The 53,005-nt window shown below is 38.1% G+C and overlaps 1 protein-coding gene and 1 pseudogene across 2 annotated transcripts; both read right to left on the reverse strand.

The window, feature by feature from the left end:
• Nucleotides 1–2,910: 2,910 nt before the first annotated feature.
• On the reverse strand, nt 2,911–34,011 carry ASB15 (ankyrin repeat and SOCS box containing 15). Of its 2 annotated transcripts, XM_057730179.1 has the most exons (11): nt 33,936–34,011; nt 28,823–28,895; nt 22,849–22,957; nt 21,213–21,265; nt 20,995–21,126; nt 19,727–19,885; nt 13,989–14,234; nt 12,113–12,284; nt 9,919–10,489; nt 9,235–9,388; nt 2,911–3,083 (listed from the first exon to the last, which is right to left on the reverse strand). In XM_057730179.1, exons 3-11 carry the CDS (start codon nt 22,953–22,955, stop codon nt 2,911–2,913), a joined length of 1,767 nt encoding a protein of 588 aa, XP_057586162.1. In that variant the 5' UTR covers nt 22,956–22,957; nt 28,823–28,895; nt 33,936–34,011. The 2 variants fall into 2 exon arrangements, with proteins under 2 accessions (XP_057586162.1, XP_057586163.1); XM_057730180.1 differs by lacking the exon at nt 9,235–9,388 and having other exon boundaries at nt 2,986–3,083.
• Nucleotides 34,012–42,642: 8,631 nt separating this feature from the next.
• On the reverse strand, nt 42,643–50,123 carry LOC130852372 (60S ribosomal protein L36a-like; annotated as a pseudogene).
• Nucleotides 50,124–53,005: the final 2,882 nt, after the last annotated feature.

A 53,005-nucleotide genomic window follows, 5' to 3' on the forward strand; every position in this document is an offset into this window, starting at 1 on the left:
CTTCTCCTGAGGCTCAGTGGGGAGGAGCAGCTGTTGCCCTCTCCCAGATAAAGTGACACACTCTAGGAGAGACAGAGTCCTAATTAGATATAAATTAATTCTCTTACCATCTAGCCCACCCTAAAACAAAAACATTGCTAGAAAATGTCAATATGTAATAAGAATAAGATCAAATCCGTTTTGGATATAGTGATTGCCTCAGTTCGATAGGATATATTTTTCTCCTGCTGCACAAATAACAAAAGAACCACTTTCAATATATAACATGTGCAGTGAATTCACATCTTTACATTCCAGTGTTTCTTGAATATATTTACGTAAAACACATTAAAGAAAATGTCAAACTTTAGTGTACTAGAGTTTATTTAATACCTAAAATATGTTGAATGCATTTATACAAAAATACATTAAATATCAAAGTTTTAGTTTAATATCTGAAGTATCATACAGCACACTTACGTCCTTATTTTTTATTTATTTAGAGTAATATTTGTAGGTAACAATGCATTTCAGCCACAAGTAGGAGAGCAACAGAGGAATCACAAAATTCCATATACAAAACATTATTGTTCTAACTAAATACATTAGAGTTTAATCTATAGAAAAATATATTCTTTAGGGAATAAGAGCAGTTAAAACTATAGCTCTAATTACACAGTTTTTTCATACTTGTAACTAGAGCTAAATGCAATTTGACAAGTTCATAAACCAGTGAGGTATCACTATTGAAAGAATACAATAACTCTTAAGATAAAAACAGCTATAAGAAAAATCTAAGAGGAAAGAATCTAAGTAATTACATTATTAAAGCTATCTAACCAATTCAGAGATTCAAAATTATCATTTTACCATGAGGTCACTGATTACTTTTGTCTGGGTCTTATATAACATTCACTCATTCAATATACTCAACAAGTAATTTTTGCACTCTCTCTATGAGCTAGGGAATGTGTTTGGCCCTAAGAAAACGTTACAAAACAAATCAGACACAGACCCTGCTCTCATGGAGCTTACAGTCTAGTAGGGCAGACAGATGGGAACGTAGGCTCCTGTAATACAGCATGAGAAGTGCTGTTCTGGGGCCTCCCATCCTAGAGGAAGGAACATCTAAACTGACACCTGTAGGATAAGGGGTGGAGGAGGAAAGAAGGAGATGGAAGGAGTATTCCAGGCAGAAGGAGAACATGCAAAGACCCTGAGGTGCAAGAGAATATAGCCTCTTCTATAACAGCGATTCCCAAACAAAAGATCTCAGAGACTTGTTGGGCCAGAATAAAATTTTCACTCATCAATGGGGAAATGAAGACCAAACTGTAAGTCTGTTCAAAGCTAAAGTCTTTCAATTTTAGTAATTGCGTTTAAGGCAGCACCATTTTCTGGCATTAAAATGGCTCCTCTTTTAGGAAATGACAGTGATAAAATAGATGACCCTATTTTTAAAATTAGTAAAAACTACTAATGTATAAAATCGAAAAATCACTGTTGAAAGAATAAACTTCTAAAAGGTGTTCAACATGGTGAAAGAGGAGGAGTAAGGGAGATATCGAGAGAGAAGCCTAAGGAGGAAGACAGGGAGTTAGATCATGAAGGGCCGTGGAAGAACTTTGGACTTCATCCTAAGAGCAAAGGGAATGATTTTAAGCAGGGGAGGGAAACTTGCTTACATTTGTAAAAGATCACTCTGGGATGTTATGTGTAGAATGTGTGTTGGATGAGGCAGAATAGCAGGGAGGAGGACCAGTTAGGTGGCACTAGAGTGTCCCAGGAAGAAAGGAGATAATAGCTGGTATTCGGGCTGAATCAGTGAGACTGAGTAGAAGAAGATGACTTCATGAAGTAAACTTACCAGGATTTGGTGATTTGTTATATTGGGTAAGGAAAACTGGGTCGTCATGGTTGATGTCCAAGCTTTTGACTTGGGAACTGAATTGATAATTGGGTTCACTATTGAGCTAGAGATGTAGGAGAAGGAGCCTTTTTGTGGAGGAAGACACTGAGTTCATTTTGGGACATGTTGAATTTGAGGTATCTTTGTATTCAAAGGTCCTTTAGGCCAATTGTCTACACAGCTCTCAAGCAAGTGCGGGAAAGCTGAACTTCGGATATAAATTTTACATTCAACAGTAAGTAGATAGTAAATGAAACCGTGGACATGGATGAAATTTCCTGGAGAATGCAGCATTAAAAAAAAAAAAAAAAGAGGACTTATGACATATTACTAAAGAGTTGGCAGGAGATGAGCAACACAGAAAGAAGCCAGAGACAGAGCAGTCAGAGAGGTGCGAAGAGAGCCAAGAGAGCAAGGAAAGACCAGAAAACCAAAAGCCAGAAAACCAAGGGAAGACCATTTCCTGGAGGGAGCAGGCAACAGTGTCAGATGCTGCAGGAATCAGTTGAGAGGACTGAAGGATGCTCATTGAAAGTAGCAATAAGCAAGCTGTTAAGGACCTTGAGAAGGGCAGTGGAGGGAGCAGAAGCCAGATTACTACAATGAGTGAATCTGCAGCCAGGAAGGAGCGCTTTTATGCGGTGCGGTGATAAAAGCAAGGAGAGAACTGGCCAGCAACCGGCTGGAGATGTGGGTTTTGAGAAAAAGCTTCTTTGTTTTATAAGCATAGGAGAGACTTGCTCATGGATATTGTAGGAGCCACTTGATAAGGAGAGTTTGAAGACTTGTCGCAAGTGAAAATAATCAATAGAAATTTAAATACAAAATCTTGACTAGCTTAAAAAAAATCACAATGTAAAGGTCCTTAGAGATGTAAAATATGGTGTTTCCCAAAGAATCCAGTTATAAAATTGTCAATGGATTTAAATACACATAAGGATGTAAAATGATTCCAAGAAATTCTCTGCGGGAATCTCATTTAAACATATTTTTAAAATCACATTTTAAAATATTATTTTAAATTATGGCAATTTTAGCTCTTGTCCATAGAGGTCATACTCCTTAAATAATATGTATTTTTGAATAGTTGGTGGTAGAGAGAGCATCTCCATTGAGGCCGGCTGGCAGAGTCGCTGGAGTCCCATAAGTCTTCGAATTTTTAACCGACATAGATGCTTTAATGAGCAGGGATTCTCTAAAGTGAATAGGAAAAACAAGCAAAAAATGAAGACAATATTAATGGATTAACCTGTACGATACAGACTGTTTTAGAATAATATTAATAGCATCATTCTAAATAACAAGCATGCACACATTAGCAACTGGTGACTTTAAGTAAAGTTCAAATTGCAATTAAGCCTTCCAGATCATTGCTTTAAAATGTAAGCTCCGTGATGGCAGACATTAGTCTGTCTCTGTGTCAGAAAGAGAGTCTGGCTCCTAGGGGTGTTCAACTAGAATATGTTAAATGAATGAATGGACTTGATTAAAGAAAGCAAATGCTCACATCTCCTTCTATTTATTTTTCAGAATTGAATATTTTAGAGATATAGTTCTATACTTCCACTCTCTCCTACCAATCTTTCTGATGAATAGTTATCTGTGAAACATCTGATACAAATGATTCCATATGTCCATGATTCACTCTTAGATCTGTTTCAGAGTCTGATACCTAAACATTTTATACTTTCCAAAAAAATCTACTAATGTTATTCAAATAGCTGATGCTAGTCTTTATTTTCAACGCTTACTTTATCTCTAGTAGCTTTATGTATAGAATAATTACAGCACCAATATATTATACCAGCCACATGAGCTAGTGAAAAGGCAGCATTGCACACGGGCTTAGATGTGGGCTCTGAACTCAGCTGGCTTGGATTAAAATCCTGGCTTTGCCGCTTAGTATTTGTATGGTCCTGGGCAAGTTACTTAACCCCTGTGGTCTCAGTATTTTCACCTGGGAAATGTGGAACACAATGGGACCTACCTCTTAGGGTTGTTTAAAGACTGAACAAATTAATTCACGTAAAGTATTAGAAAAGTGCTTGGTACATTGTAATCATTCAATAATGTGAATGATCTCTCAATTCAATAACCAAAGAGATCACATTTCTATTATATTTAAGATTATAAATGTTCATATTATCTTAAAAAATTAAAACTGTTTTCCAGAAACTATTGAGGCAAAGTTATTGTTACCAAAATAGGCAGAATAAGCCTATCCTAAAAAAAAAAAAAAAATGACCATTTTGTATACCCTAAATATACCTGGAGGAATCCTGACATCCAGTGGTTAACCACACTCATAGCAATCAACTGACTTACACTCTAGTTGCAATGATGTATGACTGAAACAATAAAAAAAAAACTTCCTGGTCTTATTCTTACTTGGATTGCTTTTCTGAAGTCAAAAGAATTGGTCATTCTTTTGCAGTACAAACACATAGACAATGAGTTACCTATTAGAAGCAAAATCTGTTCTATGACAGGAAGCACAGTGGTACAGGCGAAAGAGCCTGTGTTTTGAAGTGAGACAGAAAAGAGTTCAAATCCTTGCTTTGTTATTTTCTGTCTATAACTTTGGGAAAATAATTTATCTAAGCCTTAGGGTTTTTTCCTTTCCAAAATATTTTAAGTCTTCTATTGTAAAATAAAATATAGATAAAGCAACGGCACTAACATATAGTTTCTTAAGTTATGTGATTATCAGGTGAACATCTTTAATCGTCTCCCAGGTCATGAATAGAAGAACTTCCTCAGCCATCCCAGAATTTCCTCCACAATCCATCACAAACTTCATTTCTTCTTCCCCTGTAAGGAACTGCTATTCTGACTTTTATAGTAATCACTTCCTTTAGAGCATCATCATCTCAGTGTGCTATCCCTGCACTATAATATTGACAATATTTTTTAAAATTCGATGTGTTCTTTAAGTCTTTTTTAATCTGCAGATTCTTCTCTCTTTCCCCTTCTCTTCCTTTCAGTTAATCTTTGAAGATCCAAAGTGCTGTATTTCCCACAGCTTCAACTTTATTGACTACATTTTCATGGTGCACTACCATGTCCTACTGCCTTCTCTGGATCCAGAGGCTTAATCAGACTCAGGTTTGATCTCTTTGGCAAAACTATAGCTGGTGCTGTGTTCTTTCACTAAGGGCCACATTATGAGATATTAGCAGCTTACTGAGGGCTGCAAGATGGTGATATCTAATTCTATCATTTCTTTTTATTATTTGGAATACTTTTACAAAAGGATACATTTGCTTATGTATTCTTTGGTTACTAGTGGCACAAATCATGCAGGTAAGGTGGAATAAATGCTTGAATCTTTTCCTTCATTAATTTTCAAGATGATGAATTGATTTTCTTATCCTTTGGAGCTGACCAATTTTATAAATATGATATTTAAATATTTTTAATTGGTTTCAATTCATTGAAATAATTATCCTTTTGAAGTTTAAATTCTCCCATATTTGGCCAGTGGGAGCCTCAAGCTGGCTCCTGAATTCTTTGGACATGATTCCGGTGGTCTGTGAGAGTTTGATACCTTGCATGACCAGGTATACCTGACTCATCTTGCATATTTTCTTCCCCAAAACTGAAATCATCCATTTCTCCATGAAACTCTGGTTTCTTTTTCTAGGAAATTGCATTTCAAAGCCACAATCTGGGTTCTAGGGATATGCACTGCTGCTGGGCTTCTCATTATTTCTAAGCCTTTTCTGTAGACAGATACACACACACACACACGCTTTCAAGGTAAAATAGTTTATGAGTTCATATTGGTAGCACCAATTCAAATTCAGAACTACAGAATTTTTCTTTAAGCTCTTCTATATTACATCTTTATTTCCTTTCTTCCACACTAGCAATCCTGGTTGTCAAGGTTACAAAGAATAATAGAATTAGAATATCCTAGGTACTGACTGCAACTCTCATTCTCAGCATTACAATATTAATATTATGCTGCAAACCAATATAATTTCTGAGCTCTGTTAAAAATGTCTTTGTGAGTTTTCTCTCCATTTTTCTCCCATTAAAAAGTTTTTCATATCTACATTTTCTGACAGTATAACCATTATATATCTTCTCCCTTTTAACTCTCACTTAGTCTTGGTATTCTGTTTAGTGCTTGCTGCTGGTCCCATGTCATCATCTCTTTCATCACTTTCATTTGTCTGAAGCTTATTTTTTAGTAGATTCTTGAGAAGGTGATCAGAAGAGTAATATTGTTGAAGATAATCTTATTTTTTCCCTTATAAATCACTTGTTCTTTTTGCCTACATGGCCAAAGGAAATAGTAATTTGTAATTTTCAGCTTCAAATCTTTTTTTATTACAGAAAGTTTTTCAAATACAGGTTTTTGTACTTGTTCTGTTCCTTTGATTTTGTTTTCCTTTTCATTAGCTGTCTTCGATATCTGTCACTGTCTTTCAAATCCTTTTATCTATCCCTTTATTTCTACTTTATTTTAAAAATTTCTTCCATTTCATCTTCTCTTTCTCCTAAGGCATTACCTATTGCGTTATTAGCTTTTGCCTTCATTCCAGTTCAGTCTTTATATTCGGAATTAATTTTTTTGTTTTTCTAATTCTTTCCTCAGTACTGTTACCTCATTTCTGAATTTTTCTGATTTGTGTTGTTCTTTCACGTCTTGTGTCATTTTCCTTATGCCTTTTAGCTTGTTTCAAAACAGAAGGTTTCAGTTTTGATCTGTTCTGAGGGCATGTTTTCCTGGTGTGCTTTTTTTTGTCTGTGGGGATGTTATTCTGTTCCTCTTTCTATTTTTTCTTATAATAAATTTATATGGGATTCTGACTGGCTACTTTCATGTTGTTCATTTTTATGTGAATTTAGTTTTCCTGACTTTCTAGAAGGAAGCTTAGGTCGATAGCACTTCTAACTTTACAGAACTCCCGATTCTGCTGTGTTGATCAGGAACGTGGTGGCTGCATCCTGAGGCTTCCTACTCTGTTTGCTGTCCCCACATCTATGTAGACTCTCATGTCTCTGTCCTGCTTGATTTTGACTTCATTCCCCATGTGGGCCTTGGTTCAGAAGGGGGACTAGTTTCAAGAATTTATAGGGCCCAGGGACTTCCTGGGTGGCTCAGCAGTTAAGAATCTGCCTGTCAATGCAGGGGACACAGGTTCAATCCCTGCTCCAGGAAGATCCCACATGCTGCAGAGTAATTAAGCCCATGAGCCACAACTATTGAGCCCGTGTGCCACAACTACTGAAGCCCACGTGCCTAGAGCCTGTCCTCTGCAACAAGAGAAGCCACCGAAATGAGGAGCCCGCACACCACAGTGAAGAAGTAGTCCCCGCTCATCATAACTAGAGAAAGCCCACATGCAGCAATGAAGACCCAATGCAGCCAATAAATAAATAAATAAATTTATTAAAAAAAAGAATTTATAGGGACCAGACTATTTTGTAATTCCCCTTTAGTCTTAGTTTTTTATTTACAAAAATTAGCAATGATAGCACCTAACTCTACAAATTGTGGGGATTCATGGCATGCTTTACGTATACATTTCAGGTACTTCACGTAACCTTGTAATACAAATAACATAAAACACTATTAATTTAGTTTTTAAAATAGCTAAATTTATTAAGTGTTTCTAATGCTGTAGGCACCATGCTAAGCACCTTACATACATCAACCCTTTAAGTTCCTACAATAACCTTATGAGATAGATAAAACGCTAGCCCCATTTTGCAGTGGGAAAATCTTGTCATAAAAAAGATAAGTAACTTGCTCAACTAGTTACACAACTAGTATGACTATCTTGGTCTTTTTACAGGAAGTAAAATATTCTCCTCTCCTCAATGAAACAAAAATGATACAATAAACTGTTGCTTGTTTCCATGAAAACATCAGCCCTGAATGACCTATGCACTATATGACCCAACAATCCTACACTTTGGCGAGGCAGAGTTCCATCCCATTCTAGCTCTATCTGACTTCAGAGGTCAATTTCTAGGCTCACAATACTATATTATTCATTAAATTCTCTAAGGCTCCTGTTTTAGATGCCACAAAGTCTCTTCTACCATAGAACTCATTCCAGTGGAAGAGCTATGGAGGAAAATCCAAGCTTACCTCCAAATCTGCATTAGGTTGAACTATTACTCTTTCTAGCCAACGTCTCCATCTTTTCCGCCAATTTATGTCTCTTGCTACCATGGTCAAAATAGTCCAAATTCAGATTATATACTTTAATGTATGAGTCTCTGATTGAAACAAAGTGCTTAGATGAAAATCGCTATATCACTCTTTCCTTTTTATAGAAGTTTATACCTAACAAATATGGTATGTGAATCAGCTCAACATTTCCGTTTCATCTTCTTGACTAGAAAATATAATCTGCTAATTTGCATAAAATTTGCCCGATCCTAAAGAATAGGCTGTCGTGGTTTTGTTCTCCCATTTAAATGTATTAAGAATGCCAGAATATTTAAACGTAATGCCAAGTTCTATGATGCTTCTTTGGGCTCCATGAAGTGATGTCCATGTAGGTTTTGAAAGTTCATTTTTCCAAACATATTTTGAAAGAGAAAACCTTTCCAATTTATGATTTTTTTCTACTTTCTATTAGTATTTGGAGTAATTTTAGATGTATTTTTATTGAAACTTTTGTAATATGATTCACTTTTAGAATTATAAGTAAATTTTCACCAGGAGAATACAAAATGGCCTGCATATAACACATGCTTCTGATGGAGGAATTTGTCAATAAAGACCCAAGAGAGAGCATATCAAAAAGGACAATTCAAATTCATTCCATTCATTCATTTACTCAATATTTATTGAGTATTTACTGCTTACTAGGCATTATGCTAAGCCTTGAGAATACAAAAATAAACAAAACAGATCCCTGCCCACATGGAGATTACAGTCTATATACTTTATAATTTTTAATAAGTGACTTCTAGTCAGAATGTAATATAGTTATAGTATTACTCATTATACAATTAAAGAGCTGGAAAGTATCAAGAAAAGCAAAAAATTAGTATCTTATACCAAAGGAAATATTAAGGATAATTTGAAAAAAGATAAGTCTGAAAATAAAGTAGCACTGAAAAAGTATCAAAAAATGACATTAAGAAATTTCCCCTATAGGGACTCCCCTAGTGGTCCAGTGGCTAAGACGCCACATTCCCAAGGCAGTGAGCCCGGGTTCCATCACTAGATCCTGTATGCCACAACTAAAAGATCCTGCGTGCTGCAACTAAGACCCAGCACAGCCAAATAAATAAATACTGAAGAAGAAAAAAAAAAAGAAATTTCCCCTATATACAGTCTCCATAAAAAATTTTGTAGGAAAAACTTTTGTTTTTACCTAGCATTTGGCGGATTTCTGGCCATTCTCTCTGTACTTCTAGTGCAGATTTCAGTTTAGTGCACAGAGGGATGTGATCCACGTAGTCTATGAACACACGAATAACGCTGCCCACCAAGTGTTTCATCCAAGGCACTGTGATAAACTCACAGAACTGAGAGAAGTGATAACATTTAATTTAGTAGTACTTTCAATATACTATATACGTAAACACTTAATTTTGTTCTGAAAAATTACTGTCTTTGTCTTTTTACGGGAAATAAAAGTACCCTCCTTGCAATGACCAAAAAAAGAAAAATAAGTGGTTTGCTTGTTTCTGTGAAACTATGAGCCCTGAAGCATGCGTGGCTCTGACATGATTGTACTCAGCGTCACGTAGAAGAACCATGCTTCCTTCCATGATTCTTCTTTCTGTACTTCTAGCCCCAACATTCCACCAAATAAGCATAAACTATTAAGTGCATATATTTTCCACATTCTTCAACATTCGGTTTCCAACTCAAGAAAAATACACACTTTTGGGGGGCCTCGTTTTATGCTTATTTCCCCATTTGACTGCAAACAAAAACTCAAGAACAAGAAAACTGTAAAAGTCGGAGTTGATTTTTCTTTTCTTGTAGCACCCCTAAAGGAGCAAAAGTTAGGATGATGACCCAGTATGAAGAAGAGAAGGCTGCAACTCACCGGGTTATCTTTTATGACACAAGACGTCCATCCTGGCAGTACCTCTTCCTCCATCTCTGACCACACAAACGAATTTCCAAAGATGTCCCCGTGCATGCAGTCAAAGCACATCTCCACCTGATAACCGTTATTCAGCAACAGCCTGAGCATCCTCTCGTCATTTAGGGCATACTGAATGGCACTGGGGAAACGAGTGTCATTCACACGCATGAAATAACAATTGACGTTAGCTCCATGGGCGAGAAGCAGCCGCACAATTTCATGGTTATTGGCCCTCACTGCCACAAGTAGACAGTTGAGGGGATCCAGGTTTGGGTCTGCACCTGCAGCCAGGAGGACTTCTGTGCAGTGGATATCGTTATTGCAGACAGCAAAATAGAGCGCGGTCTTCCGTTCGTCATCATAGCTCTTGGAAATGTGGTCCGCAAGCAGGGCGTTGACATCAAAGCCACTTTCAATAAGCAGTTCTAGGCACTGTGAGTTTTGTCCATCTGCTGCTGAGTGAACTGGCGTTAGCCCACTTTTCTGGATTGCATGTATGGATGTTACTGGAATAAGATATTTCAGTGCACTAAAAAAAAAAAAAAACAAAAAACAAACCAAATATCCACACGGCATGAAGGAAATCGGGAAATTAAATAAACCAGCTTCCTCACTAGACAAGTGAATGCAATTTGCTTAGCTTCCTTTATTTTCTCTAGATAACCTTACACGAAAACACTTAATCTTTGTCCATTGATTTACTGCTATTCCGTTTGGTGTAATTTAGTTTAGTTTTGATTTAGCTTCCCAGGCTAAATGTTCCTGGGGAACATACTGGATCTTATATGTTTGGTCCTAGAATTGTGATTCCTCAGGAACCCTCCCCATCTTTCAGTTCTTCTCTGAGCAACATAATATCTGTAATCAACCAATGCTATGTAATGAAAAAATATAACAGGAAAAGTATAAGTCCATTTGATGCCATAGAAGAATGCTTCACACTCTTGACCATTAGAACCATGGAGTCACAGGAAGTTAGAGCTGAAGTGATCGTGGGCATCGCTGAGTCCAACCCCTTTATTACCAGGAGAGCCATATGAAGTCTTGAGAAGTGAAATAACTTGTCTGAGGTCACACAGATGTAGGGCAATGACTAGAATTTAGGCCTCTCAAATTCTCGTTTGTTACTCCTCTTTCACTGCTTCCTGAGCAATCTATGCTTTCATATTGGCCATGTACTTCCTGTCTGCTTACTTGAAATTGAACTATTAGCAACAAGAGTCTTTATTGTTCCATCAACCTTACATCAGTTCAGCTGAGATAACTAACAACAGCTTATGTTTCCAGGAATCCGTGACAAATAGCTGTGAATTTCACACTTGACTGATGAACTAGACATGTATGAGAGCCACAGGCAAGGATAATTTGATCTCTTGTGCCTAATGCAGAGCAACCATGTGTGAATTTATGAACGCTGGGAGTAAATCCAGGTAAACTTTAATAACATGTCACTTAGCATCTATTATGTGTCACCGGCCACTGAACTTAGCCAGTGTCACCACTGAAATTGTGATAAAGCCTAATGATTTCAAAGTTTTTGAACTTATGAAATATATTTAATTGCCTGAAACCATCCTTTCGTGGTGGGTAGCTTAATATAATGATTATAGATTTCTATTGATGTGTTTGTTGTGGCATATTTTCGTGATTTAAAAATATACCCGACCATATTTTTTTGGAATAAAGAAACCTAAATTGATAATGAAACTTTTCTATTCAAGGATAAATTTGACATTATGTTATAATATCTGTTGGTGTTGATAAAAATTAGAGTAACACAAATTTTAATCCTTTGCCAAGGGCAACATTTTTAGAAACCCTGTAGCCTTCTGTTAAACACATTAAACAAACAAACAAACAGAAACATTTGGGCAGCTTGTGCAGAATTCTCACTTATAACGTATTTTCTTCTAAAAGAAAATATCGTTTCATTTTAAAAGTAGTATAAATCCAATGTGGAAATGTTTTAAAGTACAAGAATATAAAAAGAAGGGGGGAAAATCAAACAAATACATAGATATACAAAATCTGTGAACATTTTGCCTTTTTCTTTTTGGATTTTGGGAGGTGTATAGATAGATTTGGGATTATACTGCATATACAAGTTTGTATTTTTCAACTTGAAATGATCATACTATGATTTATTACTCACAGATAATGTCCCTCGTAGGCAGCTCGGTGTATAGGAAGATGCCCTGTTCTGTTAGGTACGTTTCCGCTTCCTCCATATTCCAGCAGGAGGGAGATGCAGTCAGGATTGCCCCCTCCTGCTGCCTCAAACATCACTGATGCCCCATCATCCGCCAAAGCAAGCACATCACCTCCTGGCAGGATAAAACATGTGGCAGAGTGATAACTGGACACATTGTCAAGATAATCTGCTTAAAAATAACCCGTTGTTTCCTTTCTGGTTAGGACTCAAAGGTATAGAATTAAGAACATCTGTGTTCTCAGTCTTTTCAATAAACAATCATGCAGCATGTTTCATTCTATTAGAAAATCTTTCCATCATACGAACATCTGAGAAATCAAGTCAATTTCCATGATTACTCAAAAAAGGCATAGTTAGATTTTAAAGTTAAAGACGGCAGTTAACATTCTGTTTCATTTCAACAAATATTTATCAACTGTTTTCTATGTGCGAACATTGTGTATGATCCGCCAGAAGATCCTGAGATGAATAAATCTGACTATCTTAAGTGGCTCCGAGGGGAAATGAGACAAAATATCGTCAAAGGACACAAACTGTATAATATTCAAGTGACATCAAGACCAGAAGGTATGATGCAGGTGAAAGTGGTCTGTTTGAATTGTGGTCTTGTTGCTGACTGTAAGAGTTTGGGGCAAGCTACTCTTTTCTATGAACTTCCAACTCCTCATCTGTAAATTAGATTAATACAGCTTATTTCATAGGGCTTATTTGATAACTAAATGAAGTTGTATTTTGTGGGGGGGGGGGGAGTTAGTCTTTTCCCCATTGAGGATCCTTGAGGATAACATGGCCCTAGCCTTTATTTTCAGATGAGGAAACTGAGGCCCAGGTGTCCAAGCAACAAGGCGAGGGTCAGACAACGGGTAGGTGGCAGAAACCAGGTTAAGAAGTCGGTATCTTGATTCCTGGCTCTGTAGTTGTATAAAGTACTTGGGGGGGTTCAAAGGAGGACAACATCAGACTCTGTTGGGAAGAATTAGGAAAGCCTTTGGGGAGGAGGTGTCTCAAGGCATTAACTTTGAATTGTGTTGGAGGGTATTCCAGATGAGGGCAAGGACCTGATCCGAACCCAGAAAAGTGAATGCGAGGTATGCTTGGGAATATTGCTAGGCTATTTAACTGGAGTACAGGATACGTAATGAGTAGTGAGAGAGAAACCTGGAAAAGCAATTCAGGACGGTGCTGTGGGGACCTGAGCGTGATTCAATAGGCAGTGGGGAGCTACTGAGCATTTTCTGAATGGTTTACTCTACTGTAGCCGAGCTTTAGGGAGAGGAGCTGAGTTGTAGTATGTAGTATGGAGTCTCAGATGGAGAGACTGGAAACCAGGAGAATGGTTAGGAGACAACTACACTGGTCCAGAGAAGACGGGGGGATGAAGACCAGAGGGACTGCCAAGGTGAGCACAGGTGAGAGAGAGGGATGCTATAGTACCCGACAACTGAATATATTTGCAAAAGGAGGTGATGGGGGAATCAGAGATAAATCTAAGCTCTCAGCCTTGGCTGAGAGAAATTATTAAAAGCGTGAAAGAAGAGGAATTCAATTAGGAGACGATATGTGTGAGACCTTGGTGAGCCACTTATGTGAAAACTGGGCTGTCGCTAGAGAGAACAATCAAGGCCGGGCACTCAGCTCAGTAGGTTCCCATGGATAAGGTTCAAGTGAGTTGTACAATAGGGGCCTGTCGAGGGATGGGACGAAAGCCTGGTGCCCAGTTACATTCAGGAGAGGAAGAGGAGCCAGTGAGGTATGGAGAAAAGGAGATCCAAGAGGCAGGAGAAATGTCAGCAACGTGCAATTCCTTTCCACGTACCTTTGTGGATCAGGTGTTCCAACACATCACAGTGACCATACTCAGCTGCGACACCTAATGGGGTGACTCCAAATCCATCTCTTAGGTGGACATTGCCTCCGTGGTTTAGCAGCAGAGCTACGATATCTTTGCGGCCTTGTTTGGCTGCCTCATGCATTGCTGACCATCGCTTGACGCAGGGCTGCTCAAGGCTGGCGTTGTGCTTAAGCAGAGCAGACACCATGTCATAGGAGCCCTTTTTTACAGCTTGAAGATGATTTTAAAAAGAATAGTCAATGGTAGGCATATAATCTGAATACCTTACATGGCATTAAACTGATTACCAGATTTAATATCAGAAGAGATGTTAGTGATTGCCTTTCTTGTATTTTTCATAACGTTTCTATTTCTCATACCAAATTTCTATTGTGGAGTGTATGCATGCAAGGTGATACTGCCTTTTCTTTAAGACCCTGACCTGAGAAGGTGCAAGAGTTTCATGGAAAATAGGATGCACATCACTGAGTGAGGAGGCTGTGTGTACTCTTTCTAAACTTCCATTTCTTCGTCAACAAAATGAAAATAACTGACTTTTGTATACGTTAAATAAATTAATGTATGTAAAATGCTTAGTATATATTAGGAGCTCAATGAATGATAACCCACATGATTACTATGATTCCATCTCTTCCAGGCTCACAGAGCCACATGTGTAAATAATGTTTATCAAGTTTTTCTCCCTCTAGAAAGAGTTTTCTTTCCCATCAAAGACGGCAGTAAATATTAAATGAACTTCTCTTTCCCATTCTCTTATGAGAGGTTAGCAATAGGAATGTTTAGAATCTAGGTTGGTCAGTCGTTCTTTTCACAGGTGAAGTACGTGACAGATGATGTACTACATTTTCCGAGGTTCACTAAAGCAGATGTCTCTCTCCCTCTCTGTTTTTCTTCTAATAGCTGAAATTACACTGTTAAAAGTCCTTTTCCCCTTCGGATTGTCCCAGTTTAGATATAAATACTTCTCGAAGCTGTAATGCATTTTCCTCTTATGAGTAAGTAAAATCTTAATAAGAAACAGAGCAGGATAAGTGCCACTCTCTAACATTCATTGTTCTTTCATTCAATATGCACTGGCTACATGAAAGGCCCTGAGTTAGGCACTGTGGACAACAGGAAAAAGACAGACATAGTTCTCACTCGTCTAAATGAGAATTTACAGCCTGAGGAAGAAGCCTACACTTTCTTCTGTCTGAGGAGAGGCTCAGAGTCTGGGCCTTTGCTGGGAAAGGCAGGAGGAGATGTTGGGCCACATAGAACATTCTGGGCAGCTAGGAGGCAGAATGCAGAAAGGCTCTGAGGCCAAGGCAAGGGAAAGGGCTCTAAAAGGCGTCCAGGGAGGATGAAGACAAACTGCCTATTTCCTTGGGAGGCAGGCAAGCCATCACTGCAGTGAGATTTCACGTTTCTCCTGCTCACTGTCTGAAGCAGCGTCTAGTGACAAATGCCTTTCTCTGAATCACCCACCTGCCACTGGCAGCTCTAATTACAGTGAATTACCTCATCTTAGCTGGTGCTCTTGCAAAGCAAACATGAGTAAGTGAAACGAACTAAGAGATAATGTGTCCTCATTTATCTTCTTGCTCCTATTCAATTTTTCCTACTTAGAAAACATGTATGAAAATAATGAACCTCTTCCCTCATGATCTGTTTTCATTTTGTTTGACTCAGGGAACATGTTGATTAGAGATATTAGTCTTTCTTCAAAAAATGAGAGCATATATAAGCCATATTCAATTTAAAAGAATTAAAAAATAAAACTTTGCTTGCAGTTTAATTTTTGGAACTAAGAATACATTTTATTTCTCATAGAAATAATAATCAAAATCATGGGGAACCCCTCCCAAGCTAACCCATGAAGACATTCTTGACCAATAATTGGATAAAATAAAGAAAATTAACAAGGTATAGGATTTGTGTAATGTAACTAAGTAAAATACAAACTAAATAATTTACAAAGTAAAAAAAAACTTCATATATATGTACCTTTATATGCTTAGAGGAAAGCAAGCCTCAGTTGAAAAGTTAGGGAATTAGCGAATTTTGCATAGGTTATAGGCAGTTTTGAATACTTTATAGCTTGCTGGCACTTTTCTCTTTTTTAAAAAAAACTTTCATTTTCTTTTTGGGTATATGTGTTTTGCTCATATAATTTACTTAATATCAGCAGTGAGTTATTGTCTGACTCATATCACATACCAGTAGAGAAGAGATTTTTTTCTGCAGTATCTTGACAAGGATTGGAAGATTGAAAGAGGAGATGGAGTAAAGAGGACATGCATTGCTTTGTGAGAAAGAAAATGTGCGAAGTAAAATTAACTGAGCTGTGAATGGCATAATGTTTTGGGGAAATGGAAAGCAGCGAAACTGAGATGTTGTGCCAGACAGTTCCTTTGGCTTCCTCTGTACCCCGGGACCCACTGGCCAGGATAATCTTGTGGCTATCCAACTGGAGAAAGATGACACCAAGTTCAGAGGGATGGGCAGAGAGGGATTCCGGGTGCAAAAACCCCTTAATAACTGTCAGATCATCACAAATCAGATATCTACACTCAGCAAGTAACTGTATAACATGACTGTAATACATCTAAGTACCATAAGTAAGGGCCAGAGAGCTGATGGGAAAGAAGGGCCCTGGAGCGACCAAAAGTGATTTTTCTTTTTTTTTCTTGCCATCTAAGGATATTCCATAAATAAAGACAAAGATAATGGTGTCAGGTTAAGACAAATAAAAACAGCATTGTTTACGGAAAAAAAAGCACTTTTTTTCTCTTATGTCTCCTTTATAAGTTAATGGACTATGAGTAGCAAATTTCAAAGTAGCCCAAAAATTCAAGAAAAAAACTGAGAAAGTGCCACAGATGATCCTTTTTCCTATGCACCTAAAAAGGCTTGACGTAGGTTCCACCACGAATGTCCTGAAGAAGGTAACCCAGGGAGAGTCCCTATTCTCCAGAAATGTGAGTGATGGGGGCTTAAGTGAACACTGCCATATTTCCTTCATGAAACTTCAGTCATACTTGATGTTACCATTTGGTATAGAAAAATGTTATTTCCAAATGTTGATTCTATTTTGACTCTGATAACTCAATGATCAAGTTTCTTTCCCACACTTTAGATATGGCTAGAGTAGAGAGACCAACGACTGAGACTTTGAAATGCATGTAAATGATTAACGCTCAGTTGTGGGAATTAGCAGTAAAGAAAATTTTAAATGAAGCAAAAGAAAACAAATGACTGATACTAGTGACTCAACTGTCCCTTAAGAATATAAGTGGATTGAGAATAGCAAGTAGAGAACCATTTTACATTTGCAGAGTGAGATGGTATACAAACCCTGGAAAAAGTGTATCTTTTTTGCAGAAATCAAAGATTGTCTATACAAACAGCAACAAATACATGCAAATGCTCCATGGTATATGTCTTTACAAAAATAACACATCACACTAATAGTGGCGAAGCAACCATAGGTGATATTCCATTTAGTGTCTGTAGAGCCTGCTCAGGAAAGGAGTTCTGTTCATTTATGAAAAACACCATGTTACTGTGACATAAAGGCTGGTAACATGTATGCAGAAAAAATCATCTCCAGTATTTCTGTTTTCCCTTTTCCTTTAGCAACAGAAACCCCCAAGTTTTAGCTGCTCACAGTCTATCCTGGTAGAGACTAAGTATCCCGGCCTCCCTTGCCCCTGTGTGTGGCTATGTGACAAAATGTGAACAGAAGTGCTGTGTACAATGTCTAGGTCAGCTTCTTAGAGGCCAAGATGTTTTCCCAAGGCTGCCTCTTTCCTCCTCCCTGCTGGCTGGAAAACGTAACATCTGAAAGTCTTGTGTAAAGGTGGCATAGCCACCCTGCCAACCCTAGGCCACTCCTGAAATGCTGTGTGAGAGAGGAATGAACTTCTTTCTTAAAGTCATTGCTGCTTGTTTGTTTTTTTGTATCTGTGTTTGTTTGTTTTGTTATGGAAGCTTTACCTGTACCCTAACTGTAATAATTAGATAGCTTGTCCAATCTAACCTGAATCTGGGAAGGCTGGAAGCTCTGACATGGGGCAAGAGTAAGTAAGAAGCAATCAGACCAGAATGCCCCCACGCTGTGGCGACACTGTTCATTTAATATTTTTGTCCAGGGGCGAAGGCCTGCCTGGGAGATGACCCCCTCTACATCCCCCAAGTCACAACTCAAGAGCAACTGTCTCTCTGGAAGCGTCACAGATTCACTACTTTCTTATTTCCCCAATTTACTGTGAACATACACCTCTGTCATAGCATTAATTAACACTCATTTTCTATTTCAATCATACCTAGACTCTCCTGCTAGACTCTTTGAGAAGAAGACAGTCATTCCATTCATCTTTCCATCCGTGCTGTCCAGCACGGCATCCGGCTTACTCTGACTTCTCAGTAAATGCTGGTTGCACTGATGTTGTTGAATTAACATTGTCAAATGTAAATATTTTATCGATGTTCGACTTGTCTAAGTTTTCCAATAATGAAATTCAGATCGTTCTTAAAATCCTAGTGATTTTTCTGTGGACAGGAGCTGTGGTATTGTGTTCTGGCTGTGACCACAGCTCGTGATGCTTTATTTGCTTCCTCTGTGATTGCTGGTGAATAGTCTCAGGGCTTCACCCCCACCTCCTGCCACACATACACTATTTCGTAGCATCACTCCTCTCCTGAGCAGCTACTATGGGGCAAAAGTTTTACATATTTATATTTTTCTCTAATTTTTATAACAATTCTGCATGGTGGGTGTCGTATTTCCACTTCATATACACGAGGGAACTGAGGCCCATGACTGCAATCACAGCTAGAATTAACATTCACATAACAATACTGTATTGGATATTTGAAAGTTGCTAAGAGAGTGGATCTTAAAAGTTCTCAACACAAGAAAAAAACAGTGTGTAACTATGTGAAGTGATGTATACTAAGATTTTTGTAATAATTATTTTGTGATATGTACATATATCAAATCATGCATACCTTAAACTAATACCATGTTATGTGTCAATAACATCTCAATAAAATGGAGAAAAAATAAATCCAAGGATCTCAGGTGCCAAAGCCCAAATTCTTATTCCACACCTATGTCCCTAAGAGAAAGAAATGTTATCTCTGGTCACTTGTAGTCAATCTCATCTCACTCTGCTGCTGCAAACAGACTTGCCAATTCTTATCAGTCAACAAACAGCAGGATACACAAGCCTGAGAAGAAGCTGATAGATAAACAACATCTTCAGGCTTACAGTCATTCCTTTGTTGTGTCACAGTGGCAACCCCCTACAGGTGCCCAGTGTTGCACCTGTGTGCTCAGAATCTGTTAGATCTCCTGCCTTCCAGTTTGGCTTCATAGTTCTGCTGTGGACCTGATGTCTCTCTTTGGAATTCCTTTTCTGTTTCTTTATTCAGGCTACAGATCACACATGCAAACTTCCTCACAGCTAGATCCCACTTGGAGAATATCCCATCCCTCCTGATTAATTGGTACTGAAAGAGCTTTCACATTTGACCTGTGTGTGGGATAGAAAAACAAAATCATAGGACAGGTGAAATGGGAGTTAAGGGAAGACCTCAGGGAATGGAAGGAGATGAGGTCCCATAATTTTAGCCAATACAGAGTCATTTCCAATAAATAAAGTATTAAATATTATTTGTCTCAAATTATAAAAGTTCTAGAAAGACGGATCATTTACCAAGCAGAAGAGGCGTCTCTCCTTTGTCATTTTTGGTGTTTGGCCACACTCCTTTCTCTAGTAAAGTTCTTACATTTTCCACCAGACCAGCTTTGACTGCCAAAGTCAAGGGTGTTTCTCCATCAGAGGTCTTGAACTCCCAGAGAGTCTTATAGGATGCTGAGATATGAAAGTATTGTGTAAGTTAAAAATCTTTACTTAAAGGATGTTATATAGATCAGAATCATGCAATATTATCTACAATAGATTGAACAAAGTCAAATGATGAAAAAGGGAAGACTAAAAAGAGTTAAGATTAAAGTCTAGCAAATGACAATGAGTAACAGTAGATGAGCATGGGCTGGCAAATCAAGTTGACAGCCAGCAAATCAACATCTATGTTTCAAGGTGCTTTAAAAAAAAAAGATAATGGGTTGTGAACTCTCATTTCTCAGTAAATTGTAAAACAAACCCCAATCCTTTGTATTATTTTTTAAACTGCATCTGAAATTAGGTTTTTATCAAATGAAGTCTGTGAATGTGGGAATGAGAAGTATTTGGATGAATGTATCCAGTCAGAATATGTTAGAAAAGAAATACCATGCTTAACATCATCTATATCTGTCTGTCTATCTGTCTAACTATGTATTTTTAACTTTTTTTAGCTGGCTGGCTAGCTGGATAGTTAACTCTCTAGTAGCTATCATTATCTCCTACAGCAGAACAAGGGCGCAACACTGAAGGTTGAAAAGTAGGGCACTGTCAAAGTGCTTTATAAAATGCTGAAATGTGAAACACACTGTGTTAGCACATCAAAATTATTATTAATATTTAACCCTGGGTAGATTTACCACAATAATTATTATTTGCATTATGAAAAAATTAATATAATATAAGGACAGATATTGTAAGTACTACTTGTACTAAATAATAATCTTTTGGAAACTACGAACTCAAGAGACAGTTCAAGATGAAAACAAAACCAACTTCGAAAGCCAAAAAGCTTTATATTTAAATCAATTAATTCATGCTGTAGACAAACTTTTAGGTGATAATCACATCTACCCACCAACCTGCGCCATATTTTTTGGAGGATGTAAAGGGTGAGCCCTGACCCCACAAAATGTGCTAATCTTTGTACTCAGTTTAAAACATGAGTACTGCCTTTTCCAAATTACAAATCATCTTTTTTTCTACTCTTTCATTTTGCTTGTTATGTTCATTGGAAATACTCCATAACATATACATTTTGGCTTCAGTTAGGTCAAGGGGATTTTATGTTCTCTTACCATCCAGGACAACTTCAAGTATTTGTTGAATGGGTTGAACAACAGCTTCATGCAGTGGAAACCATCCTTTTTCATCAGCTTCATCCAATGCATATTTGTATTTCACATACTCCTGGAGCTCAAGAATGTGACCTAAAATAAACACATGGGCTGATAACAAATCTCTTGGCCAGGTGGAATCTCCAGTCCATCCTACTGTAAGCCATACACCCATTTACCTTGCTTTATGGCCTCCACCAGCTTTCTGTTTTGATCACTTAATGGTATAAACCTACCAGAGAAAGAAAAACAAGCCATATTTATATTCATGGTATACTTCAAGGAACCAAAACGTTTATTCAGTTTTTGTGCATACTTTTAATAATCAAGATCTACAAGAAGTGCTCACAACTGATTTTATCTACTTTAAAAACATAACTGTCTAAAAGTCACATACAGAGTGTGTTTATGATACACTGGACCTAAGAACATCAGCGAAGATGGAAAAATAGAAGGTTAAAACATCGTCTCTGAAGTTAGCTGTGAAGCAATGGAAAGGGGGTAAACAACTGGAGTCAGAGTCAGAAGAGCTGAGTTCAGGTTTTGTGATTTTCGTGACCCTGGGGAGGCCAGTAGCCTCTCTGGATGGTGGTTCCTACATCAGTAAAATGAGGGGATTAAACAGGATGATCCCTAAGGCTTCTCCCAACTTTAAAAATTTTATGCTTATTGAAGGTTTGTTGCTTTGAACTTAATAATTGGTAATTAATGATTACTTTCTTGGGAGTTTATGCTACTCACTGCACGTTAGAGTCTTTAATCAACTGATCCTCAAGAGAAAAACAGGATGAGCATTTCCTGAACAAACTGCCAAACCCTGGGCCAGAAGGTCAACCCTCATGGCAGTTCTCTGGTGTGTGTATTTATTCAAAGGCAACAAAATATTTCATAACAAACTGAACTCTATTAAAGCAGAAACACCTGCTGGTATTCTAGGGTTGTGAATGCCTTCCTGGGAACTCTAAAATTCTAAAATCTGTTGGAGATAAGGGAAAAATTAAAGAGACTAGAAATTCAAATGTAGTATGTCCATTTTTAAGAGTTCAAAAGCAATAATTTTATAGCACTGAGTCTTTTCAAAAGCACTATTAAATTTCAGAATACAGGATTATAAATACTATAATAGAACGCAAAGGTAAACTAAAGTTTATTTTTGTCAAAAGTACAATATGTGTTGTTCAAGACAAAAATTTACTTTGGCAGTTTTAGACTCTATAACTCTTGCCAACACAAAACACCAATTTTATGTATAATTTTTTACCTGCTGTCACTTGAATAGTAGACAGTTAAATAGGTTCTGGTTTATATATTACTTTGTCATATGTAGTAAAAGCCCTCAACTCTTTTTCCATTTATTAAACTTATAGGCTAGGTGAGTTAGCATTATTCTTCATGTTTTACAGGTGCAAAATGGAATACATTTCTTAAAAAGTTTGCCTGTGTCCGTAGCAGAACAGATTCTGTACACTTATCTATACATTAGTCATATAAACAGTGCTTGCAAATTTGTTCACATTATTTGTTGTCCCTTTTTATTCCATATGAATTTAGGAAATAGGTAATCATATACAACCAAGTTCAACTGGGAATTTCCCATCTAGCTAATCTCCATATTCCACAGGGGACAGGGATTTGTAGATGATCAGTTGGCTAACCCTATGCACAGTAGCTCTTGCAATGGTATTAAATTCCTTGCCAGAAAAGAAAGGTAAGCATTTTGCTGGAGGAGGGGTCAGGAAATGTCATTCATTTCATTTTACAACAAAATGAAGGCCACGAAGAAGTTTTGTCAAGGACAGTCAATTTGAATGTTACCTTTCAGGGTAAAATACAGTCTTGCTGGCTTCAATGGACTCTTGAATACTGAGCTGAACATCGTAACTCGTAAGATGCTCTTCATCCGGGTCCTCATGAGCATCCATGACTGAATATAATTTTGAAAGATGCAGATTCTTATTATCAGCAAATGCCCCAGACCCGCATATAGAGTTAACATGAAAGATGCAAAAGGAAAAGCCAAAATGTGTTCACTTTTCCTCATTTAACAAACACACATGCAGTTAACATTTTAATCCACATTATATATATAACGCCCATTCTAACTTTTGAAACCTTTAATTACCTGCCCTTTGGGCATCTGCATTTTCTAATTTTTTATTTTCTTTCGAGTAATGACTACAGTTGGGCTTATAAGAATTACTTTTTCTACACTTCTGACACACTAATTTAGCCCATTGTTTTTCTCAAGACATTGCCCTATGCAGCACATTAGAAGTTTAAAACTCTGAGGAGACAGACATGGGTAGGAATAAAGAACAGTGAGCCTTTCACATTCTTTACTTTTTCTTTATTCTCTATCTGTGGTGTGCTTTTGTTTTTTTTTTTTTTGTTTTGTTTTGTTTTGTTTTCTCCTGATTTTGTCCTTCCTTCACACCCAAAATGGTTAGAGTTGGCTGCCTTGACTTGCAATTATTTTGGTATTTGTGTTCAACTCCTGCTACCAAAATCTATGCTCTTTGAGGTGAAGGGCTCTACCTCACTCATTTCTGCATCACCTATGACTCTGGAAGGTGCCTGGCATGGGGAAGCTTCCCAATGAACATCTGTTGAATTAAAGTAGAGAGAACGGAACGTCATAAATGTTGTGACCTAGCCCTGCCCTCAGGAAATTTGATAGAGCAAGTGGAGAAGACACGACGGAAACTATAAATAGAAGGAACTGAGGACTTTAAGCTCTGTTCTTCCTGAGAAAATACTGTCGAGTCTCACAATAAAGTGAACAGCTTTCAAAAGTTGAGAACTTTAAAACAGGAGAGGGTTAATCTGAAAAAAAAAAAAAAAAAAAAAACAGCCTTAGGCACTTGGAGAATTTCTTTACTGACCAGTTCAGATGGGTTTGATAGACCACATGGCTCTCTGGGTGCTCTGGGAAATCCACCTTTATGGACTTGTGCTACCTGCATTCCTGGCCATGAAAAGATGCTTTCTCATACCCTGGTAGAAGGGCATCCTTAATGCAGTTAGCGATGCTGGAACTATTAACATAAAGACAGGCGTGGTAAGGACCAGCTTTATCAAGTGAAGCTTAACTGTGGGAATTGGCAAACAATATGCAGAGTTTAAACGAACTCCTGTGTTTGAAGAAAAGAGTCAAAAACAGAGAGGCTTCTGGACTGACATGTCATTTATTGATGGCTATTTCAGTTCCCTCTAATCCACTTGTTTCAACCAAATCAGAGCCACCACGAATGGTTGTGCAGGGTGGTCACTACACAAGTGCTCCTGGCTGATGGAATCCAGCCAAATCTCCCCTCCTCGAGCTGTGCATGCTGGCAGGGTGCTATGCATGCCCCAAGGAAGTAGCGTCTTTTCTTCATTTGCACCAAAGTGCTTACAGCCTGTGGGATTCCTGAATTCTGCTGAACGTTTTTAACACCAGAGAGTTAAACAAAAAGAGGCTGAATTATTTAGTGTTTTAGATGATAAATGAGGAGAGAGAGACATGACACCTTTTACCATCCAGCCTTCCAGTCTTCCCAAAGTGGAAGGGCCTCAGGATTTGGTTACTCTTTCAGAAAGAATAGGGGTACCATGCCCAAGATGTTCATGAACTTCTATGTGGATACTATTTGGTCCCCAATTTTTTGTGGGTTTTTTTTTTGGGGGGGGGGTTTGTCTTACAGGGAAAGTTGTAAGGTCTGACTGGTCTCAGCATCATTTGAACAATTGAGATCAGGGCCATCTTTACTCCATGCCCAGACCAGAGACCAGCCCTCCTCTAGATTCTCCATTCCTTCCCCTGCACTGTTGTATCTATCGCAAGCCACTGCTGTTGACTGGCCCATCATCTCCTCTGAAGATAAACACAAAAATGTATATTATTTCTCATTATCTTATTTCTTCCAAATAGCAAATTAGAGGTGTGAGTGCTTCCCATGACTACTGGATCAATTGCTTTCTCTTATGTAGAGAGAAAGTTTATTCAGTATAGAAATCAAAATAGTTCTACAGCTAGGTTTACTGACCAATATGAAATTATTTTTGATTAGTGGTACTTTTCAAGCCAAAATGTATGATCTATGTAAAATTTTACATTGTCGCGTGTGTTTTCAAAGGGGAAATATCACAAACAGTATTCTGTGGGCAATTTCCTAAACACGGTCAACTTTTGCTTTACCTCTTCTCATTGTTCAAGGTTAGATGAGCTCAAACGTCAAGGACAGTTCTATACATGCTGATAGTCAAGGTCTCTGACCTGTGGACAGACTACACATGAACTCAATGGCACCATGATTTTATTGCTGCTTGTTCTGCACCAGTGGCCTTACTATCACCTTGAAACAGAAAGGAGAGAACAGTGATAATGTTTGGAGACTGTCCCTGAGGTGGTAACAGTGCTCCGCTAAGCACGTTCCCTCACGCCACGGTATCTCAGCAACCTCAAATAGACTCAAGTGGTATTTTTAAAAATTTACTGCTTATCTGTTCATTGTCTTTCTCCTCCTCCTAGAACGTAACCCAATAAGAGCAGAGAGTTAGTCTACCTTCAGAGCCTAGAGAAGTACCATCTCAAGGTATGTGGACCCTACATGTGTGTTGAATGAATGGATAAATGAATGGACAAGCTGACAAGTGAACCTAATATAACCTAGGGTCTGCTTTATGCTTAGAACTGACCATTTTCCTCAAGTATGGGATCCTTCTCCCAACTCAACAAATGTGATTGCCCACTCTGTGTTTGGCTTCATTTTCCTCCCTCCTGTGATTTTACGTCTTATTCCTCTTCATTCACAAGGCCATCCCAGCTGCTCCACCCTCACGGTCCCCATGGGCTCAAGCCCAGCCCGGCCGTTCCTCTGGTGGCAGGGCGTCCCTGCTGAAATTCTTCCATGCTCTCTGGCCCTCTTCAGCTGTGAATATCTCCAACATCTGGATTTACACTCATTTTGTATTCGCTTTGCAAGTTCTTCACATTTTTGTGTTTTGTACTCTCACCTGGACTATTAGTTTTCTGAGGGAAAAAAAAATCTTTTTTTCTTTGACCTTTCTATCTTTCCCCTCTACTTCTACTCCTAGTCAACTGTAGGAAATGGCCATATGGCCATTCTCAGTGGTCACTGGGAAAAAGTGGTTGACTCATTACTGGTGGACAAGTCCCGAGTCCTTTCCCGCAGCACGATTAGACAATGAAACATGGTACTGCCTGTTGCCTTTCTCTCTAATGTCACTGTGGCGATGGCAGCACTGCGTGGCTCTGGGATTAGTAATGGGATACAGAGCCTTTTGCCTATTTAGATCACCAGCTTAACTCTAAACCTGTTTGAAATTTGGGCTTCCAGTACGTGAGATACCACAGACTCCTTAGAGAACTGAGTCACTCTGTGGAAAGTTTTTTTTTTTTTTTTAAAGTCCTTTTAACTACCATTTAGAAGGATGTTATCTAAGACTCTTAACTGTTTTGTATCCCTAATGACAGCAGGATCTAAATGGTGAGGAAACTTACTACTACATGGAACAACCCCCATCTAAAACAAGCTGTCTCCAGCCTTTTCCTGAAAGCTTGGGGTAAAGTGAAGACTGGGGTGCAGATGCACTAAGGTGTCAAGCAGACAATCAAGAGAGCATCACTGGAACCGAACCAGAGACATCAAAATGCAATGAGAAGGGCAAGAGGAGATATATCTGTCTACTGCCAGCCTTATTTAAATTTATTTAAATAAAGCACCAACCAGGAGTCTGAGGAAAGGGCAAATAATACTTTGACATTTTTTAGGACCTATTCACAAGAGCCCCACTTCTCAGTCTAGATAATTAATTGACACTTTCTATATAATAGTTTGTCAGTATCGTTCTGGAGAAGCCCACCAGTGAGATTTATTTATTCTCCATAAGTAGCTGATTTACAAAATAATCGAGACAATCATATTGGAAAGTTAGCCTTTCATTTCAAGCACTGGTTAACCTCGCTTGGGGTCAGGAACACATTTGATGGGAGCGATGGATTCTCTCTCCAGAGCGATGCGTGCCCACTCAAAATTCTGCATAAAATTTTAGGGAATTCATGGGTCCTCTGAAGTCCATGTACCCCAGGTAAAGAACTGTTAAGTTAAGGATTTCCAAAGGCTAAATGTATTATTCATATATCAAGAATTATTAGTGTACTTTCAGATGGGCTGAGTAAAACCCTAGATTTAGATAATGGGAAAGGGGGAAGTTTGGTGATCATGTACGTTTTAGAGTAACTTTGGTAATAATAAAAATGGTGATTCTAATAATAGCCATAAGTTATTGAGTGCTCGCTTTGTTTCCAGCACCACGTAAAGCACTTTGCATACACTGCCTTGCTTTATTTTTATTATTTTTTAATATTTATTTATTTATTTGGTTGTGCAGGGTCTTAGTTGCAGCAGGTGGGCCCTTAGTTGTGGCATGAGAATTCTTAGTTGCAGCTTGCATGTGGGAACTTCCCTGACCAGGGATCGAACCCGGGCCCCCTGCATTGGGAGCGTGGAGTCTTAACCACTGCACCACCAGGGAAGTCCCTACACTGCCTTGCTTTAAATCCTCCAGTTCCACTTTGTAGGTATTAGAGATTCATTGTGCATATGTGGAAACTTAGGTTCTAAGAGGTTAAGAGACCCACCCACTGTCACGGAGCTGATAAGTAGAGTCTGGACAGAGCACAGTACCTTCATTTTTAATGTCTTTCTGAAGCTGCAGGAAAACAACCCACAGTCTGTTGTCCTTAAAAGAAAACACTCTGATCTTGCTCTTAACAGCCAACTCTTGATGACAATAACTTCCAAAAATAAAAAATAGCTTCCAGGGACACATCAATCTTTATCATTGGCTCTGTGCAATAAGGCTTTGTGTTGCTTAGGGTAGTCTGAGGTGTCCTAAACTTGCCTTCCTTTTGTACTTTTTGTCTTGGAGTCTAAACAGTACTGTCTAAATAATTGGATCAACATTCCAGTTGGTGCCTGACTGAAGTGGCCAGGGGGTTGGGACGATGCTGCAGGGTGTGACACAGGGGTGAACACGGGTATGTGATGCCTCTCGGCACTGAATTCTCTAAACCACCCTCAAACCACGATCCAGGCTGCCACCATACTGTTGATAAGTCTGTGAGGCCCCTCAGACCTTCCCTTGAAACATGGGAGCTCCCGAAGTTCGGGACCAAGGTCCTCCTTCTTCCTGGACCAAGACCAATATAACTTTGTTCCCTGTGAATTGTATGGTTGGCTTTTTTTCAATTGCATCCAAGTCTGTTTACATCATTCATGCACATACTCTGTCTTGGGCGTAAAAAAACTGAAACCATCTCCAAGGATTCTAAACAGGGCTGGCCTTAAGAGTTCCCGGAGTAGACAGGTGCTCCCATGATGCAAGGAAGGACTTTGTGTTCTTAACTATCACTCTACCCCAGCACCTGTCACATCAGTGTAATTCTGTTATATCAGTGAGAGATTCTGTCCTTTGGGCTTATTCTTCCATCTTCCAGTGTCTTTTTAAAATGCCAGTAGCACCATACTGGCCCCCAATGTATTGATAGAACCAGGATCTCCTGGAATAGTTGCTGAGGTTGCATGGGGTGGGGAAGATGGTAGAGGGTCTAAGTCTGAATCTAGTGGGAGGTGACAGGACTGGATAAGAAAACGGCAATACAGTAAAATTCGGTTTTCTTTATACAGGACCAGCCCAAATCCAAACACTCTGAGGTTCTGAAGGAGGTGCAGGTTCTGCTGTGTGGAACGGGGGATGCTGATATTGTGAGGAAATTTTCTTTTACCTTGAAACTGCTACAGTTCTGGAGTGATGAGCTCATCTATTGGAGGTCCCAGAGAGGATCATCAGGATTTGTCCTACAAGAGGAGTAGCTTTAGTTAAAAGGCATTTTCACATTTTGGTTTTGTTAAGAAAATACCGTTATTATATACAAGTCAATACTCATTTTTCTGCATTTTGACCTTCACTTGTGTAATTTTGCGGACATATGGAAATCAAAATAAATAAAATGTTGTTACAACTTTGGTTTTTATTTGGTGGCTACACACTTTTGCTTTTTCAAAATCCTGTAGCACAAAGTGGCAAATCAGATAAATGGTTTATTAGATTGATTTCAGCAACAGAGTCAACTAGTCCCCAAGGGATTTCAGAGAGATATAAAACTGTCAGAATTGGGTTCCAACCCATAGACACAGGTAACTTCTATTTACAAGTAATAAGTTACAGCAATTCCCTCTTTATGGTATTTGCCTTTTCTGTTAGAGAGAAATACTATGAATGACAAGGAGAACTAGACCAATTCAAATAGCATCTTCACTAACAGCACAACTAGTTCTGATAACACACACACACACACACACACACACACACTGTTTAGAAGGTGAATATTACTTTTATGTTGCCTCAAAGAGATACAACTCAACATTTTAGAAAGGATATAAAAAGGCAAAATGGACATATTGTCCTCTAGACACTAAGTATGATATCTGGTATGTAACAAGCATTCACTATTTGCTGAATGAATAAATAATTGAATGATCAAATATATTCTACTCTTAAAATTAGCAAAAGAATAGATTAACCTTGTGTTTTTCCTCCATGTCATACATATGTTTTTGCTAAAACTTCACTTCCAATTTTGGGGCTGCACTAACTGAGGCTTAATTTCTATGCAAATACACTAGTGATAAAAACTTTTCATGCTAGTTTTGCTTATCCTTAGTTTCATATTACAAATGAGACATTTTTACTCCCCACTACTGATTTGCAAGGCAATTTCAATTGTGACGTAGAAGGAGGAAGACCCATGCTAGCTTTTGAAAGTGACACACAGAATAGGAAGGAGCTTTAGGTTCACAACTATGTAGACTTCTAGGGGAATGTAAACAGAGAATGGAAAAGAATAGAGCAGACATGGCCCGAGAAAAGGCAAGCTATTGATAGATGTGCCCTTATCACAAACTGGTATGATGACATGATTCCTTTAAAGACATCCTTTTTGTCTGTAATTCTAAATCTAGGAATCTATCTTATAGAAATTCAGAGAAGTGGAAAAAGATTTATATGTGAAAATGTTCATCTCAGCCATATGTAAACTGCCAAAACATAACAATATAAAATGTCCAACAAGAGGGAATTTGTAGAAGATATTATTGTGCACCCAAGCTATGGAAAACTAGAGCTATTAAAATTCATATCTTTAAAGAACATTTAATGCCATAAATAAAATGTCATATATGAGAATGAGGTTCATTTAATCAGATATGACCACACACTTTGAGGGAACTAAGATTGATTTTACGGAGCCAAAGCTTACAAAGTCTTCCAGAAAACTGGCCTGGTATCCGGTTCACAAGCTGAGACTTACAGGTGGTGAGATAGGTCACTTCCTGGCAGGCCAGACCTTGGTGACATTGAGAAGAGAGGAAATTGCCCACATTTATAGTAAAGCAGGTGGACCCTAGCAGAGTGTCTTGGCTTGGGGAGGAGCAGAAATCTGAAAGACTGTTTACCTGAGTCACCCAAGCAAAGGCTTCATTACCTAAGTTATTGTGTCTGTCTGCATGAGACCAAATGTGTTTTCCACTAATTAGTGAGTAGTAGCTCCTAAGGAAGGTGAAGCCAGTTATAGATTTTTAAAGAGCTGCATTTTACTTACACAGTTGAGTTGTAGGGTGAGTAAAAAAGTTCTGACTACATTAATTAGTTACAATAACAAGAAAAATTAAATATCTTTAGACCTTAATAAAAAGTATTGTTCATATGTATGTATATGTGTGTTTGTACATATACACATATACAAATACATATATACATATACATATATTCTCTCTCTAAAAATATTTGTTCCTGAAATATTTGTTTCATTGAACAAGGCAGAAGTTCCTGTTTGATGCTCGTCAAATCTTTTTCCATCCAAAACTCAAACAATAATGAGCCATTGCATTTCTTCATATATTATTTTGAATTCATATACAGGCCATTGATTTCTTTCTGCTGGAGACAGTAGTTGAACCTGCCCTCCTGGCTTAGCTGCCTTATTAGCTGTGTCTGACGTGTTTCAAGGAGTCAACAAACATGACCTGTTAGTATTCTGTGACTGAACCCCTCTGGAATGGGGAAGTAGAAGTCTAGGGATTGTCTGATTGTTTTAGCTCTAGTCCTCGCCCTTAAACAGATACTCTGACACACTCATTGTCTCCTTCTCCTTCCTTTTCTCTAGAATAACCAGATTTCAGGGTTGACGTCCATTAGATAGCCCCACCCGTAAATTCCATTGACAAGATGCCCAGCAAGTAATTGTCGAGCCTCAGCTTGAACAGCAAAGTGATAGGAAGCTTACTATACCCCACACAGCCCTTCATCTTTGGTCAGCTTTAACAATTAGGAAATACATTTAAGGTGAATCCAGCTCCTCAAATCAGTATTCAGGACAGTAATCTTAGTTCTATTCCTTAGAGCCATGCTGAGAAAATGCTCTTCCTGTGTCACGTGAGGGCCCTTTAAGCATCTCTCAGGAAGCCTGCCAGGTCTCCACTGAGCCTTCTCTGCCCAGGCCTGGACAACTGTTCTTCTATGATGTGGGTTAACCTCCCTCCACCATGTTGCTTGCTTTCCTGTAAACACACTCGTTTATCCATCTTTTTTTTTTTTTTAAGAATTTTTAGTGATATATAATTGACATACAATAAACTGTATATATTTAAAGTGTACAATTTGAAATTTTTTGTCTTATTAGTAATGTATATATGGCAATCCCAATCTCCCAGTTCATCCCAACCCAACCCTCCCCCCCCGCCCCCACATTCCCCACTTGGTGTCCATATGCTTGTTCTCTGCATCTGTGTCTCCATCTCTTCCTAAAGGTGGCTCTGGACCATGGGCTCTGATGACAGCACAGCAGCTGTAGTCAGACCAACACAACATTAAGTAGGGGTGACCATGTCCCTTTTGCTAGGCACTGAAGATCTGTTACTTTGGCCCAAGTTCAGGTGAATTTGGGGCTATCATGTTACAGACTTGATTTGGACCCCTGTTGCCCTAAATTCTACAAGTCATATCCCCCCCTCAAGCCCCACCCCCCATGTAATTGCTGTACAATTCTGTACAGGACTCTTTAATCCTATTACATTTCTTCCTTTCTTTTAGATTTGACCTTTATTTCAGTCTGCTAAGAGATGATGCATTTTCTATCCCTTCAAGTATTGTTCTATTTGTATATCTTCTATATGTCTACCTGCTCCATGAATAATGACAAATGTTGAACAGAAATTGGCACAGGACAGAGGCCTTCAGGTTGACATTGATCTATTATTTAGCACCCTTCAAGAAAAGCTGTTTATCCAGTTACAAATCCTCCCAAAGACACCACCATTTAGTATTAATGTCTCCTTCTTGATAACAAGACCATCATCAAGAGATACTGTCAATATCTTGTTGAAATACAGATGTACGCTATCTACTGCATTCCCCTTTTCCACTAAGTTATAAAAAGACAAAGGAGAAGCACTGACTAACCAGTTCTCGGTAATTAATATTATTTTTCCTGAGGATTTTCAGGTCATCCTATTCGTTCATTCAAAAATATGTATTCAATGCCTGCTATATTCCAGGCACACTGATAGACACAAGACAATAGGATCCATGCACTAAGGTGTTTGCTGCCTTTACATAATGCATTCTAGACTCTTCGCCAGAAACGATATCAATATCTCCCCTCCCATCAAAGGTTTAGCAGAGAGTCATGCACACAGCAGGTCCTCAGTAAATAAATGTTTTATCGAATTTATGAATTTTTATAAGTAACATCTATTAAGTGCCTTACTGTGACATGCATTATGCTAAGTATGTTAAATAGATTGTCATATAATTTCTATAACTGAGGCACACAATGGTTCGGTAATTTGTCCAAGTCTGAACATCTACTGAGTGGTGGAGATGTAGATATAAACTGAGGCACTTGACATGAGAGGTCACACAGCTTGACCCCTGTACTATAACTGATGGAATTAATACAAAAGGGTCTCATTTCATAATCAAAATATTCATAAGCCTCAGAAATAATTTTCTAAAAGTTGAAGCAAGTAACTAGCAAACCTATCAAACAACTCTAGTAGAAATATAAATATTCTAGGTAATGTTTATTTCAAAACAAGGTATTCCCATAAAAACAACAAAGTGTAGAATTATGATACTTTATGACAACAGCATAATGTTCTCAGCACAAAGCAGTGTTAGGACTTCCTCAGCCACATTACTGCTATTTCACAGAAATCCTTTCATTTTAGATGTAGACTGTTCCACAGAACTGATCTGTTTATTTAAGAGCCAGATGGGGTTTGTCTCAGATAAATTCTAAGGATTTTCCAACCTCAAGATCTTATGATTTAATTTCCAGAAGCAAATTTCCAATTCTATTGAATTCCCTTTTTTTCATCTGACAAGAGAATTTAAAGGAATTTTTTCAACCTAAATATTAAACATTCACCTTTTGTTATAAGTTATTAAAAAAAGGCTTGATGGAAATTTATTTTAATTATTCACAAAAATCATTGAATTTTTTCCCTCAGATACCACAGCTAGCTAAGACGTTCCATAGTGCATATATTTAAACTTTCTATAAGCATGTTCATTCTTGACCTGTTTTTCTCATGATACTATTTTTTATTAAGCTTAATAACCCTGCAATAGAGTTAATATTCTGTAAACAAATGAAACAACCCTGGCTTTATTGAATAATTAAAAAGGCCCTAGACAGGCAAAGCCACAGGTGATCAATCAGAAAGAAAGTAATGAGAAGTTATCACAAAACATGTTTCCATCTCTTCAAAATATTCCCAATACTAAACTAACGAAGCTAGTTGGTGAGGAACAGATCAAATATTTCATAATCTCACCTTTTGGAATGATCGTCTTGTCACTCTTATCCAGGGCCTTGCCTTCCTAAATCAGAGGAAGTGCCTTGGAGCCAATGTGCTCCTCTGTGTATCTAAAATTAAGTACCCAGTTGGTGGCTAAATTAGGATCTGACCTTGTACAACTGAAACACGAGCGATTCCTGGCACATCGTAAAGTGTTACCCACGACTTCTCTGGACCCTCATCAGAAGAAACACATGGCCTCAAAGGTATAATAAGATTATCTGGGTCCTGATTGGTTCAGAGAGCTCTCATGAAAACAAATGATCTGCCAATCCAGCCATGATGAGGGTCCTGCTGAACGAACAAAGCAAAACCATTTAAGTAGAATTTAAAAATAATTTTAAATCAGTTGTTCAAGGGACAAATCTGTAAGTGTCTGCACCTGCAGATCCAATTTCACTTTTAGTCCATTTTAACACACACTGTTTCTCATTCTTCATCATTTAGACTCATGTCAAATCTCATTAAATACAATCTTCTTGCAGGAATTTACTGTTTTTCTTTTGATTTGTAATTCATAGCTGCCAGTCTGATACACAGATGGGGATACAACATTTAGTGACATCTTATCTGATCAAGACTTTTTAGGTCAAGTTATAAAACATAGAGACTACAGCGAGCAGCAGAGGTAAAGCAAGCCGAAAATCGGTATTGTCATTGGGAAGTGTTGTTTGTTTTCTATTCAAAAAATAAATTCAGTGTCTTACTGATTTTCTAATGAAAACAATCTGCCTTAAGTTTGTTTGGACGTGGGTATCCTTAGATTAACTCAGCCACTGTCAGCATTCACAAAGCCATCTGGCTTCTGTCCCCACCACTCCACTAAAACAACACTTCTCAAGGGTCTCACTGACCTAGCGTCTAAGGTGGATGGACACTTATTTCTTATTTTTCAGGCCCTCTGTTCGAATTGATCGCTCATTTTTTTCCTGGAACTCCCTACTCCCTAAGCTTCGGGGAGTACTATATGCTTTTGTTTTTCTTCTCATCTCTCTGATTCACTCTCTGTACTTATTGTTAATGAATAAACACATAGATTGTAGTGAATTTACCAGTTTTGTTTCAAAATGTGGAAAACCATAAATGTGAAATCAGAGGTTTTATTTGCTCTTTGTGATAAAAGATGCTGTATTTCTGTCATCCTTGGAGCAAACCCCAAGAAATATTTTGTGTTTATACCACCATTAACCATGTCTTGAAATAGTCAAGGTTGAAGGCTAGCACATTGTGCATGTGTTATAATTATTAATCTGATTTGGAATTTTTCAATAAAGAATTCTTATAAAAAGCAAGCAGCTTTGTGAAGCTCTCTAATTTTATAGTTCTTCTTAACTTACAATATTAAAAATTCTTGTGAAGGTTTAGAGTATAATTCAGTTTATGAAAAAAATCTACACCTAACATTTACAAATGTGGTTTGGCACATTTCAGGGACATTTCTGCTCTCATATGAATAAATGTATGCCTGTTTTATCCATTTATATAATAATTATCATAGATCTCCTTATACCACACAATGCTTAAAATAATGTTTAAAATAATAGAAAGAATAAAAAAGAGAAACAGTGTTAGATAAATGAAAATTATGGTACTGATGACATAGACTTATGAACAAGTCTTGCCTCACCACTTACTGTCTCTGTCACCTTAGACTTGCAATTTAAAACTTCTGACAATTTATTCATCTGTAATATGGGAGAAATAACAATAATCATAACCATAATAATAAAAAATAATAACACAATGACCATGGCACTCATCATTTTTATCACATCTATTCCTCAAGTAGCTAATCATCTATATACACACAGGAAAGCAGGCTTTGAGTAATTCAAACATTGAAGAGAGTGATCTATTCGTAATACTAATATTCACTTCCACATTTGCCTGTTTTGGGAATTGGCTTTTCCAGCTGGTTTTCTCAAATGGAAACAGTGAATTGGATTTTTGAACAGTGTACCCCTGGTTTATAGGTGAGGGTGAGTGTCAGTGAGGGGTGAGATCAAGCAGTGAACGACTACTGAATACTACCAGTGTTCTGAGGAAGGTACGTATAACTCTACCCACATCCAAATCCGTGTCCCTTCTATCTATATATAGCAAGAAATGCATGTCCCATGTCAAGGTGCTAACTTTAGCAACTGATACGGGGAGTCTTAGGTTGAAATGGTTGCAGCACAGGGAGTGTCCCTGGAACCACTTATTTTTATTTGGGGAACAGGAGATTTGGGCAGCCTTGTACGTGAACTTCCAGGGAGCCATGTGGCTTCCCGGTCTTCATGTTTAAGGCACTGGCTGCCACCACACTTCTCATTTGCCCAAGGGTACTCTGTGTTCCTGAAAACAAGTATGGGGCTTGCAGGCCTTTGTGAATTTAAGATACAGCTCTTGTTACGATTAGCTGTGACAATCCCATCCACCCCACAAAACCATTTATCATATTCTCTTCTGATATAGTCCATGCTCCATTAAAAGCCTCATCAGACTGTAGCTTTATCTTCGCCTCTTGCACAAAACAGTGTCAGTCACACATCTTGGAGAACCTCCTGTTTCTCATCCTGTTATTTTGTAGTTTAGTGAGCGGTACTGTGTACATCTCACTTGGCTTCAGTTTTACTTTGGTATATTTCAAATTTTTCTTCCCCTTTCTCGCTTTCCGCATTTGCTCATTATTTTGGTCTTGGAGGCTGTTATTTTACAAATGCACATTTTATTTCAGTTGTGTATAATACAGAGCAGAAAAATTTGAGAAAAGAAAACAAATCCTTTATTTTAGTATGTATGCTTCCCAGTTCTTTGATAATTACTTGTTTGCTTTTGCTTTGCTTTCTACTGTTTGCGGGTTTTTTGTTTTGCTTTGTTTTGTTTTGTTTTGTTTTGTTTTGTTTTGTTTTGTTTTGTTCTGTTTTGTTTTTTTCCAGACTGAAACTCTACTGAAACTGTGAGTCAAATGTATTAGCGCCGCCCTCCATCAGGAGCAGTGATGTCACAGGCCCCCCGGGAGAACCTGCATTGTTGACATCACTCCATCATTTTGTTTCCATGCAGCAGCACAAAGGCAAGTGATGAGAGGGTAGTTTTCAGTAAGGTAGTGCTGTAGATCGCACACTAAACCAATAATGGGCAAAAAGTGGGGAACCTTCTGTACTGGGCCCCGGTTACACTTACCACTTCATCACCAGTGTCTGGTAAAGTGCTTGCCACATAGCACATATCAAATATGTGCTAAATGGTTTGCCAAACACTGGTGACTAGTTCATGTGGGTTAGCAGTTATATCCTGTCTCACTTAACTAAAGGTTGATTCAATTAATACTGAATCAAAGTGAATTTTAAGAAAGCAGGTTGATCTTTCTTTTTCTTTTAGAACCAAAGCTCTTAATTTTCAATACTGCGAGAGACATTTCAAGTGCATCTGAGAGAAAGAAACCTGAATGAAAAGAAAGCAAGGAATCTATATGTTAGTCTCAGATCTGTCCACGTCTTTGTGAATGAAGGCAAACCATGGAAATGCCTGTGCCTTAGTTCCCACCTGTGTAATAACACTGCTCTCCTTAATTCACGTCATTATGAGAATAAAATAGCATAATTACTGAAGTTCTTTGAAAAAATGGTAATTGTTCAACAGATACAGGACTTACTAATAGTATCAAACTTCTGGGACATAAAATGGACATTAAAGCAACTATCCCATTCAGATGTCTATTCTAGACATGCAGACATTTTAGTATACGCAGAATGTGGTGCTAGACTGCTCAGGACATGCATGCCAAGATGGGGGCGTGGACACAGTTCTAGTCCTGAAGAAGTTTACCATTGTGCAGAGAAAATAAGTAGAAAAGAAGTCCAAATTTGGTGAGAGAGCTAAGACATAAACAGGCTATGGAGGAGCGGGTCAGAGAACAGAAGACACATAGGCACACACAGCTGGGTTTTAAAATGAGATCGGTTTTACATTAATGGATAATCAAAGTATTTTGAGTCTTTTTCTTCTAGTCTTTTCTAATTCTAACCTCTTACATATCCTAAATTGATAATGCTAAGGCAGGGAGACTCACTATTCTTAGTATCTTGTTTTATATAAACTAAACATAATCACAAGACTGTATAATAGAGCTTTATATTGACAACCAAAGTAAAATTTGAATTGTTGAAAATCCAGTATTCTATTCTGTTCTTTCTGAAAATAAATGATCTTTTCATGTGCACCTGTTGTTATATTTTTATTTTTTGAAGTTGCCAATGAATGACATTCCATTAATTAATAGTTAATTATGAAAAAGGGAATTTTGACATTACTTGTTGTAGAAAAATTATGTGAATTTAATGAGGAAAACTTACCATGCTAAAATTTAAAAATTTCAATATGAATTCATTACCATTAAGAGATCCTGGTATTGCCCCCCCACTTGCATTCAGATCTTTATTTTTACATTTCAATATTGACTCACCATTTTGTTCAAACAGTTCCAATATAAAAGTTAAGCTTAGTGATTCTTTTAGGAAACTAGAAAAATGTGATTATTTCTGCTAGACTTAGATTTACCTCTAATAACTAGTGTCAGTGCTGGGAGAAAACACTCTGATATTTCCAAAATAGAATTTCTACTATCATACATTATTTGCAGGTTAGTTGTAACTTGATTTGAAGATTTAATAAGGCAAATTTTCACATTTCCTGTAATTCAAAACTATTAAAATCAAGGTGAGTTTTGAGGTTTTGTTGAAGTGTTTTGATGCAGCTTGGAAAGTCTGGGTACAATCCTGAAGGTCTGGACCACCCAGTGTCAGTGTGAGTGAGTACTTTCAAGAGGGTTTTCTTTTCTGGATACTCAGGATACAGCAATGAGCACAACATATCATCATCTAACATGCAGGTATTCTGCTCTGTTTGAAGGTAAATTTACAGAATTTGTCTTAGATTTGATGTTAGATTTGTGAGGGGGAGACCAGGATGGAGTCTAAGCCACCGGAAGGATACAGTTGCCATAAACTGAGATGGAAAATGTCCCAGGAGGAGCAGGTTTAGAGAAGAGGAATGGGAGCTCAGCTTGGATCACATAAAGCTTGAAATACCTGTCAAAGTCCAAGAGGGAAGGTTAAAGAGGCAGGTAAATGTGAGTCCACATTTGGGGGGTTGGGAGGTCTGAGCTAGAAAAAAAAAATAGTGATACATAAAGCCATGAGGCTAGAGGTGCTCACCAAACTAATACACAAAGATATAAAAATCAAGGCATTCAAGAGATGAGCCCTGGGGCTAACCAAAGCCACAAGACAGAATGCAAGCTAAGGGAAGAAAAACATTTGCAGCAAGAGATCGCAATCAACTGTATCAAATTCTGCTGCTAGGTCAAGTAAGATGAAGATTAAGAACTGACCATGGGACTTAGCAACTTTTTGGTTTTGTCTTCTATTCCAGAATCATCTCACTAACTGTCCAGGCTTCATTTCAGAGATTTCTCATCTTTCTCCCGCTATGCTCTGCTTCTCAACATGAAGAATAAAGACACAGTGTTCTTATGTTTAGGGGCCTGTGAGATGCACAGACAACTCCCCTAAATTTAGGAATGTTACTTCCATTTCTTATGCCTTTTCTGTCTGAAAAAACCTCTCGCTCATTTTTTTCTTCTCACTTTATGAAAAAGGGCCATTGATCTATAAAAACTGGTTTTTTAAAGTTTGTATTAGCAACTGATTGAGAATCAAAAGGACATCATACAACAGAAATTTAAGTAGAATTGAAAACTGTTGTATTATAATTCCTTAAAAGGAGGAACAAGTGGTCGAGGTAGAGGACAGGACTACAGCATGGTGACCACTGTCTGAGAGGACTTTCGGGGATGCTTAGAATTTTGCTGTGCTTAATGGCCCTCACTTCCAGCTTGTCTTAGAGCTCACTTCCCCTGACATGGCCTCCTGTGACATAAGATCATCAGAAAGGAAAGTGCCGAGATACTTTGAAATTACCTCTTGGGATTTTCTCTTTCTCAGCTGTAATATTGAAATTAGGCCTGGAATTATATGAGTTGAATTTCTTTTTTAATTTTCAGAATCTGTAACACTATCATTTTATCTTCTATAGCTTGAATGCTTTATTTTTAAAATTTCTGATTCTGCTGAAGTATTTTTGTTTGCGATGCTTGCCATCTCTTTGCCTTCTATCTGAATGAGATTTTGAAACACAGGCTAATTGATTAATTCTTAAATAAGATTTACAGCGGTTTCTTTCACAGTCTTGAGTTATCATTTCTGAGTAACCTGGATGAGATACATCCCCACTGAACACTGCTGCATTCATTTATTCACTAGGCATGGGTTTATTTACTATTAGGTGCCTGGTACAATGATAGTATTAAACAAGGCAGTTCTTAATTGATGGAGGAGATAAAGAGATGACCCAAAGATGGTGATAATTAGCTTCCAGGAGAAGACAAGAACGTGTCCCAGAGAAGATAAAGGCTTGAGACTTGAAGGATAAGAAGGACTTTTTGGATAATCTAAAAAAAGGGACAAGTATTCCAGGCAGAAAAAATGCACATAGGTCTGAAGGGAATTATGGGCACATATTACAGCTGGTCCCAAAAGGCATTGAGGAGCCTGCAGTAAATGAGCAGGAGATTTAGTCAGGAGTTAGAATATGTAGGATGTTACATACTGAACTGGGGAATTCAGGGTTTTATTTCTTCCTCCAGGGCAGTGGAGAAAGGACTTTTCTCCCTGGGGTGAACTAGTGTATGTGGTATATTATTCACCAGAATCTCAGAGGCTGTAGGTATGGTCTGAACATTTTGAACACACACTCCCTTTGGATATTCTAATATAGCTTTATCTCTCATCCTCATCACATCCTTCCTTCTACAAAGATGTAGGCTTCAGATGCTGTGGAATGAGTCTATCCCCCAGGCATTCTGAGTCTGAGAACCACTGCTGCGAGAGGAAGCTACGGGAGCATTTTCGTCAGGACAACATCATGATCTGATTTCACACTTTCTCCTCCCTCTTCTTGTTTTGCAGATATTGCACCACTAAAACTGAGATGTAGATTTGTCCCAAATTAATAGGAGGTGCTTTCTTTACAAGTGGACAAGGAGCAGCCGTAGTGCAACGTCTGCCCCAGCACTGCCCAGCACGAACAGCAGGAGCAGTCCAACGGCTCTTTAGAGTTTATTAATCAATCCATTTGCTTTATCTAAAAAGTTCATTCATACTGTCTTAAGTGCTTTGCAGTAGTCTCTTGAAAAATACCCTTGAAGTCTCATATTTTCTCCTCAAAATCTGTCAGGCTTGGGAGTGACAAAAAGGGAGAAACTATACAAGCATAAATGGTATATTCACAACTGGACTTAAATAGCAATAGAAGAAAAATTTCATTTTACAAAGTAATTTATTAACTAACTTCTTAAGCAGCAAGTTATCCTCATAATTTGATGTACCAGCTTTAACTAAAAGACTTCTCAGAAACTTATCTTTTGTGTAGTGAAGCTCACAAGTTCTTTAGAACCACAAAAATTTAAAACTGATAAAGATAAAAATGACAAAAATGTAGTTTTGGGACTCAAGTTGGGCAGGATCCCCTTCACAGTTGAGTTATCACGTCCTGCTTCCACACTCACATTCTAACCACGCCCAAGGTCATCAAATAGTACAGTGATGCTGTTACTTGTTAAATAAATTATTGCTAACATTCTGGTTTTGAATCCAAAGAGTTAGGAACTTAACGGAGTTTTTTTCACAGCAGCCGACAGCCCTCCTACAGCTTTCTACCATCTAGTGAGAATCATTTCCTTGGAGCAGTGTTTAAATATACTGTGGAACGCTGCTGCTCTGAGAGAGAAGTAACACCTCCAAAGAGTTGAAGGAAGCCTGTGGGACACAGATACCAAATGGCTATTGATTGAATGTTTGGTAAATGAAGGCCATTTCTAAACGGAGGTCAGCTCCACCCAAGCGGCTGAAGCCGTGCTTGTGTGAAAGACAGCACCACCTAGTGGGAGGAGAGTCACACAGGAATGGATGCCCGCTGGTTTGCTTTCCAGTTCTGTATTTTGAACTCTTCTAAGACCTACGTGAGCGCAGTGAATACATCAGTCTCTTTTCACAACTGGCTTAACTAGATGGTCTCCAGCTGAGCCTCAACGCCGTTTTGGAGTGACTTGCCACCTAGTAATTATAATGATGGCCAATATTTATTATAACCAAGCATTATATCTTGTTATAACCAAGCATTATGCTAAGACCTTTCCTCAGGGTTTCTGTGTACAGTTGTGCAGGTTGCACCCTGCACAAGGATGCTTGGGTGAAGGAGCAAGGGGACTGAAATCCATGGTCATCTCCAATCACTGATATGAGTGCCCTGAAGATGGGTTGTACCGACCTGTAGAGAGGATTGAGATTTTCTAAATTGCACCGAGGAGCTGTATTATGAAGCCCTAGTCTTGTATGTGCATTAACTCACATTTAATCCTCACAACTTTCCTGCAAAGTAGGTATGATATTATCATGGTCATTTTTCAAGGAGGAAGTAAGACTCAGGGGGTTAGGTAAAGTTTGCATAGCTAGTAGGGGCAGAGCTAGGATTTTTTTTTTTTTTTAGGAATATTACTGTATTTATTCTCATACAGGCAATTTTTCTATAACTTCAACATTTTCCTCTCAAAAACAGAAGAACAAAATATTCACAAAGCTTAGAAGTAGATCACTTGGCCCTTTCTCTTCTTACCTCCTCCAAGTTCAAACTGCTTGCGTCTCTTAATGGCCAGCGTCCTCTTGGATCTGCAGTAGGGCTCCACACATTCAAGCCTCGGCATGATCTTCTCTGTGGTTTTAGTCTTCTTCTGGAAAACTGGCTTTGCTTGCCCACCGTAGCCACTCTGCTTCTGATCATAGCCTCTTTCGCTGGACATACTGGGAATCTTCGCCCTTCCTATACTGGGTCACTTTGTGAGGCTGATGCTTTCCACACTCCTTACAGAAAGTCCTTCGGGTTTTAGGTACATTGACCATCTTTACATTAGAGGTGTCTTCACGATGAAAACTGGAAAACGGACGTCCCCCCGGAGCTAGGATTTTAACATAGACAGGCTTGGCTGTGTGCCGGATGCCTCCCAGGAGTGTGAGTGCAGGTGTGTGTGTGCATTGGTGCTCCCATGTAGAATCACTGCCCTCCCCCTTCCCATGCTGGAGTGAGAGATGTTGTGCAGTATCTTTCCATTGCAGAGTAGCCCCTGCTCAAGTGGCTCAAAGCAGAGGCACACTCAGAGCTGTCCCTGTACCTGGCAAGTTTGATTGTAATGGCTGCTTTGCTCCGTGATTCAAGCAACTCAACAAAGTAGCCAAACCAAAAATTTACCAAGCACTGCCATAGAGACCCGGGCGTTGTCATGCCCCTCAAGACTTCACCTGCCACCTTAGCGTAACTTGCTTGCTCTCTAATCAGGCTCTGCACATTCTTCCCTCTGTGTCCTAGTCACACTGTGGCCTGTCTCATATGCCCTCAGCGCTGCTCCCCATTTCTGCCTGTAGCGGTCCTTCTGCTCCTTTAAGACCAGCTTAAATCTTCTTTCTCCATCTCTGTGAAGTTCTTCTAACCCTGTCAGAACTCATCGCTTTTTCTCCTTTATTTTCTGATTATGTATTTCTGTTTGTTTGCCTTGCATTGTAATCATTTATGCACATTTCTTACATGAGGTTTTCACTTGTAACCTCTGAGGACGTAGGGGGTAACACGTGGGATTTGCACAACGTGGGTGTTCAATGAATGTGAATTGAATTGAAAGCCTGGAGACCTAAACAACAGCAAGAGAAACCTGCAGCTTCACCATATGTTTAAGGTTATTACTTAAACTAAATGTCTAAAGAGGAACTTCATAATACAGGGAAAGATAAGCTGGGAGTCTTAAGGCAAATCCACAATGCCTTCTAAAACATAATAGATCTGTTTTTAATAAAGACCTACTCAATAATTTAATTAGTGTGATTTGCCATAATTAACTCAGCTCCCAAGAGCTGAACCAGTTATAGATTTGCAAATCCCTTGGTTCCAGGCAAGCTGCAACCTAGTTCTGAGTTGATTTTAAACTTTCACTTTGACTACAATTAACTATTAGGCCCTCAGGCTAAAGTCAGGCAGAAATTAAATAAAAGGAAACAAATAGAAAAGCCATTCAGGATACTTCTGAGGATATTTATGGAGCTTTTGTTTCACACAGAAGTGACTTGGTAATGAAAAAAAGAATTCAGAGAATATAACTATTATAAACTCCGCAGTGAGTATATAGAAATGTAGAAATGTAGCAATAAATATTCATCTAACAAATAAATTTAAGATCCTTATTCTTCAATCCTAAGAAGATAATTTCATCTAAGATTTTTCCCAATTAAGCTTTTAAATTATCAAAGAAAAACATGTTGTTACTACGGAATCAATGTACTCTAATATAACTGGTAAAATAAATATGACCCACATTTTTATATATTGGATAACATCTACTATTAATACTGTTACTTGATTCTTAACCTTTGCATATAAAATACCTCACATATAAATCGTGGTACCATGGATTTATATTAATTAAGAGAAACAAAAACTGGATATTTCAGACAGGAAATAAGAGAAATTAGAATTCATAAAGTTTCCAGATTGGCAATGATTCAGGAGGGTGGGTAGACTGGATGTAAAATTCTAATCATTTCACTGAGGAAGAAAAGGGTGGCTGAGGCATTGAAAGAAATTACCGTGGTTCACTGCAATCTCTTTCATGAGCTCAGATACTAAAAGGGACTATATGAAAGATAGCTCCTATAATACGGATAAACAAAAAGATCAGTGATGATAATGTTAAAAGCTAAAGAATCACATTAACTGAGGTGACATGAATGAATGAATGGTTGAATGAATAAGTGCTAAAACTATAGAACTTTTTAGAGAACAGTTCTTTAAAGAGAAAGAAGTAGAAGCAGGAAAGAGCGGTATATTCACAGTTTAGGTGAATGGCAAATATTAAAACGACAGGTATCCAGGTCCAGGCAAGTTACGTCCTAGAGACTGAAAAACAGCCAGCTCTGGTCACAGAAATACTGTTGGTAAAGTCTGAGCAAGATAGAGAATGAAAGAGGTATCGGGAAGCTTTGGAAAGGTAAATGTCATGATTTTTTTAAACTGAAGCAAAATATAAGCAGGTAGTTTGTGAGCTGTTAGGACAGAACTAGACTACTGAGTATGGATTGTGAATAATTTTTATCATTTGAACTTTATTTTACTATTCATATATCCTTTTCTTCATTCAACATTTTAAAAGTAATTTCTATGTGCAAGGTACTATGCTTGGCATATGTATAACTGAATTGCTTTGCTGTACATCAGAAATTGCTGATGTATAACAAATCAGCGTAAATTCAGATGTGATTTAATAATCACCTATGGGGAAAAAAAAAAAGAAACTGCTAAGGGATTAATTCAGCCAAACGATAAATGACTGGGGTAACTGTAACATATGGATTAGCAGTGATGGAGGTCGATGCCTCAAAATAGGCCACTTTGGCATGTTGATTATTTTGAATTAAAGTTACAGAAGAAACAGCTGACATGAGAGGAACACTCTGACCCTTTTTGCTCCCCTGAAAATAGGAAATAAATCTCCCATACGCAAGGCACCTTCCCTGTACCAGAAGGCAAAGAGACATCCTTATCTCCAGAGATATGAAGTTCAGGACCGAGAAAGCTGTATAAACAAAACTTGTTACTTCTTTACCAATTTACTACCTCAAGCCCAAACTTCTTTGTCTTGTCAATTCTTCACAAATGTATTGTTTCTTTGTCTAAAAGATATAAAAGCTGCCTGCTTTGGTCACTTCTTTGAGTCTCATATTTCTATGACCTGTACATGCAAAATTAATTTTCCCCCCTGTTAATCTGCCTTGTGTCAATTTCATTATTAGAGCAGCCAAAATAACCAAGAAGCATAGAGGGAAAATTTCCCATCTTTGACAGCAGAGAATATTGAAAAAACATACTTAACTGTAGAAACTAATAACAAATGTAGGAATTAGGGTTACAGAACAGGATGTTGATGTTATATGTCCTGACAACACAGATATAATTAACATGAATATGGGACAGAAAGGAAAAGAAGGTAAGTGGCATTGATGGCTTCATCTGGTGTAGCTGGGAGTAAGATGATAAAAGTAAATCTGACATACCAAATCATGGGATTATAAAAATATTTAACATATGAAGGTGAACACTAAGAAAAGCAATATTTTTTACTAAAATTGGGCGAGAGAGGAAATGCACAGCAAGGGAAACAAAAAAGGAATGTTATAATTTTATCAGTTGTTCCTAGAAGGAAACTAACAGGTACTGTCTAGGAAAATTAGAAACCAAGAGAGATAAGTAATATTATAAATATAATCATGAAACAAAAAATAAAGTCTTCCTAAATATCTGAAGAATTACATAAAAAATAACAGATTCCATAGGAAAAGATATTTTTAAAAACTACAAAAAAGAGCAAACATATCTGTCATATCATTTAATGTAAATGAGCTTACCAGTGATTAAGAAAAGGATCAATTTGACATATTTATGGTTAATTTTTACCTTTCTCTCCATATTTTTCTCTCATCTTAAATGGAGCCCAAGGGGGCTGGAAGGAAATAGAGTAGGATCGAAATCCAATAAAATCTTCAAGACTGAAATAGAAAAATAAGATAAAATAAACTAGAATAAAAAGAGTCTTGTGGAGGAAAATGAGACTGTAAGTATTTAAACATATTATGAACTGCCTGCTACTGGCTAAGAAATGAATCCATTCTTCAAGAAACAATATTGGTAGAAGATCTTTTGAACAAAACACAGTAGGTTAAGGAATCAACTGCCTAGCTGTCTGAATGAATTGCTGGAGTAAACAGAGATTACTAAAAAATAAACAAAAATTAAATAGTGCAGCCTCAGGCCAAAGATATGCATGTGAAGAAGCGAGAATAGCTTATGCCCAAGCTCTGGAACACTTCTTCAGAGCCTGGTTGAATATTTTCCTTCAGTGATCTTTAAGAAAAAACAAGATATTGATGGTAAGAAAAAAAAAATTAGGGTTCTCAAGTCCATGTTTCTTTCATCACTTATGATCGCTGATGATTCCCTCAAAGCTGTAACAATATATCAATTGATTTCGCTATATTTATTAGGTCCACCTACTTTCTGACTAGCTCTGTAGAAAGTGCCGTGGGAAAGTACAAGAAGTAGAAATCATGTTTTCTGCTCTCAAAACTAGCAAAGAGGAAGCAGAAATCAAACTATTTCTAACCCATGTAGTACTAACTTAGAGGACATAGGAAATCAGAGAAAGGAGAAATAGGTGAGCTAAAGTTAGTGGTGTGCTGGTAATTTTGTTTGTTTGTTTTATTGAGGTATAATTGACAACACTGTATCTATTTAAAGTATACAATGTGATGATTTGATGTATGTATATATTGTAAAATGACTGCCATAATCAAGTTAACACATCCATCACCTATCACCTCACAGTTACCGTTTTTTTTTTTTTTTTGGTGAGAAGAGCCAATATAAATGATAAATAAATACATGAAAAGATGTTCGGCATCAATAAGCCATTAAGGAAATGCAAATTACAACCACAATGAGACATAACTACACATCTGCTAGAATGACTAAAAAAACAACAAAAAAAAGTGACAACATCAAATACTGGCAAAAATGTGGAAAATTGGATCGTTCATGCATAGCTGGTAGAAATGTAGAATGATATAGCCACTTTGGAAAATAGTTTGCCTGTTTCTTAAAAACTTAAATATAAAGCTACCATACAACCCAGCAATTGCAGTTCTGAACATTTAGACCAGAGCAATGAAAACTTACATTGACTGAAAAATCTGAATACGAACGTTCATAGCAGCTTTATTTGTAATGGCCCAAAACTGGCGACAACCTGGATGTCCTTTGACAGGTAAATGGTTAAACAAACAGTGGTATATCCATAGCGTGGAATACTACTCAGCAACAGAAAGGAATGAACTACTGATACACCAACAATCTGCATGGATCTTCAGAGGATTATGCTGAGTGAAGAAAGTGAATTCCAAAGGGTTACATACTGTATGATTTCATTTATAGAACATTCTTAAAATGGAGAACAGATTAATGGTTGCCAGGAGCTAAAGAGGGAGTGAATGGGAGGGAATTGGGAGTAGGTATAAAAAAGCAATATGAGAGACTCTTACCGTAATGGAAGTGTTCTGTATCTTAACTGCATAAACGTCAATATCCTGTATAAATGTTAACATCCCTTCCCAAATTAAAAAACAATACTGAATAACAGTCCAAATGATTGAGGCTTTCTCTGTATAGGTGTAATAAACTGTTCCCAAATCATCTGAACTTCACCAACCACAACACGGTCACCTAGTGTGCTATTGGAGGCTCTGAAATATTTCCATTTCAATGGAAAATTTAAAATAATTTTTTATCAGGTAAATATATAAATGGAAACAAATATCATTGCGACATATATTGACCTGAATGCCCTGGAAAACAGTCTGGAACAGCTAGGGGTTCTTGAACTACCTGCCAGAAAATGTTGATCTAGTCCTACCATCATGAGCTTTACAGAGGGAGATATTCATCTGGATCCAGAAAAGTTAAAGGAACTTCCTGAGCCATAGAGCTGGTAAACGGTGGAGCTAATAATATTCCTGCTTAAAATTCTTTTTAGTTCATGGTTATTTTGAGTAAAAGGCCATATGGGTGGGGTATATGTATTAGAAGAAGGAATATATAAATTTCAGTGGGAATGGAGAAAAGGCAGGGCTGAAGAAGTAGGATACATAGCCTACTTGATTTCTGCCACATTAAAATAGAGAGGGAGAAATTGCTTGGTATCTCTCTTGTATTATGTCCCTTGCAGAATTAATAGCGGGTTAACTGAAGGAGTCTTTAGGGCCAATCTGCTCAGACCAATCTGTCACGGTGGCTTGGTTCAAGCCTACAGGTAAAGGTAAGCAGGCATACCTACTGGAGTAAGCGAGGACACGGAAAGCTTTCCTTGCCCATGCTTAGAATATCCCCAAAATAAAGGCTGGTCAAGAAGGCATCACCAGACTGCTGACATGAAGATTGTACCTGCAGCAGCCCCTGCAGGCCTCTGTGGAAGGGACAGTCTGGGAAGGGTGGGGGTGGAGAGATGGGCTGGAGAAAAGGGACTATGGCCATGGTTGTAAACTCTCGGTATGGTTGACAAGAAGTTAATCATACCCCATCAAAACACACTTTTTCTTAGACCAAAAGGTAATAGCAGCGATCATTACCTACTTCTAACTTCTCACTGTCTAAGTTATCCATAGTAAGGCCCTTCCATCACACTCTAGTTCTCTTCTGCACCCTCTTTCTTATAATTTACCAGAAAAATCAATTATATTTAATATGCCTGCCTCTCAGTTTCCTCAAGAGTCTTACCACTGGGACTTCCCTGCTGGTCCAGTGGCTAAGACTCTGAGCTCCAAATGCAGGGGGCCTGGGTTCTATCCTGGTCAGGGAACTAGATTCCACATGCCACAACTAAAGACCCCGTGTGCCACAACTAAGACCTGATGCAGCCAAATAAATAAATAAATAAATAAATAATAAAAAAAAAGAGTCACCACCATGTCCCCTACAACCATCACAGCTATACTGTACTTGTAGGATATTATTTGAATTCCATTTAGCTTCCCTCTTCCACCTTGTTGGTTAGCCTTGAGCTACTGGGGGTATGCTGGTTCCATGCCTTCTAGGAAAATATTCTAACTGCCTAACTTCGGGTAAGATCCGTCCCTTCACAAAAGAGTCTGTATCATCAAGAAGCAGTGTAAGAGGTCCTAACCCTTCCAGTTAATTTTGGAGAAACAAGAAATCCTGTATTGGATAGGCTAGAGGTCCTGCAGATCAAATTGTGTTGCAGATTTTAACTCAATCACCTGGCCTGCTAACTTTATTTGCAGAGGAACTTTCCAACATCTATCTCCTTCCAGAGGAGGATTCCAACATGTATCCCTCTGTGAACTCTTACCTAAGAATATAGTGCATTTGGTGCCCTTGCTACTCACATTAAGACATTCCCAAATCCTCTTCTGAAATCACAGATGCCAAGGCTGATTTCCCTTTGTAGCTCATTTTACTGCCACTGGCCATAGGACGCCGCTATCAAGCTTCCTCCATATATAGCCCCGCACGCTTCCAGAGAGATTAGCTCAGAAAACCTACACATTTTCCCACCACGTAAAACTGGTTAGCTATGCAGTACCTTAGCCAGGATCAGCTAGGTCTATTTAGCAGTGGTGTCTTTAACAAATGTGGCATGGCAGAAGCCTGAACCGAAAGTTACAACCAATGAGAACACATGCACCTTTTATAATCCCATGATTCTACATTCTAGAACACATCCCACAATGACAAAAATTCTTAGAATCTGGAGGGACAGGGAACAAAGGCTGTGACCTCATAAATTTCCATTCATCTAAGTTCCAGTGACTATTTCAGCATTATCTGGTTTGAAAAAGCACATTTCCTCCCAGCCCTACTGTGGTTTCCTGAATCTAATCTAATGTGTCCAAATAAATATGTCACCTTTGTAGAAGCAAACGGGTGCATCAGATGATTTGTTCCCAATCAATAGTTTCTTTATATTTATGTATGTGTGTATATTTATGCACACATGTGTGTATCTTTAAAATGCCATTATTAACGCATTCATATTCATTACCATATATTTACTCTGTCCTGAATTGTAATTGTGGATGATTTAAATACTACAAGTTGGAAATTATGATGGAAGTTATGGTAAAGGCTAATTCTTGGTTAATCTGAACTGGAAAGATTATATCCCCATAACTCATGTTTCTAGGGACAGCTATCCTAAGAGAGGAGCATATGATCAAACTAATCTATTACTCAGTGTTAGTCTGTAGGGTTGCTGTAACACAATATCACAAACTGAGTGGCTTAAACAGCATAAAAATTATTAGCAGCCATTTGGAGGCTAGAAGTCCAAGATCAAGGAATCAGCAGGGTTGATTTCTTCCAAGGGCCAAGAGACAGAACCCATTCCATCCCTCTCCCCTAACTTCCAGTGGTTTTCTGGAAATCTTTGGTGTCCCTTGGCTTGTAGAAATATCACCCCAATCTTTGCCTTTATCTTTGTATGGCGTGCTCCCTGTGTATATCATTTGTGTCCAAATTTTCCCTTTTAATAAGGACACCAGTCATATGGGGCAAGGGCCCACTCGAGTGACCTCATCTTTAATTATATCTTCAATGACCCTGCTTCCATATAAGGTCACATTCCAGTGTAATGGGGGTTAGGACTTCAACATATGAATTTTGAGGGGACGTCATTCAAATTCACTCACAGCTTTCAGTCATGGGTTTGGCACATCTTCAGCTCACTACTGTAAAATTATTCCCTAAAGTGATTATACCAATTCACCCCATCAGCAGTGTGTGAGTATTCCTGTTGCTTCACATTCTTGCTAACACTCGGTATTGTCAGTCCTTAATTTTTGTCCATAAGATGGCAGTAAAATTATAATTAATTTGCATTTCCTTGTTTAATAGGGAGGTTGAGTCCTTTTTACATCTGTTGATAGTTTCTGTTTCCATTTCCATCAATTGTCTATTCCTTTTGCTTATTTTTCTATTGTATTCACTAAAAACATATTAATTGGGTGCCTATTATGTACCAGGTACTATTTCAGGCACTTGAGATATGGTAGGAAAAAAATTTCTATCCACATATGGCTTATATTCTAGAAAGGGCGATATACAAAAATATAAGTAAGATAATTAGATAGCATGTTAGAAAGTGATAAGGACTATAAAGAAAACTGAAGCAGAGAAGAGGGTAAGGAGTGTCTTCGTGGTGATCTGCAGTTTTAAATCTCATGGCCAGGGCGGGCTACATTGCAAAGGTAATACTGTGCAAAGATTTGAAAGGGGTGAGAGAGTGAGCCATGTGCCCATCTGCTGGAAGCATTTTCCAAGAAAAGGGTTAGAAGAGCAGCTACCTGAGTAGAGAGAGGGGGAATAGGAGGTTAAATCTGAGAGGTGAGGAGCAGAGGGACAATGATTCAGGACATTGTAGGCAGATGCAAGGACTCTGGCTTTTGCATCTTGAGTGAAAAATCATGGAAGAATTTTGAGTAAAGTATTTTCTAAAAGGATTATTCTAGCTACTGGGTTGACCATAATAACAGCAAAATAAAAAATGACAAAATCACTTACGTGGTTCTATGTTCCATGCACTGAGTCAGGCATTTTACATGTACTTAACTCATTTAATGTATTCCAGAGAGGGAGGCAAAAATGGAAGCAGGAAGACCTGTTCTGGTTATTAGGTCTTTTTTTTTTTTTTAATTTTTATTGGAGTATAGTTGCTTTACAATGTTGTGTTAGTTTCTGCTATTCAGCAAAGCGAATCAGTTATACGTATACATATATCTACACCTTTAAAGATTTCCTTCCCATTTAGGTCACCACAGAGCATTGAGTAGAGTTCCCTGTGCTGTAGGTTCTCATTAGTTATCTATTTTATACATAGTAGTATATATATGTCAATCCCAATCTCCCAATTCGTAGTTCTTTTTGTGGTGTGCTCCAAGGACAAAGAACAAGATAAACTCAAAGGGCCAATATTGCGGGAACAAAGAGTTACAGGACTCTTTTATCACTCTGTCACAATGCAACCATTGCAATGTCCCAGAGCCCTCCCAAGCAGCATGCCCTGTCCCTTGCCCATCCCATATAAGGAAAGAGAGCTGCCCCATTTTTCTCCTGCTTAGCACACTAAAAGTATACATACTCTGCACAGTCAGCAGATAATTGCAGGTTCTCTGGCTATAAAAACAGGCAAGCAACCCACGCTCATTGTCGACTTTCCCTGGCTACCAGGAAGCCGGCTCGCTGTTCTTGCAGTGACACTTCTCTCTAATAAACTCTATCTTCCTTGCATTCTGCCTCGTGTCTGAAAATTCTTTTCCAACCCGCGCACAGACTGCAAC

The sequence above is a fragment of the Hippopotamus amphibius genome, chromosome 4 (assembly GCF_030028045.1).
Source record: "Hippopotamus amphibius kiboko isolate mHipAmp2 chromosome 4, mHipAmp2.hap2, whole genome shotgun sequence".
Lineage (NCBI taxonomy): Eukaryota > Metazoa > Chordata > Mammalia > Artiodactyla > Hippopotamidae > Hippopotamus > Hippopotamus amphibius.

Coding starts and splice junctions, on each gene's coding strand:
- ASB15 (XM_057730179.1), bottom strand. CDS start 22,955: ATGGATGCTCATGAGGACCCGGATGAAGAGCATCTTACGAGTTACGAT. Junction 12,285..13,988: donor GGAACACCTGATCCACAAAG/GTACGTGGAAAG, acceptor TTATCCTGCCAG/GAGGTGATGTGCTTGCTTTG. Junction 10,490..12,112: donor GCCTACGAGGGACATTATCT/GTGAGTAATAAA, acceptor TTTTTTTTTTAG/TGCACTGAAATATCTTATTC.